At 39.0% G+C, this 60,948-nt stretch overlaps 1 protein-coding gene across 9 annotated transcripts; it reads left to right on the top strand.

Moving 5' to 3' along the window:
* Nucleotides 1–858: 858 nt before the first annotated feature.
* Nucleotides 859–33,944, top strand: LOC127425751 (LHFPL tetraspan subfamily member 2 protein-like). Of its 9 annotated transcripts, none has more exons than XR_007894689.1 (9): nucleotides 859–1,026; nucleotides 1,117–1,242; nucleotides 19,434–19,642; nucleotides 21,617–21,803; nucleotides 21,936–22,137; nucleotides 22,418–22,533; nucleotides 23,134–28,545; nucleotides 29,526–29,619; nucleotides 33,409–33,944. XR_007894689.1 is itself a non-coding variant. In XM_051672021.1 (6 exons), the coding sequence occupies exons 3-6, from the start codon at nucleotides 14,733–14,735 to the stop codon at nucleotides 33,462–33,464; spliced, it is 768 nt and encodes a 255-aa protein (XP_051527981.1). In that variant the 5' UTR covers nucleotides 861–1,026; nucleotides 1,117–1,242; nucleotides 14,554–14,732; the 3' UTR covers nucleotides 33,465–33,944. The 9 variants fall into 9 exon arrangements, 2 of the variants coding, with proteins under 2 accessions (XP_051527981.1, XP_051527983.1); XR_007894687.1 differs by having other exon boundaries at nucleotides 860–1,026; nucleotides 22,393–22,533; XR_007894686.1 differs by having other exon boundaries at nucleotides 860–1,026; nucleotides 21,936–22,533; nucleotides 23,134–23,369; nucleotides 23,564–28,545.
* The last annotated feature ends 27,004 nt before the right edge of the window (nucleotides 33,945–60,948 follow it).

Here is a 60,948-nt window from a genome sequence, read left to right as displayed (position 1 = left end):
TATAACTTTACACAGAAACTTTTAGTATGCATATTTATCACATTGAAATCATTTTAACACACATATTGTTACGTCTTATGGTTAATCTTGTGAAACAGTGTTTTTACATTTACGGATTTGCCCCATTCACTTCCATTGTAAGTGCCTCATTGTAGACCAGATTTGTGCTTTTTTTTTTTTTTTTCTAAAGAGGGACAAGTCTAAATTAATTTTTGTGGTAATCAACATTATGCCACAAATGCTGTCGATTGAGAAAGTGAAAGTGGAGATTGATAGTAAAAAAGGACTTAAATATTGATCTGTTTCTCACCCACACCTATCATATCACTTCTGAAGACATGGATTAAACCACTGGGGTCATATGGATTACTTTTATGCTGCGTTTATATGCTTTTTAAGCTTCAAAGTTCTGGTCACCATTCACTTGCATTGTGAGCACCAACAGAGCTGAGATATTCTTCTTAAAATCTTTGTTTGTGTTCTGCAGAAGAAAGAAAGTCATACACATCTGGGATGGCATGAGGGTGAGTAAATGATGAGCGAACTTTAATTTATGGGTGAACTATCCCTTTAAACTTAGTTTCTCACCAAACAGACACAATGGTCCCCTCTATAGAGTTGCCATGTAAATACTACAACAAACTCAATTCAACTGTTTCAAACGTCAATATTGTTCGTTATATAGAATCTTTTTACTACCCTGTCCTATCAAAATTAATTTAGTTATATAGCTGTGATGAATAAGAGATATAAGATCAATGTAATTTTAGACTTGGTTACTACCACCCACCCCAAAGTGGGTGTCTCTTAAACTAGCATGAGCTGAATAAGGGCTGAAAGGATTCTGTAAAAAAAAAACATCTAAAATGTAACAAATCAATGAGAATTAGAGAAAGACAGTGCAAGAATCTTAAAATCTAGTGAGCAGCATGTTGTGCACCATAGGCGCGTTCCGAGAGCCATAACGTACCGAAGGGCTGGACCCTGGACGAAGGGGGTGGTGAGGGGGAAAGAAACAAGGGAAAGGTAGCTGATTCAGGCAACACTGGCATCATTTTGAGTGTCGAACGTACAATAAGTAATCTGTAAAACGATGTTTTTCCATGTGTTCGACAGCTCTGATTGTGGAGAAGCATGTGTCCGCTGTGGCTCTATTAATGAGAAGTAGCGTCACAAGAGTTCAGCTTCATAAGGAAGTTTAACACTTACCGCTCAACATCCCGTTCATTCACGAACATCACGGTAAGAGGGACACACTTTTCTGTGTTTGCGTTTGGGGCTGTGTGTTATTAGTTTGCACTGTTTTAAATCTACGTTTTGATAGCGTCGCAAATAGTCACAATGAACAAGGGAGATACTTTGCTATAGCTACTGAGGAATTATTCAATTTATCACTATTTAAAACAATAATTCAAAGAACTGTAATCCAGGCCGTCTCCTAAATATCAATTAAACCCCTTTCCTAAGTTGTTATTTTGTTCAAACTTTGACATGAGAGAAAGTTCCCAGACAATAACATGAGGCGCCGGTCAATTTAGTCAGAATTCACAGTTGTTTTAGTAAGTTAAAATTGGCTTGGTCTTCCACAAAATAGAAAGTACCATGTTTGTTTGGACATGGTAGTGCCACAGTAGGGTACAAAAAAAACTTGTCTTTTTAACTGCGGACTTCCTTGAACTTGAAATGTAAACTGCACTGGGTAGAGGAGGAGGCTGTTGTCATATGATAATTATATTATGTTACGTATGGTGGTCAAATAAAGAAAAGCCTCCATCGCCATCATTAACAGCAGGGATGCTCATAGTTTTAAGGAATGAGATCTACTTTTTCACCATGTTATTGCAGCAAGATCTACCATGTACAATAAAGTCTATACATTATCACAGTACCAAAATTACAGTAGTCGGTTGTGAAAATGTATGATTCTCAATACCAGCTTCAAAACCACCACAAATAATAACACTAAATAATATGTTAATTATGGAAGAATGGTTTCAAGTTCTTAAGTAATTATTCAAGACTAGTAAACAGTCAGTAATAAAATAACAATAAAAAACAGCAATAAATAGAAATAGATTAAAAATAATAGAACAAAAAATACAAATTAAGAAAATGTAGTGCTTTTTTAACAGCTTTAAAAGTTTTTAACAGCAGTAGGCTATCAAGCATTCAAGTAAACATTCAAAATGAAATGCAACATAAAACTACTTCTGGTCTTTACTGTGTGATTATAACACATTAATACTTTTTAAAGCTGCTGAATTTACGCAGTCAAGAGCAGTGAGTGTTTTCTCATTTTCTTGTTATGGTTGTTTGATTATTATAATGACACACTAGACGGCAGCAGGTCTATTAGCTTACATTTACACTACAAGTCCGACATCTTAATACAAATCTGCTTTTTTCTCTGCTGTTTACGTTCACTTTAGACATCACTCTCTGTGTTCAGGTGCGCATTAGCGCGAGCATTTTCGGAACACACGCACATGTTCAGCACACACACATACGCCGCCTTTCAATCAAACAGGGCGCAGCTGTTACTAGATCACTTGCGAATTATTACGTGCTCTTGATTACTTTCAAAAGCAGAATAAGAATATTAACTTTCTAATAAGTGACACAGGCCTAGGCTATCACAAATATAGCCAGTTATTTTTTTGTTATTGACGTTTTAATCAGACTACTTGTCCAGTTGGGCAAGTAAAATTCTCGATCACTTGCCCCTTCAAAAATACACTTGTCCCAGGGGGCCTGGGTAGCTCAGTGGTAAAATGCACTGGCTACCACCCCTGGAGTTCGCTAGTTCGAATCCCAGGGCGTGCTGAGTGACTCCAGCCAGGTCTCCTAAGCAACCAAATTGGCCTGGTTGCTAGGGTGGGTAGATTCACTTGGGGTATCCTCCTTGTGGTCACTATAATGTGGTTTGTTCTCAGTGGGGCGCGTGGTGAGTTGAGCGTGGTTGCCACAGTGGTACATTGTTTTAAAGGAGTTTTAGATATTATTTTGGAAAACAAGCCAAAAAAGACTAATCACAAATGTATTTTGTTCCAGTGTATAATGGGCTAAGACTCTTTCACCTTTATGTTCACATCGATCCATATTTAACTAAAAAAAAAAACCTTTATTTTCATAATAGAGCTGCGTATCGCCATTTTCTTCATGATAAGATATACACAGTGAATGTGACACATATATTATGATTCACTATGTTAAAATCTATCTGCAGCAAATGCATCCCCGCGCCAGAGTGTTCATCAGCGGGGAGAAGATTCAGTCTCTTCCCTGGTCACTCATTGACGCGGCGCTGACCACACAGAGCCAGTTTCTGAGTTTATTTTCATAACCCGCTTCCTTATTATCTGAACTTTAATAAAGGATGCTTTAAAGATATAACGCCGGGGTGTTTCATTGCGAAACGGAATGTGGCACAATAATCGTTTTATCTCAATTATCTTGTTTTCATAATCGTTGGAAGCCAAAATCGTAATTAGGACCTGAGCACTGATAGTGCGAGGACCCTGTTGTTCTTCTAGGCGTTTATTATTAGGGCCCAAGCACTGAAAGTGTGTAGGCCCTATTGTTTATCTAAGGATTTTTATTTTTATTATTATTATTCTTTTCAAGGTTTTCAAAACTTTTGGGGTACAAAAAATGCGTGAAAACTCTTGAAAGTTTGCACACACACATCAGAGTCGCTGGCCATTAGGTTGTGACAGAGTTACAGGTGGGGGGTGCAGGAGGGGCTCTGCGGCACCACCTAGAACATGGGCATGTTCGGGGGCTATGTAGCACATCCCTTTTGAGCTACAGTCACCAAACTTTGTACACATATAGAGCTCATCAAGCCGGACAACTTTCGAGCTGACAGTCATAAGCTCTGCCCAAAAGGAAGTTGGCCATTTTGGATTGTTTGAAAAATGCATGTTAAGGAATTTGATATACTCCTCCCAGGGATTTCATGTTACAGGTACCAAATGTGGGCGACATCATGCCAAGACATTGACGATGCTAAATTGCGAAGGGATTTTGATATATCGAATGGTGTTGCCATGGCGAAGCGATAAAATAATGTAAAAAAAAACGGAATAAGGAAATGTCTCATATCTTCTGCATGCATGGTGTGATTTTACATAAAAACTGAGCCAAATGTTTGTCCTTACAGGCTGATCACATTGATGTGGCTATTATGGGTCACGGCCGTAGCGCCACCAACTGGCAGAAGGAAGTGTGTCACTTTTAACAGACTTTGAAATATCCCTATTATGTTAACCTGAATTGCTTCAAAGTTTTTTAGAATACTGTCAAGACAGTGCAGATTTAAAATTCTGAAGGGATTTGTGATATCTTAAATAGTGTTGCCATGGCAACGTATTAAATGTCATTATTCCTTTTTGTGTATATTCACATGTTTTTGAGGAACTTGGCATGCTTGAAATTTTCATTATATTTTGCACACACATCAGAGTTGTCACCATAAGGCCTGGGAAAAAGTTAACACATGGGCATGGCTGGGGAGCTCTGTAGCACCACCTTTTGACAAAAGTCGTGTGGGTCAGTTTCTTCTACGATCACCAAACTTGCTACATATATTGTTCTCGTCAAGCCGTACGACTTTCAAAATTACAGTCATTAGCTCCGCTCATTTTGGATTGAATGTGCATTTTTTGAAAATTGCAGGCCCTGAACTTTTGAATACTCCTCCTAGGGGAATCATGTTACTGTCACCAAATTTAGGCAATATTATGCCAAGACATTGAAGATGCTAAATTGCGAACTGAGTTTTGATATATCGAACAGTTTTGCCATGGTGCTGCAATAAATTAAGGGTAAAAATGTGAAACAGAAATTTCCTTATATCTTCTGTGTGAATTGTATGATTTTGATGAAAATTCAGCTGTATATTTGGTAATGGGGGCTGATCACATTTATACGGCTATTATGGGTCACGGCCATAGCACCACTAACTGACAACAGGAAGTGTGACACTTTGTGTGACTTTGAAAAAGTCCTCTTATATTTACTCTCCCAAATGCATGAGGCCACCATGCTTTGTTTTCCTAGAGCCACTAGGTGGTTATGGCGCCTTAGTGCTTGGGCCCGTCATCGCTGCTTGCAGCTATATATATATATATATTTTTTTTTTATTTATTTATTTATTTTTTTTTTTCAAATTGTTTCAAATTTTTGAGGGCCTAAACATACTCGAAAACACATGAAACTTTGCACACGCATCAGAAGTGGCGAACATTTACATCTGATATGGGTTTCAGAATTAGGTGTGGCAAAATGGCTCGATAGCGCCACCTACAATCATTCAACGATGTGCGCTTTACGTTTGACCTACACGTACGGAAATTGGTACGCGTGTAACATGCCAATACCTACAAAAAAAGTCTCTTGGACCCCTGCCCTAAACTCAACAGGAAGTCGGCTATTTTTATTTTTCTCTTCAATTTTTGCTCAGTTTTTGCCATTTCCAGGCCTCGTACTTTAACGAACTCCTCCTAGAGATTTCATCAGATCTACTTTATATTTGGTTATTCTAATCTAAAGGCCTTGGCGATGCTAAATTGCGAAGCTTTTGAGTTTTCACTGCACGGCGTGGCTGTGACGGCCTGACAAAATTCGATGTTTCGCCATAAAACAGGAAGTTGTTGTAACTCATACGTACAATGACCAATCTGCCCCAAACTTCACGTTTGATAATAGTCCCGGCCTGAATACATCTACGTGCCAATATTCAGTTATAGTCATAGTGCCACCTACTGGCAACAGCCAATTCCATGTCTTGTACTTTAACAAACTCCTCCCAGAGATTTAATCATATCAAAATTATATTTAGTCAGTCACTTTTTTGGGGGGGGATTTTTTGGGATTTTTTCCCCTTTTTCACCCAATTTGGAATGCCCAATTCCCAATGCGCTTTTAAGTCCTCGTGGTCGCGTAGAGATTCGCCTCAATCTGGGTGGAGGAGGACGAATCCCAGCTGCCTCCACGTCTGAGACCGTCAACCCGCACATCTTAGTCACTATGCCACCACGAGGACTTAGAGCGAATTGGGAATTGGCCATGCCAAATTGGGGAGAAAAATAAATAAATAAAAAATTAAAAAACACTTCAGAAAAGAGTTAACCATTTTATGTTCATTTTAATCACATTTGGCATTTCATAACATCTCAGGTATTTTATAAACAAATTAATCTCCATTGTGATTGGATCAGTCAATTTGAGCCCACTTTGAACATTTTTCAGAACAAATCTATTCGCCCCACTTAAGAAAAACAATGTGTTTTATGGGGGCCTTTAGTTCTTGCAACAGGGGGACTTTTTACATCAAATTACTATCTTTTCACTTATTGGACAATTATTAAAAAACTTTTGTTAAAGTGGTTAATCACCATGAACAAAACTTAAAATGACAAAAAAAGTATTTTGTCTAAAAATAAATGTGATAATTTCAGGCATTTTCATTAGCGGTATAAATTTGCAACATTTTAAAAATTATAAAAAATTACATCAAATTACATCAAAATCAAACTTTAGACACTGTATGCAATGATCTCATGGATCAGAAATATTTTGCTGCTCATAGTGACAGGAAAGAGTGACAGGTGTTAAGGAAAATACTGTGTAGTTTACATTGCAAAAATAAAATCAAAAGTGCCTTTTACACCAGGGGGCCTTTAGCTCTGTTTTACCCAATTCATTTAAGTACCTTAAAAATACTATAGCGCATGAATAGGGTAATCATTCAGTATCATGCATTGGCGAATTCTCAGGGCCAGCAAAGCCTTCCCTGCTGGCCTAACATGCCAAATAAATAAATATTTTTCGTCCTTTCATTCTCAATCACCTTTTTGTCTATGCATTTTTAATCGCTTTCCACTCTTAATCTACAAACAAACAGAGAAAAACGAAAAGTTTATCCAGTCAGAATTTATTCCTTGATGCTTACAAGTGAAGTGTGACAACTGTTTCACAAATCGTATGCCCAAAGCAGCGCGTGAGTTTGAGCTTCAGGCCTTCAGAATCCCTCAACAGTGCAAATGAATGAGCAACTAAAGTCAGATTGTCAGATTCATCAGCCAATCAGATTGATTTATTTGTTCTTGGTGGGTGTGATCTTTAGTATATGTCCCGGTCGAGGCCTTCTAGCTGGCCTTGAGTGACGCAACCACGCTTTAAGTGATGTACGTAATTTGAAAGCGAAGAGCGCGAGATCGTCATCATTACCGTTATCGCTATTGAGAAAGAGATCCTTATGGATTTAAAAACACGAGATGTTCTGCATGACCGTGTGATTGCTTAATTTATTAAACAGGTAAGAAGGACTGATTTTCACTTCAAGTAAATTGGTAAGTGCTTTTTGCAATGTTATAGCAACATCAGGAGTTTTCTAAGTGTAAATTAGACTGCTTGAGCATTCAGTGTCGGATCAAGTTTTGAAAAGTAGTGCTGCGTTCCATTCAACTCGGAAAGTCGGATTTTACAACTTCCTTCTAGGAAAAGTGCAGTGGAATGCATCTTGAAGTCAGAATTACAACTTGATCAGAATCAGAATCAGTTTTATTGCCAAGTATGCTTACACATACAAGGAATTTGTCTTGGTGACAGGAGCTTCCAGTGTACAACAATACAAAAACAATACAAAAACAGCAGTAAGTATAATAAAAAAGAAAAAAGAAAAACTAATTATACACATACGTACAGACACACACACACACATACATACACACATACATATGGGTAGTGCAAATCTAATACAATCTGTTATATACAGTGTAAATACAAATCTGTTATGTACAGTGCAAATGTTTTGTTTTTTTTCTTCAGAGGAATGAAATGGCAGAAGAGATTGCATGTGTTGGATAAATATAAGAAAGACTAAACTGTGTATTGCACATAGTTATTGCTCAATGGGGCAATTTAACTGTTCATGAGATGGATAGCCTGAGGGAAAAAACTGTTCCTGAGCCTGACGGTTCTGGTGCTCAGAGCTCTGAAGCATCGCCCAGAAGGCAACCGTTCAAAAAGGTAGTGGGCAGGGTGAGTGGGGTCCAGAGTGATTTGGACCCCACATTGTTGTATGATGTCACACAAACATGTCTATACTCAGGGAGAGTAAGTGATAAACATTCACTTTATTAAATAATATCAATAAATTAGTTTGTTTCCACATTACATGATATTAAAGCTTGTTTAACAAACGCCTGCAGAAAGAGGTGTATAAAACATGGTAAATTATAATCTCTTTTGATAATCGTACACCTGAAGCACAAATGCTAGCGCTGCAGCATTGTTTATCTGGGCTGCTAGGAGACATCTCTAATGAGAGTCAAACCCCTGCTAAGCTAACGGGAGCGTTGCAGTTCCGAATATCGGGGAATGGAATGCATTTATGGTCGGAGATATCAAGTAGGAATATCCCACATCCAACTTGAATGTAACGCAGCATAACCGTGTACCATGATGAAATGAAATTTATTGCAAGCAACATTTAAATCACAAATTTTATTAGATAGATTTTTCCAGGTATTATAGACCTCCTTGGTAGATTCATATGAAAAATTATGATTTTTGATGTTCATTTCACAAAACAGTCGTGCTGCAGTTAAAATTAGGCTTGCTTGAGCATTAAGTTTCATTTCAAGTTCTGGCTTTCATGTGTGGACGTGTTTTTAAAATGTCAGTTGGTATTACTAGTTGATTGCCACGTAATGTATGATAGGCACAGGGCATCTTATTCATTGTGAAACTGTGTTTTCTTAATGGCATGAATCACACTGAAGGCTTAGACTTAAAATGTACGGCCCACGGCTGGTATCATGGATAGGCTAAGTACCTTGGTACCATCTCCTACCATCACTGTACCATGGTACCACCACATTTAATTTAGTAAAGTTCTTAATGTGGGTTGTGGCAAGATTTGGGGAGTGGGTACAGTTAAAAATAGTTTTAATGGTTTTGGATACCTGATTATATCCTTATTATTGCTGAGCCAAGTCTTCATTCAAACTTATAGGCATTACTGTGATATTTTCAATAAATGTCTCAATGCCTTTATTTTGCAGATCATTTTCTGCCAAGGAAACATGATGAAAAGTTAGGTCCAGAGTTTGTCTTTTAAAACTTGTCACTGGTGTCAATTTAATATTCATATGGTTGAATAGATTAGCCAGTAAATAATTACAATTATAAAATTTGTATGTACTGTAGGTATTGTACGAGAGTAGTACAGACAGTCAAGGGTTCCTGTCTGCTCAGTTTTGCTGGCAACATTTGGTCTTTTACCCATTGAAAATCCATCTGTCAACAATTCTGTGGACTTTGGATTCGTATTCATTTGGAGATGGAGAACCACTTCATCTCTTTTTAAGAGTGTTAATTTTTCAGCAGGAGAGACCTTTGTGTCCTCATCTCACAGCAACAGGCTCTGACATTCTTCAGGCCCCATGCCACTTTTCTTTGTGCTTTTGTGCCTCCTTTTTTGGGTAAATCATGTGGTGTGATTAAATTAAGCGTGAGCTCATTCTTTGTGTTTTTCAATTCAGAGACATTCTGGTGGTTCAGGGTAAACAGTGGCCGCTTTTCCACCATCGGACCGAACGTGAGGAACCGTTCCAGTATTATTTCCACTTGAGCATGGTTCAGCGTAGTATGATTACAAACTCGTTCTCGGCCCAGATTTCTCGGCACGGGTTAGCTAACTTCTCAACCCTGCTGGTGTAATGGCTTTAGTATGTGTCAACACAAGATCGTCAATTTGCCAACGCCAATGTAACTCTGGTGTAGCTGGCCAAGTTCGCTAGTATTTAGTGAAGTTAAATTTAATAAAAAGTAGTGTTTTTGGAATATATCAATGATTTTATGATGATGGGTTAACTAGTGTAGTGCCAACTGTCCTGGAACGGCACAAAACAACACTGTTTTGCAACGAGAACCATCCGGCCCGATGGTGGAAAAGCGGCTATTGGATCACAGTTGGGCAGCTCGCAATATAACTTTATAATCACACAATCAATGTTGAGGACCTTAAGGGCAGAACTAAAAAATTGGTAATTTATTGGTAGCCAAGAACCCCCCACTGGAAAAACTGTTTTAATGTAATTTGCGTTTTAATGAAATCATGATAAAAACAGCTATAACCAGGCATAAATAAAATCCTTTGTTCAATAAAGTACACTCTGATGCTAATGAGTTACTGCATTCAGAGTACTATCATTGAGGATTTTATTTAAAAAATGCCTTTAATTTTCATTATATACTCAGCCTAAGATTACTTAAAATTTGTTTTGATACCTTTCAGTCTGAAAATGGAGATGCCACGTCTTTTGTTTAGATTATGACTGTATTGGTAACTAGAATTGGTTCAAATTTGTTCTTTCTTAGCAACTCGCTTGCCTGTACAAACAGGCTGCTGTAAGGTTTGCTACTTGCATAATCTTGTGGTATTACAGTGAGGACTTGTCATAACACAGACCTTAATGAATGTTTTTGGATAGCTTGCAGCATTATCTTCTGATGACTCAAACTTTTCATTTCATAATTATCTTTGTCAAGTCAAGTCAAGTTTATTTGTATAGCGCTTTTCACAACACACATCGTTTCAAAGCAGCTTTACAGGAAATCGTGCATAAAAAATAAATTAATTAATTAAACTGTAATATCTATAAAATCTTAGAGTGATTATTGTGAAGTTTGATTAAATATGATTGTAAACTGTGTATAGAAATTATATAATACATGTATTTAGAACCCACTGTGAGCAAGCTGAAGGTGACTGTGGCAAGGAACACAAAACTCCATAAGATGTTGATTAATGGAGAAAAATAACCTTGGGAGAAACCAGGCTCACTGCGGGGGCCAGTTCCTCTCTGGTTAAGCAACATGAATATAGTGCCAATATTAGTTATTTGTGTGCAGTGCAGGTCATGGTTTAAAATTTGTAAATTAAGTAAGTGTTGAAGTCCAGGGTAAAAAAAAATAAAAATGAAGACTGAAATGATGTCTGGCTAGCACTGGCTGTAGTTTGTCATCATCACACAGCGTAGCAGTGGAGTCCGACACCAAGCAGGAACGGAGCTGGATCTGGCCGGCTCACCTCGGGATGTGGTTGAGACATGGAAACAAATAGAATAATATTAGCGTAGATGCCATTACATTTTATGCAGAGTTATAGATCATGATATATGTTTCTGGTTTTGGCAGACATAACTAAAGCAGCCTAATTGTGAGTTGAATTATAAATTAGGTGTATGCCTGGCTAAATTGATGAGCCTTTAGTCTAGACTTAAACTGAGTGAGTGTGTCTGCATCCCGAACAGTGTTAGGGAGACTATTCCATAGTTTAGGAGCCAAATATGAAAAGCATCTACCTCCTTTTGTGGATTTTGATATTCTAGGAACTATTAACTGGCCAGAATTTTGCGATCATAATGAACATGATGGAATATAGAGTGTCAGAAGGTCACTTAAGTACTGTGGAGCTAGACCATTCAAAGCTTTGTATGTAGTTAACAGTGGAAACTTATTCCATGATTCCTGATAATGTCTCCCAGGGGAAGCATGTATAAGGAGAAAAGCAGAGGCCCTAAAACTGATCCCTGTGGCACTCCATACTTAACTTTTGTTTGATTTGACAATTCCTCGTTTACACAGACAAAGTGGTAGCCATCTGATAAATAGGACCTAATCCATGCTAATGCAAGTACACAAATGCCAACATAATTCTCCAGCCTATTCAAGAGAATGTCGTGATCTATCATGTCAAAGGCAGCACTAAGATCTAAAAGCACTAGAAGAGAAATGTAGCCATGATCAGATGATAAGAAGTCATTTGTAACTCTGATAAATGCAGTCTCTGTATTGTGATGGGGCCTAAATCCTGACTGAAATTCTTCATATATTCCATTTCTCTGTAGAAATGAACATAGCTGGGAGGACACTACCTTTTCTAGTATTTTCGACATAAATGGTAGATTTGAAATCGGTCTGTAATTAGCCTGTTCTCCAGGAACAAGCTGTGGCTTCTTAATAAGCAATTTGATAACTACCATTTTAATGTTTCTTAGGACATGTCTTAGGATAGCAAGGAGTTAATAATATTAAGAAGAGGTTCTGAGATTACAGGGAATACCTCTTTTAAAAGCTTTGTTGGTATTGGATCTAACATGTTGTGGCTTTTGATTTTTTGAAAAGTTGTTTTAGCTCTTCATGACCAATGACAGCGAAGGATTGAAGTTGCACGTGAAGGAAAATTATGAGACACTGTTTTCTGAGGTACTGTGACAGTTGATTGAATAGTTCCAATTTTATTTCTGATTATTTCAATTTTATAAGTAAAGAAATTCATGAAGTCATTACTGTTGTGCTGCAATGGAATATCTGGTTCTGTCGATGCTTATTCCTATTCAATTAAGCCACAGTACTGAATAAACACCTAGGATTGTTGTGGTTATTTTCTATGAGTTTGCTAAAATATGCTGACCTGGCAGCTTTTAGTGCCTGTCTGTAGCTACAGACACTATCCTTCCATGTGAAGGATATGAAAATACCTCTAAATTTTGTATTCTTCCGCTTGTGCTCCATTTTCCAAGCTGCTCTCTTGAGAGCATGAGTGTGATCATTGCACCACGGTGCAGGGCTTTTTTCTTTAATTTTCTTTAATCGAAGGGGGCGACACTATCAAGAGTGCTAGAGAAGACTGTATTTATATTTTCTGTTATTTCATCAAGTTCTTCTAGGCTTTTTGGCTTACTGAGTATGTGAGACATTTCTGGAAGATTATTAGTGAAGCTGTGTTTAGTGGCCGAAAGAATAGTTCTACCTGAACGATAGCATCGTGTAGATTGAGTAACATTAGCTGATTGCAGCAAACGAGATGAGGTAATGATCTGAGATGTCATCGCTCTGCGGTAGAATTTCTATAGTATCAACATCAACTCCATATGGCAGAATTAAATCTAGTGTATGATTATGGCAATGAGTTGGTCCTGTCACATTTTGTCTGACTCCAAGAGAGTTGAGAATATCGATAAATGCTAAACCCAATGTGTCATTTTCATTATATATCTATTCATTATCTATCATTATCGTTGATTCATTAAACAACGAAAATGGAAAAGGTAACATACAAAAATATCAAAACATTGTTTTGGCCAACGAATATTGTAATTGAAGGAATATTCCGGGTTTAATACAAGTTAAAATAGCATTTGTGGCATAATGTTGATTACCTCAAAAAAAAAAGATCTGGAACAGTTCCTCCTTTTCTTTAAAAAAGCTCAAATCGGAGTTACAGTGAGGCACTTACAGTGGAAGTGAATGTGGCCAATTTCTGGAGGGTTTAAAGGCAGAAATGTGAAGCTTATAATTTTATAAAAGCACTTACATTAATTCTTCTGTTAAAACTCGTATTATTTGAGCTGTAACGTTTTTTTTTTTTGTGTCATTTTAGGGTTTGTTGACATTACATCATCATGGTAACGAAGTTGTAAAATTGCTGTAACTTTACACAGAAAAGGTTATGAAGCAGTTATATCACTCTAAATTCATGTCAACACACACATTTTTTAAATCTTGTGACTATAATTTTAAAACAGTGAGTATTTTAACATTTACTGATTGGCCCCATTCACTCCTATTGTAAGTACGTCACTGTAATCCAGAATTTTGTTTTTTAAAGAAAAGGAGGGGCAAGTCTAAATTAATTTTTGTGGTAATCAATATTATGCTACAAATGCTGTCGATTGAGCTTCACTTGCATTGAACCCGGAACATTCCTTCAATAAATTCTATAAATGTATGACATTTAAAACATGTGACAATCTGCCTTGATAAAAATGTGACCTGACATTCATGAAAAACACCTTGGTCCCAAAAGAACACATTTAAACTTTTGGTGAAAATCTGCCTTTTAAAATATAGTTGACCCTTGCCTTAATGTATGCCTGTGTGGTTTGATTATGTTTGCTTTTTCTTAGAGCTATAACAAAAATATGATGATAGTGACCATTTATTTTGGAGGGTAGAAATCACAAAAAGGATTCTAATTTAAAAGGGTTTTGAACTAGGTGTTTGAAACCAACAAACAAAACCTCTACAAGGGAAACACACATTTGCACAATTGGACTTTTGACTCCAAATCTTCTCGTTACTGAGATAGAGCCCATGTGTAGCCCTGTTTCCCCTATAGATTGTGTCAAAAGCTTTGTTGTTTTTGGTTCCAACTCCAACGTGTCACTTACAATTTAATTCCAAGGTTCTCCCTTTACTTGTCGTGGCCATAGATGGTTAGGACAAAAACTCTGATTAACATGGAAGAGATCCCTTTAATCACTTGTCACATTATTGTCTTGCATCTGGTTAGGTCACTGTGTTAAACTTAAAGAGAAGTTGATAAATCTAATAACTGAATCAGATTCAACAATTGTTCCTGGTATGGACGTCAGCATGCTGATTCAGATGTTTGCTCTTGAGCAATCTAGATATGATAGGGAAGAATGGTCTTAATTATAACTTCCTTAAACAAGTGTACCTCTTTTCTCTTTATAGATTTGCTGACTATGTATTCGTACATGAATGATGCCGTATAAATATACCTAAGAATGCCTGTTTTTGACGAGCCAGCTATGATAATACTACCAATGGACCTTGACTGATGTGCCTTCAGCTTCTTCACCTCAACAGAGCAGAAAACATTTCCTCAAGTACCGGCATAAAGATTTTGCAGAATGTGTCACGTCATAGTCACATGCCGGTCTATGTTATGGACCTTGATGAGCATTTTAGTGGCATTTGCCGAGGTGGTGGCATTTATGAGTGCTGATTGGCTAGTGGGATATGCAGATGGTTCAGAATCCAACTTCACTGTTTCCACTTCACTCCGCACCAACCAGCGCACCCTGGGTATTTTCAACCGCTGCCTCAAGTTGGCAAACCAAAAGGTGGTCCAGTGTGGGCCCTACGCCACAGAATTCATGGAAATAGCCAGCGGATTCTGGCAAGCCACAGTTATATTTCTAGTCATTGGAATCGCTCTCCTGTGCATAGTGGGCATACTATCGGTCTTCAGCATGTGTTTACAAAGTATCTTGAAGAAGAGCATATTCAATGTGTGTGGCCTGCTTCAAGGAATAGCAGGTAAGAAAGTATAGCACTGCTTTCTTAGGGTCTGGGTCTTGCCAGTCTCTTGTGGTTATCTTTAGCCTTGTTTTTCTCAAGCAGCACTTAACTCAGAAAATTAGGGAGTATATTTAAGTCTTTCAGTGAAGATGCCCTCTGAATTCTTTGAGCTCATAGCGTTCAGGGTTTGACATTCCTCTGGTGACCTCAAAAGCAGTGCTGTCTAATTACATCACTCTCATCCTTGTACAGAAAAGACTGTCTGAATATTACGGCATTAGAAATATGACTTACTGTCTCTCTGGTGTCTACTATGTTTATTAGGGATGCCATAAAATATTGATTATTGATCGCATGTTATTTTTATCAATATCTTTGAGGCATCGATATATTAAAATGAGTCGACATTTAAATTAGAAGCCCAATTGGCGTGCTTTCCAATTCACTCAGTTGGCCTCTGTTTAACAGTCTGGCGTAATAGCGTTGGGAGACCACAAGATGGCGATACAACATTTACTGAAGCCGGTCGCGGTCACGATCACTCACACACACACACACACACACACACACACACAAACACACACACAGGACGAGCTGCAGCGGCACAGATGGCAGTTTGCAGGTTAGTGAAACCAGTGTAACTGCGCAGTGTTTATTATGCAATTTCTCTGTAAGTAGCCATGAATAGGTCTTTCATTCAAGCTGTCAAACCACAAAAAGACATACTTGTTATTGAAAATACATTGTGTAGGCTCTATGAAAGATACTTATACACAATATATCATCCAGTTATACTAGAGTAAATAATCTTTGTACTTTGATAATAATTCGGGTCGAATTTAATGGACAACAATGTGACGTGCTCCGTGACACAACAGAATGTTGACATTGAGCTTTGGCGGTGTGTGCGTAACTTTGTAGAAATAAATAATTGTTTTGAATTTTATTATGTACCATGTCGTCCGCCAGATGCGTACGATGTGCGACCCCCTTTAATTTACCCTGCCGCTCACAGTTTACCAAAGTTGTTATGAGAAATATTTCTGAAGAGACAAAGACTATTGTGCAATGAGCAGCAATATTTATATCAGGTAAAAAAATTATATATGCCGATAATCATCGGGAAAATCTTAAGATTATCGATGCATGAAAAAGGCATAGATCCCAAGCATAATGTTTATAAAACCTTGTTAAAGGGATGGTTCATGCAAAAAATTATGTCATCATTTACTCACCCTCACGCTGTTCCAAACCTGAATGGCTTTTTTTAACTTTTTTTTTGTGGAACACAAAGATTGTGCTGTAAAAACAAAAGTGCAGTGCTTTTTGAATAACACTCAAAATACCAGGGACTAACAGATCAGTCCTTATTAGGGCTGAGTACAAACTTCCAAATTCGATTCCGATTTACAAACTTTTGATTCCTATCTTGATTTGATTCAATATTGATTCATATGGGTACATTTCTGTTACAATGTCCATTTTGCTTACATTTAAAAGAAATTCTCTCTCAGCTAATGCTCTTAATTATAAAGGAACCTTCTTGGCAACCCTTCTTGGTACAATTCGAAAATATTAATTTTACAAATAATATTTTATCATTAGTTTTTCATCAAATTGGTCACATTTTAGCTTTTGAAAAATGCAGTCTATTCCATTAGTTAATGTCTTGAAATTGCATATATTATGTTGCATATATTTTTGTTAAATTTCTATTGTTTACTTGCATTATTTGTACTATTTACAAGTATTTTCATTGATATATAGAACACGTGCTTAATTGGTATCGTCTCTTTAAGGCTAGCGGCATCTACCAGTAAGCGCATTTAACGAGAGAAGACGTGCGTCATTTCTTTAGCGCATCCATATGTGATTGGAATTAAATGTATCTTTTTTTGTTGTTTTTAATCAACAACTCACTCTAAATTACAAACATTATTTAATGATATATCGATCCGTGGATCACGTCTTTGGACACACAGAACGAGTTAAACCAAACATTTACTCTCAACACGCAGTGAAAGGACCTCTGTGTTAATAACATCTTCTCCACTATACTACTCAATCACTGGTGAGTGAAATCTGAATATTTACCAGCCAGTGGTTAATCATAGTCATTTTTAGTCGAATAGGTTGCATCCGAAACCAAAGGTAGCTGTCTTGTTGCCTTGCTGCCCTTTCAGTCAATGACTCAACAGACAGCGTTTGCATACAAAGGCATACAGGCTACTGAGGCAGCATAATGTCACATCACTGCTGGTAGGATACCAGCTACTGATTATCGCCATCTGGTGTCCACTAAAGGTAACGCGTCTGCTTCGTTTTGTCCAACTGAACCTCAATGGTCAAAAATCTAGAGCAAAATCAAGAGTTTTGGCGATAACCTAGTGTACATTTAATAACTACAATACTACTTTCTCATTATAAATGGAATCAAAAGTTGGAAAAAGTGAATACAAATTTACATTTGTACACAAATTGTCTATCAACTGCCTCTTAGGACGCCATTTTTTTTCTTCAGCTCAACCATTATGGAACCGCGTGCACAGGATTGTGGGATTTGGTAGGCAGGGAAGGATACATCTATGCTGCCTGCAAAACCTGATCAGATGAAGGTATATCAGTAGACAGGATGTGACATGAACATTGGATTCAGACGTGCCTTGATCCCTTCCTACCTCCATATACAGCCTCTGGAGGCAGCATTTGTCCTGGTTTCGGTCGCAGCCATAGACTTGGTTGGCACATGCGAATGATTTACTTGCATTATAGAGGGTTGCCACGTAAAGTGAAAGATCGATCTTGGGATTTAAGAATCGATTTCGAGATCGTTCAAATGAAGATCTCGATGCATCAGAAAATCAGTATTTTTACCCAGCCCTAGTGCTTATTATGTATTTTACCAGCAGTCATGTCTGGAAACAGTAAAACAATGAAGTATTGCAGTACAATAAAAATATTGTGTTTCAGTTTATAGAATTAAGACCAACAACAGGTTCCAGCGATCCATGTAGCTTTTGTATAATTTCATTGAAAGATTTACGACATGGCAATTGAGTAATTTTGAATAGTCAGAGCATGACTTCAGCATGACTTTAGAGACAGGATCTCACTTGCCTATTTAGAGTAAGCACACAGAATGAAGTTGAGGGATCACAATGACCTGTTCTGTTTGGTATGAAGATTAAATCAGCAAGAGTTCTTGCTTTGCCTCTTGAACAATTAAATCCCAGATTTTAAGGCAAACATCTATTTAAATTATAACCATATAGCTTTCTAAAGGCAGATAAATTGCATTGAATTGACACTGTGACTCATGACTCACCACTAGTTATAAAACAGAGAAAGCGTTCATGTTTTAAAGAGATTCTTTTTGATGATGTTATATATTTCAAAGAGGCCACAGGGTTGTTGTCATGAAAACAAGGATGTTGACTCATGTTCTATTTTTGAGTGAGTGTGTCTTCTAGGAAAGAGGAACTTTAAGAGAAAAATGTGTGTAACAGTCAGTTTTAAAAAAGAATATTAAAACTCTTCAAACAAATATAATAAGTTGGAGTGGGCATGTTTAGCTCTTTTCTTTAAAATGCATTGCAGAGTACAGTCAGCCGCAAGTTAGTATATTGTTCATTGATTTTAATTTGTATATTCTTCTTGGGGTCAAAGGGGGTTATAGTGATGGACTGTAGATGTAGGGTTAATATTTACAGGGTGAAATTTGTCATCATATGCAAATACCTTTAAGACCACAAAATGCTTTTTTGAGTAACAAATTAGGATAATGCTTATTCAGAGTAACCATTTCAGAAAAGGTTGCATCATTTTCTGGTTTATTTCAGTCACATTTGGATTTTCATTACATTTCCATTTAGATTGGATCAATCAATGTGAGTCCATGTTTTAAATATTAGATCAAATTACCTCAGAATCAACATTAAGACATTGTGTGCGATGACCTCATGGATCAAGAAACTTTTGCAGTGCATAGTGACAAACAGTCTTGCTGTGGTAGTCTTTTGCTCCATACCCTACTTTTCTTGTGATCATACTGTACATTTTTGCCTGGCGGATGACAAAACAGGTGAAATAAAATTCCCTAGACTTACTAAAGGTTTTCTTAAAGCAACATCCTAGCATTGTGTTGGTGAGTTTTGTAATCATGTTTTTTTTTTTAGAGAAAATGATCAAATCTAGTTTGCCATGGCAGAGATAGACATTCACGTATGCTTTGCTATGTGTGTTTGTTTTAAATGCTTGGAATGCAGTTGCTTGTCCTTATAATATCTGCATTCCTGTCCTCCCTTTTCCAGGTCTGTTCCTCATCCTTGGTCTGATGCTGTATCCTGCAGGCTGGGGATCTAGGAAGGTGGTTGACTACTGCGGTCAGGATGCTTCCCCATATAAAGTTGGCCTGTGTTCTTTGGGCTGGGCCTTTTACACTGCCATAGGAGGCACCGTGCTCACGTTCATCTGTGCTATGTTTTCAGCCCAGGCTGAGATTGCCACCTCCAGTGATAAGGTGCAGGATGAAATCGAAGAGGGCCGAAGTCTCATTTGTGTGCTGTAAAAATAACCCACTTAAAGTAAAGAAAATATGTGTCCCATGTTTTCCACTTGAAATTTCCACCATAATTGGAATGTAGTTCTTTTGACCTTGTATGGGTTTACCGACTAAAGACCTAAGAAATGCATTTTGATTTTTATCTCATGGCAAATTATCGCTGTCTGCATTATAAAATAGATGCATCACAAAATAATTTTTTTGTTAATTAACAATATTATCAATATTTTTACTTTACTATGTTATTACATTTGTACACAATTTACAGCTTATAACAAACTGTACATGTTTACATTTTTGCTATTATGCAAGGGAGTTTTTTTATTTTGTTACTGCAATATATTGAACAGAACTACTTTGCCATACAATACTAAAATACATTTAAAAAGGACATTGTCTCAAAGGAATTTATCATTTAATAGTTCAGCTTTTCTCATTTTGTGACATTAACTGTTGTTACACTGTTACATATTAAGAAACATTTTTATTGTAAAAGCTGTACTTTATGTAATCTTATTTAGAAATACATAATTCCAAAAAGTACAGACTTGCTGTCCTTTCAGCTTTTTTATTTTTTTTTATGGGGTTTGGTGTTTGCCAAAGATTAAATTTCAGGTAACACTATTTTACAGTGTCCTTGTTACACATATTGCATATACTGACTATAGTAATAACAGTCAGTTATGCAAAATTACAAGCAACTAACCAAACCCTTACCCTAACCCTAAACCTATAGTAAGTATATGTTTTTAATTAGTAATAATCAGGAATTACTTGTGTAATTACACTGTAACAAGGACACTGTAAAATAAAGTGTAACCAAATTTCATATTTAGGGTAATCCATACAATATACATTCTTCCTACCTCTGAATGTCCCAGACGGTCTGGGTGTATCACTCTTGTGTAACATTTTTCCTTATGGTGGATTAATGAAGTCTCGCATCAGTCAATGCATGAAATGTCTGCAGGACCATAATCACTTCACCTGATTTCCTTTTCTGTTCAAATCATCCATTCCTTACAGTCCTGAATGTGAATATTACGTTGATGTATTCAATAAATTCTTGTAATATTTTCAGTTGTTTTGTCACACAAATATTCTGCTTCATAAAAGTTTAGAAGTTTCACAAATGGTCTTTCACCACAGTGTTGAAAATATTAGCATGCATAATGTCAGGAGAAGCATGTAAGTGTGTTTATTTCATTGTTTTACTTTGTTGTAGAGTGGTATTCATTGCTAGACTTGTGCTGTTTGTTTACTGGCTTGAACTCGCGTCGCTTAAACGTGTGTTGGTATGTGTGCTATATTGTTTTGACTTGTCCCATGGTATTCACTGCTAGATTTAAAGTTGTTTGTCCAGTGTGTGTAAAACCATCGTTGTTTTTAGTGTCTATAAACAGTGCTTCACTTGTTTTAGAGTATTATTTATTGCTAAATTGTAGCATAATTTATTTGCGGTGTACAGAAGTCACATTTGTTCCCATGCTGTTCACCTCGCGCGACCCGTATTTTCGGTTGCCCACGTGACTAGCTTTGTTCTAAGTAGCATTAAGGCGTGTCCTGCTTTTTTAACTGTACGGCTCGTTAGCATCGTGTATATATTTGACATGAATGCTGACACGGAAGCGGCAGCGGAAGTGGTAGCCCTCGGGTAAAGCCCTCCTCGTGTAAAGACCAGCGAGTCTACTTGTGCGAGTCCACCGAGCAAGGACACCGACCATAGCACTTAAGTATCTTTTAATTTTTAAAATACACTCTTCTTATTTTCCTTGTACATACTAACATTTCCACTTCACGAATAACATATGCCTTCAGCACATCCCTGTTATCTGTTACAGACCGTTTACATGATATAGATGCAAGACAAAATGCAACCCACACAACCTACGGCCACTTTGCACTAAGCACCTGCTCCGCTTTCTTTCTCAGTGGGACTCTGGAACTGCCAGTCAGCTGTGAACAAAGCTGACTTCATTCCAGCCTTTGCCACACAGTCCACCCTCAGCATCCTGGCACTGACAGAAACATGGATACATCCAGAGAATACAACAACACCTGCTGCTCTCTAACAACTTCTCTCACACCCCTTGACACACCAGTACGGGTGGGGGAACAGGTTTGCTCATTCATAAGAACTGGACTTTTTCACCACACTCTTCTCAATGTAACAATACTAATTTTTAATTCCGTGCTATTACTACAATGCAACCCACAAAAATACATGTTGTTGTCATTTATATCCATCCAGATCAACTGGCAAACTTTCTTGAGGAGTTGGATGTCCTGCTGTCCTCCTTCCTGGAGGATGGTAAGCCACTTGTGATTTCAACATACACCAAGACAAGCCCCAGGCCACTGAACTGAATGCTCTTCTGGCTTCATTTGACTTGGAAAGACTAAGCACCACAGCAACTCACGTTCGGGGAACCAGCTGGAACTCATTTTTACACGTAACTGTACCAACTCAAATATTCTTGTTCATATTCATGTCTCTGATCACTACTTTGTTCAATTCAACATGACTCTCCCATCTGTATTAAAACAGACTCCACCTTTGGTTTCCTTTCGCCGTAACCTCCATTCTCTTTCACCCTCACGCCTTTCCACTGCTGTCTCTACCTCTCTTCCCACACAAAATGTATTTTCCACCCTTGATATAAACACTGCCACAGACACACTAAGCTCTACTTTAACAACCTGTCTAGACAACATCTGTCCTATCTCCTCAAGACCAGCACGTACTACACCACCCAGCCCCTGGCTCTCTGACGTCCTTCTTAAACATCGGACTGACCTCAGGGCAGCTGAGAGGAGATGGTGGAAATCTAAAGATCCAGCAGTTCTAGGTAAGTATCAATCTCTGCTTGCAACTTTTTCAGATAAAGTTAAATCTGCAAAAACTTCCTACTACCAGAACAAGATCAACAGCACCACAGACACTCGCAGCTTGTTTAGAACATTCAACACATTTCTCTGCCCTCCTCCTCCACCACCTGACACATCACTGACAGCAGATGTCTTGGCCACATTTTTTACTAATAAGGTTACAACCATCAGCAATACATTCTCAGCACCACACCCTGTCAAACACCCGTCTCCTGTATGCAACTCCTCTGTCTCTATGTTCTCTCCTCTGACTGACACTGAGGTCTCTAAACTCCTCTCCAACCACACCACCACCTGTTCCCTTGACCCCATTCCTTCTCACCTTCTCCAGGCCATCTCTCCATCCATCTTACCTGCACTCACTCACATAATTAACACATCTCTACTTATAGGCACTTTTCCCACTACATTTAAGCAGGCTCGAGTAACCCCGCTACTGAAGAAACCCGCACTTAACCCCACACAAACAGAACAATATAGACCAGTTTCTCTCATCCCATTCATGGCAAAAAACACTTGAAAGGGCAGTTTTCAATCAAATCTCTGCCTGTCTCTCACAGAACAAGCTGCTGGATTACAATCAGTCAGGTTTCAAAAGTGGACACTCCACCGAGACTGCCCTGCTGTCTGTCACTGAGTTGCTGAGACAGGTGAAAGCTGAAACCAGATCATCCGTCCTGATTTTACTGGACCTTTCTGCAGCCTTCGAAACTCAACCATCAGATCTTACTCTCCACCCTCTCTTCACTGGGCATCACAGGAACTGTGCTTGACTGGTTTAATTCCTATCTCTCAGGTAGGTCCTTCAAAGTAGCCTGGAGAGGTGAGGTGTCCAAGCCACATCAGCTACTTACTGGGGTACCTCAGGGTTCAGTGGTTGGGCCACTTCTCTTCTCTATATACACAACATCACTGGGACCCATCATTCAGGACCATGGTTTCTCTTACCATTGCTACGCTGATGACACGCAACTCTACTTGTCTTTCCAGCCCAACGAAACCACAGTGACTGCTCAAATCTCTGCCTGCCTGGCAGACATCTCGGCCTGGATAAAGGAACACCACCTGCAACTTAACCCAGCCAAGACCGAACTCCTTATCTTTCCAGCCAACCCTGCTGTTGAACACAACATCACCGTGCAGCTGGGTGCAACTACAGTAACGCCTTCCAAAACGGTCAGAAATCTAGGGGTAACCATCGATAACAAACGAAATTTCACAGACCATATCTCAAAGACTGCAAGATCATGTAGATTTACACTCTACAATATCAGGAAGATAAGACCCTTCCTCTCTAAACATGCCACACAACTCTTGTTCAGTCACTTATCATAACTAGACTGGACTACTGTAACGCTCTCATTGCAGGCCTCCCTGCATGTGCAATTAGACCCCTGCAAATGATCCAGAATGCAGAAGCACGTCTGGTCTTTAATCAACCAAAGAGAACACATGTTACACCACTCTTTGTCTCTCTTCACTGGCTGCCGGTTGATGCACGTATCAAGTTCAAGGCTCTGATGCTGGCATACAAAACAGTCACTGGGTCTGCTCCAGCATACCTAAAATAATTTCTGCAAAGCTACGTGCCCACTAGAAGCCTCTTTGTGTTGTACCAACACAAAGAGGCACCAAAACAGTTTCCTGGACTTTCGGCTTCATCATACCACATTGGTTGAATGACATTCCCAACTCCATCTGTGAAGCTGACTCACTTTCTGTCTTCAGAAAATGGCTAAAAACACATCTTTTCCATGAGCACTCAACCAGTTAAAAAAAAAAAAAAAATTCCTTGTTTCACTTTAATCTGTTTTGAATGCTATTCTGATGCTAGTGAAACTTTGTAATATGGCACTTTTCATACCACTGTCTTCTTAAGATGATTCGCTAATGTTTTCCTCTTTTGTAAGTCACTTTGGATAAAAGTGTCTGCCAAATGAATAAATGTAAATAAGAGGCAAAACAGGAAAATAATGGAAACAGGAAGTTATTGATCTCAGGAAATGGGACTCGATTGGTTCTTTCCCTTATCTCCACTACCAGAACACATGTTTGAAAAGAGCATAAATTGTTTCAAATGCACACTTTGTATATGTAGCAAACTATGCTTAAAGGTTGTTAATGGGAAGTTTACAAAAACACAGCAAATTCAATGATATTATAAAAGGACCTAGAAAAGTCATTGATTCTTGTAAGATTTATCAGATGAGTTGGTGTGGGGAAAGTACACACTGCAGTGAGGGCTGGACTCCTGATGTTTGTTCTATAATGACTGCATGTGGCAGGTGTGCTGAGGGGAGGGTTCTCATCCAGTTCTGTGTTAGCGGATGAAAGCAGATCTCAGAGTCTCTCTGTCAGTTACTATCCTTAGGTCCTTCTGGTCCTCCCCTGCTGATCAGAAATGCAAGACAGGCCTCTTCATCTTGTATGAGCATGCGATCAATTTATAATTAGGTCTGTAGTGATTAATGAATTCCCAATAAAGCACCCTCTGCTCTGATGAATGTATGCAGGCCATCCCACCTAAACTGCTGTCCAAACAAGCATGGCTCACTGTTTCATCTCATTAGAGCTGAATGTTCTGGAAAATGGGGGCTGAGGTCTGATTATTTAGGGTCAAGAGTTACTTTTGCTATCTATTGGTGGAACGTTTGTGTTTCTGAAGTAATAAATTATGAATGTTTGTTTGTCCTTTTACATTAACAAGTTTATGGTACATTTTTGGGATAAAAAATGGTGGAGACTATGGCTAGTTGTCAGGCACGGAAGTTTATGTCAGTAACTATAAGATTTTGATTTAAAAAGTCAAATTATATAAATGTGTTTTCTCTGGCAGTGGTTTTGTCCGAGTTTCAGACACCAGTCTTAAATTAAAATATTTTGTTATAAATTCTATTCTCCAAACTAAAATTCACATTTTGTCATACATTATGGCAAGGGTCAACTACAGTGGCAAGAAAAAGGATGTGAACCCTTTGGAATTACATCCCTTTATGTATACATTTGTCTTAAAATCTGGTTTGATCTTCATCTAAATTACAACAATGAACAAACACAATCTGTTTAATAACACACAAATTATTGTGTTGTTCTTGTACACCCTGAATACATCATTCAAACATTCACAGTGTAGGTTGTAAAAAGTCTGTGAACCTCTAGGCTAATGACGTCAACAAAAGCTAATTAGAGTCAGGAGTTAGCAAACCTGGCATCCAATTAATGAAATGAGATTGGAGGTGTGGGTTAGAGCTACTTTGACTTATAAAAAGCACTCAGACATTTTGAGTATGATATTCACAAGACGCACCTGCTGACACACGGACCATGCCTCGCAAGAAAGAGATCTCAAAAGAACTATGATCAAGAATTGTTGTTTTGCATAAAGCTGAAAAGGGTTACAAAGTTATCTCAAAGAGCTTAGATATTCATCTGTCCCAAATTGTCTATAAATAGTGACAATTTAGTACTGTGGCTACTCTCCCTAGAAGTGGCCACCCAGCCAAATTACTCAAAGGGCACACCGCAGAATGCTCAATGAGGTAAAAAAAAGAACCCTAGAGTGACAGCTAAGGACTTGAAGGAATCATTGGAACTGGTTAACATCTATGTTCATGAGTCTACTATAAAGAAAACATTAAACAGGCATGGTGTCCATGGCAGGTCACCACGAAGGAAGCCCCTGCTTTCCAAAAAAAAATTATAAATTGCTGCATGCCTGAAGTTTGCCAAAGACCACCTTGACACTCCACAATGCTACTGTGAAAATGTTTTATGGGCTGATGAAACTAAGGTTGAATTGCTTGGGAAGAACATGCAGCACTACGCATCGTGTAAAAAGGGCACTGCAAACCAACCTGAAAACATAATCCCAACAGTGAAGTATGGTGGAGGGAGCATCATGATTTGGGGCTGCTTTGCTGCCAAATTGTTATATCTTTCACATGTGTTTTATTCCACTTAATAGACATGATCTGTGCATCTCTTATTATATACAATGAGTAAATTAGTAAATAAACTAAAATGAAACTTAAAAACATAAAAATTAACCATAAGAAACTATTTGCTTCAATCAATGGGGTATCCTGGCATAGGCGATACAGGCAGTCGCACAGAGAGGGGTGCTCCCACTGTTGACACATGCATCATATTCGGGACAGTTTAGCTCCCCGTTCTGCTTACCCCTCTCATTTTAAATTAATTGTGATCTTGTGAATAACTTTTCTGAGCTGCTCGATGTGCTGCTTTATTTAGCCATGCAATCTCACTCCGACTGCTCTCTGTTTGCATCACAAAAATAGGATAAATGGTCTGCCCATGGAAAAAGTGTCTTTATCTGCTGAAAGACGAAAATGATTATAATAAGGGATTATGATGGTGCCATACAGTACATGTCAAGTTAATCAAATCCTAAAATGAAATGCACCCAGTGCCTAATATACATCCACTGCTGTACATCTGAAATATTACTTGGCTTATTGGAGAATGCTCCTTCGGGATTTGAACTTCAGACTTTTCTCATCCATTGGTGATATTCACACAGAGTACCAACAGGCAGTCATGTGTTAACAGTAATACTGTTTCGTATTATATACTTTGAAGGCATTATATACAGTCAGAGGAGGCAAGGACGGCTGAGCCTCCTCAAAAAATGATTCAAAATGGCTGTTGCAAGGAAGGAGGTCACAGGAGCAGGATCTAAACGCAGCTTCTTTAATAACAATAAAACAGAACACAAGGTAGGATAAACGCGGAGCCTCGAGGGGCGAAGCCGTGGAAGGCAGAACTGTGGTAGGCTTGAGACTTAGAGTCCAGGATGACTGGGAAATGACCTCAGTGGTCACGAACATGAGCAGAGTCTCGGGAGCGACCTCTGTGGTTGCGGGCATAGACAGATACTCGGGAATGACCTCTGTGGTCGTGGGCATAGGCAGAGACTCAGAGACGACATCTGTGGTCGTGTACATGGGCAGAGACTCAGATACGACCTCTGTGGTCGTGAACATGGGCAGAGACTTGGAAATGACCTCCGTGGTCGTGTACATGGGCAGAGACTTGCCGAAGTTGGCAACGCAGGCTCTGGTACGGACGAGGCTGGCAATGCTGGCTCTGGGACAGATGAGATTGACAACGTTGGCTCTGGGATGGACAAAGCTTCCAGTTCGTTGGCCGTGGCAGGCGTGGGCGTTGGCTCATTGGCCGTGGCAGGCGTGGGCGTTGGCTCGTTGGTCGTGGCTGGCAGAAGTACTGACAAGCTGTGAGGAAAGGTCTTCATTACCCTAGGCACCGACTTCAGTGGCGGATAATTCAACTTGGAAACAAGGGTTGAGAAGGGCTTCGAACCGGGAGTCACGGAAAGCAAGGCTAAGACATGGTGTGGAACCGACTCAGACGTGGTTGTAACATGGCGTGGAACAGACTCAGACTTGACTGGGACATGGCGTGGAGCAGACTCAAATTTAACTGTCATATGACGTGGAGCCGACTGTGATGTGGCTATGACATGGTGTGGAGCAGGCTCAGGCACGGCTGTGATGTGGCATGGAGCAGACTCAGACTTGAATGTGACATGGAGCAGGCTGAGGCATTGCTGTGACATGGCACGGAGCAGGCTGAGGCATTGCTGTGACATGGCATGGAGCAGACTGAGGCATGGCTGTGACATGGCATGGAGCAGGCTGTGGCATGGCTGTGACATGGCATGGAGCAGGCTGAGGCGTGGCTGTGACATGGCATGGAGCAGGCTGAGGCGTGGCTGTGACGTGGCGTGGAGCAGACTCAGGCGTGGCTGTGACATGGCGTGGAGCAAGCTCAGGCACGGCTGAGATGTGGCATGGAGCAGATTCAGGCGTGGCTGACTCGGAAGCCGGGATCGGGATTGATTGAGGAGGATCCGCTGAAGTGAATGTCTCTAATACCAGCGTAACATATTCCTCCCACGTGTAATCTCCGGTCGCCGGCAACTCCCTCCACTGGTGAGCAATGAGACCGATTGAATACATGGACTTCAGGGTTGAATCAGAAAAGTCTGTGTATTTGGCAAGGACACAAAACAGATGGGAATATTCCGGGACGGGTAAGTTCGCTCGGGTCAGCTGAATAAAGGGAGTCGCTAGATCCATTTCATTTGGTCGGTTCTTCTGTTGAAAGGAAGGAGGTCACAGGAGCATGATCTAAACGCAGCTTCTTTAATAACAGTAAAACAGAACACAAGGCAGGATAAACGCAGAAACAGGGCAAGACAGGAAACCAGGAAGTAAAACAAAAGTAAACAAACAGGACTGGAACCGGAGCATGAACAGGGGAGAAACATTAACAACCGACAAGGATAGAACAGACATCAGGGCAATATATGCACACATAGATAACGAGGTAAATGAAAAACATGTGAAAACAATGGGGAACAGCTGGTAGCGATCAGGGCAGGGAATCATGGGAAGTGTAGTCCAGGGGGAAACAGATGACATTGGCAAAACACAGGGCAAACAACAGAGAATCGGAACAATGGCATCTATAGTGATTAAATTAACAGTTGTATTGTTCAATTTGACTACTAATATGCATAACTCAGATCCGTATAATGTGAAAGTATGTATTTTTCTCATACGCTGTAGCCCAGGCAAGTTTTAATCACTGCATAAAAAGTTAGAGCAGGTTGACACTGCCCCAAAATCTGGCCGAAAAAGGCAAAATCTGTGTCTCAAATGATGCATTTATACACTATGCACTAAGTACCAGCAATGCAGCCAGGTAACTCCGCACTTTCTGCTGCGTACAGAAAACCGCGAGCGCTGAGTGCATGAAGAGGCTGTTCCAAAACTCAGTCAGCTGCCTTGCTGTTTCCTGCCTACATAGGCCACTGTCTTCTATAGCAGCATGCTTACTGAAATGATGCTTCAAAAGAGATTATAAGTATATTTATAATCCAAATTTCTCTCACTTCATCCCATCACAGTGCATTCTGGGATCGTCTGCCTGGGGAAGGACACATACGATGATGGCTGCATCCGAAAACTGGAAAATGCTGCCTTCCAAGGCTGTATCCGGAGGTAGGATGAAAATAAGGTGCTTTTCAAACTGTTCTGAGACAAGTTTCATTAAGAGTTCCTTTCATTCAAAAACGCTGCCATTTAAGCCATTAACTGCAATTCAGCTGCCTACATTTTCAGATGCAGACAATACCTTCGAATTTGGCCAAAACAAGATATCTTATGAGGCAGCATAATTAAGATACCTTCCTTCTGGAATGCCTTCGCATTGGGGGCACACCTATGATGTCTTAAAATGCTGCCTCTGAAGGAAGATCACTAGGTTTTGGAACAGACCTGAAGTGTCCAACATTCCACACTCCGTTTTGATGGTTGAAGAATGCATCATTAGGGTCCTCATAGTACACTTCTTTTTGATGCATTTTCAGTGTTAACATTCTACACAACAAAATTACATAGAATAGTGCAGAAGTGTGCGGTTTGGGACACTCCTAAATTAAAATTGGCCTCTTTCCGCATTAATAACCTATAGTTATCTTGGGTTATCTTTTAAGCCAATCAGCTTTCAGTATTACATAATTCAAGCATGTGGTTAAGGCGACAGGTGCGAAGAAAGTGACATTAAGCCAAAGAAATCCAAATGACTGCAGGATCTCAAAAGTGAAAGACTGAAATACTGTATATTCTATTCAAAGAAGGAGTGGAGGATGAAGTTGCTCTTCTTCACATGGTGAGGAATTGGTCAGTCTGTAGATGGCTTGTATGTTTGATTTGATCTATTCTGCTTCTGCTATATTGACAAGTTTTGGGTTGGTGATCGGAAAGATTAAAACACATAGTTAATTATCAAGAAAAAAATCTGCCGTCTTTTATTGGTTTGATCAGTCAGTGTTTACACTTCAGCTTCCACCCCTCATGGACCCTCAGTAGTGTATTTCTCTGTAACTCTTAGTCTTAAACAATATTTTGTTTAGAAACTAAGAATTAGGGTAGAATTAGGGTATTAGTTAAACTAATACCCTAACTCAAAAGAGTAACACAAAGTGCTCTGTCTGAATATATCTTTATTTTTTAGATAGACCATGATGCAACAACCCATACATTTTATGAAACAAATGAACAGGAATTCAGTGACCACAGCTGAAATGACATGCTGTAGTAGCATTTAATAAACACTTGGAGGAGCCCTTGTCTAACTGTTCCTGGTGGTCTGTCAACTTCTGCTTACACAATTTAGTGTACAAGAATATACAAACAGACACATATATGCTATTATACCTTAGTTTCAGTTAAATGTTAAGCAGCTATTTAAATTTGAAAGTACAATCCAGAATTGTAAGTTTACAATAAATCCGTTCCTCTTGCAAGAATTGAACTAATCCATGAGCATTTTATTGGGATTATGCTCCCATAATCGTGCTTGGGAATTCATTTAGGTAGTACTGCGAGGTTGCATTTTTTTTCCCTGATATTTAGTTTTTACATTGTTGTGGGATCTAAATTAATTCATTTTGATAAACTGATATATTCAACAGCAAAATACTTGTTTATTGATTATGCAAATGATAAAACGGCGAAAAGTTAGTTACAAAGCTATACAATAGTACTACTAAATCTATTTTATGAGACATCAATATATTTTGGACTTTAAAACTTAAACTTTAGAAGAAATTGTTGTCCATCTCTTGGAAATGTATTTAGAATATTTCTTGTTTGTGGGGGAAATATAATGTAAATATTTACATTTGTATTTTAAATTTATGTTCGGTTCTGATCTTTATTTTTCTGGTAAGTTGTTTACAAACAAAACAGGCTTTTGCTCTACTGATTTGCTTATTATAATTATTTTTTACATTTTTAATATTTAAGATATGAAATGCAGTTAGTCTACTATTTAAAATTAGTATAGGCAATCTGAGATTTAACATAACATTACGTTAAATGTTACACGAAGTGTTACAATTTTTCTGCATTTAAAATTCACAAATATAATTTGAAATCAGAATGATTTGTTTATCAATTTATTTATTTATTTATTTTATTTTTTGTGGAGAACAGCTGCATTATATATTATATATGACAGCAACCTTTACACACACACACACACACACACATATATATATAAAATAGGTTTTATGGCATGTAGTCTGTAAAAATGATATGATCAATAAGTCATGTCAACTTATTTGTTTTCATTGCTTTAACTTATTAAAATAATTTCAACAATTTCAGCTTGATTTTATAAGGTGTAGGCTACGAGATTCAACTTGATTTTCAAAGTCAGTTTAATATAATTTAAATTTAAAGGGGCCCTTCATTACACACAAAGTGTAATGAACTTAACAATTTAAGTTCTAACTACTGGCGTTAAAGCCGCATTTTCACTGCATCAGACATGGAGAGTCGTGCCAGGCTGCGTTGAGCTCCGACTGTCTGCGGATATGACATTTTCAGATCCGATTTGAGCTTTGGCTGCTTTGAAATATTTAAACATGTGCAATATACGACCGCCCGACCGGAAGTGGTGAATTCGATCAAAACTATCCGAGAGGGTCCTGCTGCAGATTGTAGCGCGATGACATAGTGGATCTAATCCTCTGCAGTGGATTTTGAATTCAAATGAGTGCAGTCAGGAATTAGCCAAATTTAGAAAAGTCGTACAAATACTGACGATTTCGCTGTGAGAGTGTGTTGCACCATTGCTTGGTTTTCATGCATTACACTGAGTAGCCTACATTATTACTTAGTATTAAAGTATTACACTGTGACATTTTTTTTAGCATAGCTTTTTTTTTTTAAACGGACTTTTCCTTGTTTTTCCTCTTCACCCACAGAAAACAAATATATGAATTAAGCAATATACTCACACTACTCACAATAATGTGCTCCTCATTTTAACATCTCCTCCTCTGTACATAAATGCCATGGGGTGAAGTATTTCTATTTGTATATTTTAACATGTAGTGGCCAAACATACTTGAAGTATGCAAAAGTGAAATTAAAAGTAAATGTTTCATGCTGCAACCCAACGTTCAAGCCAAATCTACACCCTTGACATTTAATATCGACTTGGTACTGAATTTCAGGTAATTTTAACATCCCCTGTCCAGTCTACCAACTGTGTTTGGCTGCCTAGCTAGGTTAAGATTAGTTAGCTAGACGTCACCAGTCAGTAGTGGGGCTGAAACGAATAGTCAAAGTTATCGATTGTATACACAAATTTTCAAATAGTCGTTTAATCTCATTTACTGCAACATGAGGTTGTATAAAACTAAAGATGATGCTTGAGAGGAGCACTTCTGATAGTAATGAAGAAGACACAGCTCACAGTCCAGACACACTGCAAACTTTCTAAACATCATGAGGGTATTATGAGGGAATTATACAGAAATACAAAATACAGAAGCAGTGTCGTTGTGAAACAAAGCGGAGCTCCGCTGGAGAAAAACTTGCATGTTAGAGCGTCTAAAAGGGGTCACCCGATGTTATATCTATATTGCATCCTTTATTAAAGTTAAAATAATAAGGTAGCGGGGTCGTGTAAATAAGCACAAACTCCAAAACTGGCATTTCTCTGTGTGGTCAGAAAATTGTTGGTGATGAACCACTTATTGCTGACGTCCTTACCAGATGGCCAGCTTTGTTTATGAGAGACAGGTAGTCATTCACATTAGACCCAATTGTAGATGAAGTCTTTTTTGAAGAGAGTGGCTTGGCTGTAGCTCAACTAATTTAAATCATGAATAGGTTATAGCTTGAAAGTCTACTGTCTCAAAGTAGCTTCCCCAACACTGTGTGTGAAATTTACTGAATATCATATTCATCTGTGTCATGCATCTGTCTCTTTAGATTATCGCCAAGTTCAAGAGGATCATCACCACAGACCTTTTGCAGTCTTTTCTTGATGAACTTGATGGCCTGGACCCAAGATTGCTGGAGGAGTGCAAAGCAGCAGTAGTGTCTGGGAGAAGGCCGGCACTCAAATGCATTTTGAAGTTACGTTTTCATTAGAGGTGTCAATATATTATAAATATAACTGAGAAAATGTAATTAAGGAATATCATACTCAAAATCAGGTTATCGTTCTATATATCAGTATGTTCAAGCTTGAAATCATGATTGTGCCTGTAGACTGCAATGGCAAAATGTTCAGTGAAAAAGGAGTTACATTTTGGTCTGTTCTCTCCCAAAACTGATTGGATCACTTCAGAAGTAGTTTTATCTTGGCACCCATTCACTTACATAGAGCTGTTCAGCCATGACGTCAATTTGTAGGCGAACCCGGAAGTCTAATTCGCCATGGGTTTCCTCTGGATTTTCCTATGGGTTTTCTTAATGGGGTTTTTGAACTTATGAGTAAAATAAGGTCTGTGGTACACATTACTTGACGAAATGTGGATGTTATGTTCTACAACATAACTTGTACAGTCACACCTCAAACGTGAATTTTGAAGCCGCCGTGTGTTTTAAAAAAAAAGTATGTTATTCAGTATGGCTTCAAAATTCACGTTTGAGGTATGACTGTGTGTAATTTATGTTGTAGAACAAAACGTCCATGTATCGTCAAGTAATGTGTACCACAGACCTTATTTTTATCATAAGTTCAAAAACCCCACTTCCTGACTACAAGCTAGCTTCAGAGCTCAGATATTCTTTCCAACAGAAGAAAGAAAGTCATACACATCTGGGATGGCATGAGGGTGAGTAAATGATGAGAGAATGTTCATTTTTGGGTGAACTATTCCTTTAAACTCAGTTACTCGCACACATTCAAACACATACATTTGCAAGAATGACCAAAGGACTAAAATATACATTTCTTAAATGTTTTTTAAGTGTGTTTCCAATTTTCCATGAGGAAAGTCTTACTTATATGTTCAGACACATTTTTATGACTGTTTCTTATGAAAAAAAAGTTTCTTATGTTGTGCCATCGTTATCAACAATTATAAGGAGATACAGATATAACACATTCACTCAAATACATACAAAAACACACTCAGTTAAACACACTTACTCAGATGCACATTTACATATTAAAACCTGCAAGAAAGATCCTAGGACTAACACAGACATTTTAGAATTTTTTTTAACTTGTCAAAAGTTTGGGCACTCCTGGTCAAAATTTCTGTTGCTGTGAATAGTTAAGTGAGTAGAAGATGAACTGATCTCCAAAAGGCATAAAGTTAAAGATTAAACATTCTTTTCAACATTTTAAGCAATCTTAGTGTATTATTTTTATTTTGTACAATTTTAGAGTGAAAAAAGTGAAAGGAGCACCATGCAAAAATTTGGGCACCCTAAGAGATTTTTATGCCTGATTTTATAAAAGTTGCTACTGTTGTGCTATTGTTATCAACAATTATAAGCATATACAGATATAATAACACTCATATACACCTTATACTCGCTTAAACACACATACTGACATGCTTGCTCATACACATACATTCACTCACTAACACATGCACAGGCAGGCTTTGTACCATTCCTTTTAAAACCTGTGTATGATCTTTTAAAAGGAAAATAAAATCTAGATGTTGCATCAAAAAGTGGTAATTTTATTGTTTTTATAACTATTATCTATAACTTTAAAACACAAAAAAGTTTATGTTATCATAAATAGAAATGAAATGTTGAGATTTAACATAATGCACATTAGTAATTCATCTCTCTTTTTTTAACTTACTTTGCTAAGTTGAAACAGCTATTACTTTTAAGTCATATCCACTCACAAAGAGCAATCCAAAGCTAGAGAAGACTTTTTTTTGTTGAAATTACTTGAACAGATACTTTGATTTAACTTAAAATTTTAAGGCAGCAGTTAAACTTAAGTTTTTAAGTTGAATTAGGTGACATTTTTTATACGCTACAGTATAATAAGAGTATTTAGAAAAATGGCAAAAAACAAAACACACTCTATTTATAATGCTGCTGTGTAAATACACTGATATTAAAGCAGCTATTCTGCCTTATTCCATCTTTCTGAGTCTTCAATAGGACCACCATCATTCTGCTGCCTGCCCTACGAGAATCTGCCTCCCACTTTATCTTCCATTAATGGGCTCCAATCAGATTCTGTATGAATAATCAATGGATAGTCAACAGCCGGAATGAACTCTCCCGAAGCTGAGCATGAATCTAGCTAATGGCACACATCCCCGGGATTTAATTAGGAATAATGCTCCGCTTGGGTGTACAGACCATCACATGGTTTGTTTGCTGCCGAATGTGAAAGGTAAACACGGAGGGGACAAAAAACAAAAACAAAAAAACAGAGTAGTGTCATTTCCCTGAGGTGAGTGCTGGCCGATCTGCGGGAAACAACTGCTCACGACTAATGTCTAGTGCATTAGTCTTCTTAAACACCTGGTCATGGCCATTTGGAAATGTTCATTAACCACTGGTGCAGAGTGAAAAGGTGCGATAGTTCACTCCTGCTTAATTGAATGAATGTGTCAGTAATGCAGAGGCTCAGGACCCAAACGCAGAATTAAAAAAAATGAATTTATTATTTTATTTTTTGTATTTTTTGTATTTTGTATTTTTTTTTCCCTTTTTTTCCCAATTTGGAAAAAATAAATGAATTTATTAATACAAACAAAAAGGGCAAAAATCAAACCAAAAGTCCCACAAGGGGGAAAAACAAAAAAGGAAGTAATCCGGGCTGAGGAAGAAGTTAAACGGGGCACAGGACCGACCGGACCGAACAGGAACAAGGTAGGGGAACAGGACCGACAAGGAATGTGATCAAAAACACATATAAGACCAACTAGATCACAAGACTGGAAACAAGACAATAAACACCCGAATGGCATGAGCGCACATCAGCAAGACAATAAGGCAATATACGCCCATGCCAACTGACAAACAAGACGAGAGAATGCTTAGCAATGCTAAACAAAGTGATGCCACGCATTCTCACACTAAATGAAACCTGAGCATACATCGCATGCAAATGCCATGCGATGCATGCAACAGGCGACAAAAACAAGACAGGACATCTGTGCGAGAGTTCGGCCACACACACACCCAACACCTTAGACTGAAGTGACCGAACCTCAGCACAACATGAAGACAGCTCGCGACCCGGGAACACAACGCAGTGCGACACGAGGCGTGCCTGTGTTCGTGAAAAACAGACATAAACTTTTGACGCGAGTGCATGCTGCTAAGATGACATAAGCGCGATGCACCCATGTCAAAATCAGACAGACATGGAGCATGATCCCTGTGTCCGGATCCCAACACAGACCAAAACCGAACCAGACAGGAAGTCAGGATCCAGACACCGTGCTCCCGACATGAAACAAGACCAAAGAGTGCACGGCAGGGAATACAACCAAAATCGTGCGCTCACACAAAGACAGACAACGAAACACAAGACAGACATGGGACGATGATGTCACGGTCCTGTCACACAAAAACCCAGACTGACAGGGTGACAGGACCATGACAGAATGAGGTTGACTGCGGTGTTAAACATTAGGCCAAGTGCTAAATGCCAACCCCACAATTATCTGTTTTGATTGATTAATTAGATTAAATAATCAGCAGAGATGGAGACTTGATTATATTTCAATGGGATATTATGGGGTTTTAAGGTTTTACACTTTTATTTTTTTCTACAAATAGGCATAATAATAATAATAATAATAATGCAATTTTTATAACACACACACACACACACACACACACACACAATAAATTCAAAACCTGCAATTACTTTTCACTACAGGTGTTTAAAATGAGAGTTTCTGATGGTAAAGTAATTAACAATAAATTACATTAAAACGTATTGATTTCTAAAATCACTATTATTAACAAACTTGGCAACAAAAAAATTGCATATAATTCTAAAAGTGGTCAATTATTAATATATATATATATATATATATATATATATATATATATATATATATATATATATATATAAATATTCTCTTTTATGTTTATTATTATCATTATTATTATTGAAGACCTTTAAAAAAAATACCTTAATAATGACACATATTCTTGTACTATTCCATTCAATTCATTTGTTATTCAATAACAACCACTGAAGCAAATTAACAGTCTTATATATTAGCCTGTAATTTAGCATTGATTATATTTCTCTCAGCGGCAAGCTGAACTGTAATTTGTCAGTATGTTTTTAAGTGGATATTTTGCTTGGCAGGCTGAGGAAAGAAGACCACTATTGTTTTTATGCTCTGTAGCTGTACTAATTCAGCAGACTGATGGGGAAAGCTGGGCCAGTCTGACAGGTTGAGGGAACCTGTAATGCTTTTCCTCCTCACCGGCAGGTCTGCTGACAGCACCATTTACTTTACAGGAGAACCACATTCTAGCTATCAAACCAACTGAACGTCTATGATCATGATTTTAAACTTATTTAACCTGCTTACACATACAATGTTTTTTTGTTGTTGTTGCTATAAATTTGTTAAATCACAGTGATCAGAAATCAGTGTTTTTTGATGCAATTTATTGGCAACTGTTACTCCATTCGTACGAAAACGTGCAACATATACATCAACCAATCACATACGCTTCCCGAAAACTCATTCAGAACCCCGGAACCAAGCCTTTTAAAATTAATATCATGATTATGTTTACACTCTGGGTATGGTAAGGTGTTATGGTTAGGTTTAGGGATGGGGTTTGGGTTAGGGGTTAAAGTTGGGAAAACACAGTTTTGGACTAACAGGAAACAAACGCAACATCAGGACTACAAGGACACGAGGGAAGCATCTCTCTTAGTGTATAAAGGGGTGGTCACACTAAACTTCGCACTCTATTCACTCCTATTGAAATGCATCCGAATGCGAGAGACCGGAAACACAACCTCATGCGAAGAAATGTCTTACTACGCTGCATTTCGAAAGTTCAAGTTTGGTGAACTCTGACCTGCGAATCCGTATGACAAGAGAACGCTTGACCAATAGAAGATCGAAATGTCAGACGCTGACCTCTTGGCTCAATACAAAGAGTACATATATTCAAAGCTGTGTGTTTTATTGTTGCAGGAAAGTGAGTAGACAATATATTTTCACACTTTGAATATAATATTCTTTGTTATTTGTGATGTTGATTTACTTACACCAGAAGCCCTTCCACATGACATTGTATTGTGGTCTGTTGTGTTGTACAAGAAAAAAAATTGCATTCTCAAATCCTATTGTGACTGCCCCTTAACTTGTACTAAAATGTTTCCTATGAATGAATTGGTACAAATTCGCCACCTCGTACTAATGTGATGAATTCTCATGAGACTACTGTATGTTAAAACTCTAATTTTGAACATCTGTAATGAAAAGCATTTGAGGTTTTGCATTCATCTCAGGTGGGCTCTATTCTTCTCAAGATATTGATTTGACAGACAGCAGTTGTGAGAGGAAGAGAAGAGGAAGAGGGAGGCTGTGTTTAACGTCTAGTGTCAGCAGCTGTAGAACTGTGGTGTGCGTGTGTGTGTGTGTGTGTGTGAGTGTGCATGTAAGTGTAGTGTATGAAGCTTGTGGTAGTGTGTGTGTAGTGTGTGGGGGCGCAATGTGCAGATGTTCCATTGTGATGGATCTATTATCCAGCTATTACAAGATAAATGAATGATCTCTCCTATTTTCCATGCCAGAAAATTGAAATTGGGGGGAGGGTGGGGATATCATCCGAGCTGCATTATTAGAGTTGTTGGGATGGCCATTAATTTAAGAAAGAGTAGAAACCCTGGCAGCTTGGGCTCAGTGTTTCCACGTTATCAATCATGCCTCAATCACTTTTGTGGGATGACCACACACTCAGGTTTATGCCACCTTAATTAGGATTCATGGAGAAATAGATGCAAGGAAACATCCTATAACCCTCATTGTTTCACTGTAAAATTATTGTTATTTGGCCAAGCATTTTACTAAGAGTGATATTCTATTTCCAGTCTGTCAACAAATATTTTTAGCTCACAAACTTAGTAGATATATTGGATTTAAGGGGGTTTAAAGAGTGTGTTGAATAAGGGCTAAAGTTCAGGCCTCTTTACAGTTGCAATAAACTCTAACAGTCAAATTTACCAGTTAACTTAATAGATAGATTAGTTTTAAGGGGGTTTAAAGAGTGTATTGAATAAGAGCTTTGGTACAGGAAAATGTTAACCTAAAAATGTGCTTTATGTTGTAACATCTAAATTAAGTGGTTTGGTTCAAGTTAAAAGTATTATTTTACATCACTGAATAAACCTGAATACATAAGATTACACCAGCATAACTTATCTTAAGGGTTTGATCAAGTAATAGCTCCTTAAGACAACAACTGAAGGTTTACCACTCTTTTACAGTGTAGTAGTTATATTCAACTGTTGCTTTAGCAAGTGACATCTATCAAAAGTACTGTTACCATTAAAGGAAGAAACTCAATGATTTTATCCTAAATACCTCAGGAAATTCTCTTTTAATGATTTAAACTCACACCCTATTGTAATATTTACCTTTAGATACAATTAAATGGTAATTAAATGGATATCCCCCTGTTAACAGGGCTATCAAAGTGTACAGTCTTTCCCATTATTTATTATTTGGTATTTTATGATAAATGGTGGATAGCAGTCAAAGCTGATTACACACTGCACTAGAAGTGCAGTTTACTGTCAAGAAGAAGACCGATTGACTTTATATTTACATACTAATGAGAAAGAGCACAAACTTACCATAGAGAACACAGAGCATTCATAGGGCGCGACATATACAAAATAAAGCTGATGCTATGCAAATTTTAAATAAAACCTATTTAGGGTAATAAATGGAACGGCCCCTTGGTAGATCACACTATTTGCATTTCCATTTTCAAATTAGGGTGGGTGACTCCATGCATTAGTGATAATGAGACAGTCACTGTTGGTGGAATTGCTGCATTTTCGAGGAAGTTTGCTCTAAGTGTGATTCTCATGACCTTCAACGGAATTTACTCTTTGTCTCTTCAAGAAAGCCAAGCTCAAGATATGATCTATGACAATTCGGTAACACTTTACAATGATGTTCCCTTTTTTTATGGGTTTATAAACGAGTTCCATTAATGACTAATAAGTCATTTACAAATGCATTATAAAGCACTGATATGCGGTTATAACAACATGCATAAAAAGGGCAACTTTCATCCAATACTTGCCAAATGTAAAAAAATTACATGTTATAAATGCTTAATTAAAACATTTATTCAAACATAAAATGCCCTAATTCTTTATTTCTGTCACAGTGTAGCAGAATAGACTTTTATAGTGTGATTAAAAGGAGAGATTATTTCATTTAGCACCAGCCAGCGTTGTGTTTATATTTATTAACTCAATTGTTGTCATTTTCCTTGTCATGTTGATGTCAAAAGAAGGGTTTCAATTAATGGCATCTCATTAATAAATGCTTAATGGGTGTCCACTTTGATATTAAGGTACATTTTCATAGGTTACTAATGTTGAATAAGTGTTATTAAGCACTTATAATATGTGAGGTAAATTGGCTCACTATTTGGCAGGTATTGCATGAAAGTCACTCTTTTTTATGCATGTTGTTATAACCGTATATCAGTGCTTTATACTGCATTTGTAAATGAATTATTAGTCTTTATAATATACTCCCATAATGTTCCCTGAAATCCCTTCCTATACTTTATGTTTTTCCCCTGTATATACACATCTGCATGGTTGAGTAAAGTCACAATAAAATCACATATACGGTTTTCAAATGATTTGGATCATTTATTAAGAATGCTTATAGAATCTTGTTAACACCTGGAATTGATCCAGTGTGATCTATATGAACTGCTCACTAGTTTAAGCGATGAGTTCATAAAAATCAGTCATAAGTGGATAATGTTGTGCACAGAGGAGATTCATCTAGCCTCTATTTTTCATAATGAGTTTGATGGACGCCAAACCATTGTGAAAGTGCTGTAGATAGGGCCAGTGTTCTGCAACATATTCTGACTTATCAAGCATAGCTTTAATGTGCTGCAACTCATTGCATGCTCTATGTCCAAGTGTATTGCAAAGGGGAAAAAATAAAAAGTCAGAGTAGGAAACAATGAGTTCATGTCTACTGTATCTATGGCAAGTATGCTTTCTAAACACTGCAGAGATATAGGCCATATTTGTCATGGGAAACTAGCTGAATATTTACGGAATACTGCATACACTGAAAAAAATGTTAACCTAAAAATGTACTTACTGTGGTTACATCTAAATTAACTGTTTTTATAAAAGTCAAAAATATTATTAAACATCACTTAAACAACCTGAATACATTAGGTTACAGTACACCAATAAAACCAGTTTTAAGGGTTATTTCAGTTAGAAATAGCTAATAACAATTAAAGGGGTAGTTCACCCAAAAATGAAACTTCTCTCATCATTTACTCACCCTTATGGCATCCAAGATGTGTATGAATTTCTTTTCTTCTGCAGAACACAATTAAAGATTTTTAGAAGAATATTTCAGCTCTGTAGGTCCTCACAATGTAAGTGAATGGTAACCAGAAATTGAGGCTCCAAAAAGCTCATAAAGGCAGCATAAAAGTAATCCATATGAATCCAGTGGCTAAATCTGTTTCTTCAGAAGCGATATGATAGGTGTGGGTGAGAAACAGATCAATATTTATGTCATTGTTTACTATAAATCTCTACTTTCACATTCTTCTTTTGTTTTTGACGATTCACATTCTTCGTGCATATCGCCACCTACTGGGCAGGGAGGTAAATTTATAGTAAAAAAGGACTTAAATATTGATCTGTTTCTCACCCACATCTATCATATCACTTTTGAAGATATGGATTAAACCACTGAAGTCATATCGACTACTTTTGTGCTGCCTTTATGTGCTTTTTGGACAATTCATTTGCATTGTATGGACCAACAGAGCTAAAATATTATTCTAAAAATATTTTTTTGTGTTCAGCAGAAGAAAGAAAGTCACACACATCTGGGATGGCATGAGGGTGAGTAAATGATGAGAGAATTTTTGTTTTTGGGTGAACTATTCCTTTAAGGTAACTTAAGGTAACAATTGCAGGTTACCACTTTTTACAGTGTAGCATACACAGCATACTGCCTGCTATTTATAAGAAAATAGTATGCGAAATAGTAGTCATTATTCCACAATAATGTTTCATATAGTTATATGCTACATTGTTGTCTTATCATATTGCATGTGAGTGTCTGAGTGTCCAGTATCATTTTGGAAATAAAAATGTTTCTTTTTCTTTTTTTTCTTTTTTTTACTCAATTTTGTGTAAAAACGTTTGGCAGTCTGATCAAAGAAAGAGATGTTTACCAAGACACCTAAAAAAATTGTTCACCAAGTGATTTTTTTTTCACCTTGCAGTTCATGGCTTGGCATGTTTTCACCTTGCAGTTCATGGCATGGCATGTTTGCAAATGTCAAAGATCATGTTCATGTTTTCTATGCACACAGAAAATGCACATTTTGTGCACAGTATACGTACATAAAATAGGCTATGGTAGTATACTATTCTAAACTCTGCCATAGTATTGAGTCATGGAAAGTATTAATGTACAATAACTTTTTAATGTTAATATACATTGAAAACAGACAAGAAATTGTGTGTGTATGGGTTCTGTGACATTATATATGTTACAATTTTCAGATGTACTCATTTCCACAAAGAGAGAAAGACGTTGTTCACCCTCTGGTTGTCTTTGGCAGTCTTATTATGACCATTAAAGTATCTGCTCTGCAACTCAAGCTGCTGAGATAATTTCATCAACCTCTAAAAAAAACAAGTATCAATGATGGTTTCTATCAGACTTATACCATGCCAACAGGCATTTTAGAAATACAACAGAGTCTGATTAAATGTTTTAATTCAATCAATTTATCTAATTAACAAAAGCGGCTCACACAAACAACAAACATGCACACTACACTGCAGACAGACTAAAATCGGCCTCTGTGACCAGCTCGCAGCTCAGCCATGTCCTTGACGGCTATCTTCTGCACCCTGAACTCCCCATTACTGGTGCTAATTGCGCTAGCACACCATGCTGCTTCCATAACAAACCCAACATAATGCCCAAATTATGACTTTATTAATTTAAGCCAACATCTAATGGTTTTAAAAATGATTTATATTGTTTTTCCTGTTCTGAACAAATTAAATCTGTAGCTTGAATTAACTTAGGCTTTTCATCATTGCAGAGTTTAAAAGCTTGTTATCATTACATTTTTCATCCTTAATTTCACATCTGAAACACCCCAGAAGCAGCGTAAACAGTCATTATATTACACTGAATGTATAAATGGACAATAGTAGTACAGAACTAAATCAAAATAACAAACATAGCAGCTTCCTAATCTTGTAAATGCAAAATGTCAAGATTGTTGATAGCTAACGATTGTTGCAGGTAACAATTTTTTCTAACCAAAAATTTGGGAAGTAAACCTCAGCTTGCCTTTCTGTTTTTTTCTGGAATACCTGGAAATACTGCTCTGCCCAAGGAAAATTTAATACAGTCCACCTCTTCTTACAACCCCATTACTCTTAGCATACTGTGAAATTCTCATCTTACACACTTTGCTGGCCAGGGCCATAAATTATGCATCGTGCCAGAGAAATCCTCAATCTCACGCTTCAGGACCACCACGCATTACCCTGCTTCTGTCTCTATTACCAAGATGAATTGCTGAATGGGGAATTTTTGAGTGGTTATGGTTCCAACTTCATTGTTTGTTTGCTGTGTAAAATCTCTATTTTGTGTGAGTCTCTTTTGTCTATTGAAACAATGGTACATTTTATGGCTTTTTAGAGGGTGAAAATAATTATGGGAGTGTTCATGGCTTAAAGCAGGTTGAAACTGAAATTAATGTTGTGTTGACACCAGTGCTTTGGATTAAGCCTCTCATGTCATTCTAGAGCAAGGTGTACGAACATAGGTTTTAACTAACTGTGAATGTTGCACAGGTAACTTCACAATAATATTAGTTAATGCATTCGGTATCATAAAATAACAATAAACAATTATTTTTACAGCATTTCTTAATCTTGGTTAAAGGGATAGTTCACCCAAAAATGAAAATTCTCTCATAGTTTACTCAACCTCATGCCAAAGAATTGTTTTTATTTTTAATTTTATTTTATCCCCTTTTTCTCCCAAATTTGGAATGCCCAATTCCCACTACTTAGTAGGTCCTTGTGGTGGCGTGGTTACTCACCTCAATCCGGGTAGCGGAGGACAAGTCTCAGTGGCCTCCGCTTCTGAGACAGTCAATCTGCGCATCTTTTCAGATCTTTTCACAGTAAGTGGAGTCTCATGCTACTCTCCGCGATCCACGCACAACTTACCACACACTCCATTTAGAGCGTGAACCACTAATTGCGACCACGAGGAGGTTACCCCATGTGACTCTACCCTCCCTAGCAACCGGGCCAATTTGGTTGCTTAGGAGACCTGTCTGGAGTCACTCAGTACACCCTGGATTCGAACTCGCGACTCCAGGGGTGGTAGTCAGCGTCAATACTCGCTGAGCTACCCAGGCCCCTATGCCAAAGATTTTTAAGAGAACATCTCAGCTCTGTAGGTCCACAAAATGCAAGTGAATGGTGACCAGAACTTTGAAGCTAAAAAAAAGCACATAAAGGCAGCATAAAAGTAATCCATATTATTTTAGTGGTTACATCCATGTCTTCAGAAGCGATATGATAAGTGTGGTGAGAAACAGTTACATTTTTTAGACCTTTTTTACTATAAATTTCCACTTTCACTTCCACATTCTTCTTGCGATTTACATTCTTATTACATATTGCCACCTATTGGGCAGGGAGGATAATTTATAGTAAAAAAAGGACTGAAATATTTATCTGTTTCTCACCCACACTTATCATATCACTTCAAAAGAGATGGATTTAACCACTAGAGTCATATAGATTATTTTATGCTGCCTTTATGTGATTTTTGGACCTTCAAAGTTTCTGGCCACCACTCACTTACATTGTATGGACCTACAGAGCTGAGATATTCTTTTAAAAACCTTCGTTTGTGTTCAGCAGAAGGAAGAAAGTCATACATATCTGGGATGGCATGAGGGTGAGTTAATGAGAGAATTTTAATTTTTGGGTGAATTATTCCTTTAATGTTTATTTATCAAATTACTATTTTTTGTTCATGTTTGATCATAATGCATTAACTAATGTTAACATATACTTTTAATTTATAAAATGTATCAGTATATGTAGAAATTGACCTTAACCAACACTGATAAATGTTGTAAACATATACAGTGCATCCAGAAAGTGTTCACAGCGCTTCACTTTTTCCACATTTTATGTTACAGCCTTATTCCAAAATTGATTAAATTCATTATTTTCCTCAAAATTCTACAAACAATACCACATAATGACAACGTGAAAGAAGTTTGTTTGAAATCTTTGCAAATTTATTAAAAAAATAAATAAAAAAAAATCACATGTACATAAGTATTCACAGCCTTTGCTCAATACTTTGTTGAAGCACCTTTGGCACCAATTACAGCCTCAAGTCTTTTTGAGTATGATGCTACAAGCTTGGCACACCTATTTTTGGGCAGTTTCTCCCATTCTTCTTTGCAGGACCTCTCAAGCTCCATCAGGTTGGATGGGGAGCATTGGTGCACAGCCATTTTCAGATCTCTCCAGAGATGTTCAGCCGGATTCAAGTCTGGGCTCTGGCTGGGCCACTCAAGGACATTCACAGAGTTGTCCCATAGCCACTCCTTTGTTATCGTGGCTGTGTGCTTAGGGTCGTTGTCCTGTTGGAAGATGAACCTTCACCCCAGTCTGAGGTCCAGAGCGCTCTGGAGCAGGTTTTCATCAAGAATGTCTCTGTACATTGCTGCATTCATCTTTCCCTCGATCCTGACTAGTCTCCCAGTTCCTGCCGCTGAAAAACATCCCCACAGCATGATGCTGCCACCACCATGCTTCACTGTAGGGATGGTATTGGCCAGGTGATGAGCGGTGCCTGGTTTCCTCCAGACATGACACTTGCCATTCAGGCCAAAGTGTTCAATCTTTGTTTATCATGGTCTGAGAGTCCTTCAGGTGCCTTTTGGCAAATCCAGGCGGGCTTTCAGGTGCCTTTTGGCAAACTCCAGGCGGGCTGTCATGTGCCTTTTACTGAGGAGTGGCTTCCGTCTGGCCACTCTACCATACAGGCCTGATTGGTGGAGTGCTGCAGAGATGGTTGTTCTTCTGGAAGGTTCTCCTCTCTCCACAGAGATACGCTGGAGCTCTGTCAGAGTGACCATCGGGTTCTTGGTCACCTCCCTGACTAAGGCCCTTCTCCCCCGATCGCTCAGTTTGGCCGGGCGGCCAGCTCTAGGAAGAGTCCTGGTGGTTCCAAACTTCTTCCATTTACGGATGATGGAGGCCACTGTGCTCATTGGGACCTTCAATGCTGCAGATATTTTTCTGTACCCTTCCCCAGATCTGTGCCTCGATACAATCCTGTCTTGGAGGTCTACAGACAATTCCTTGGACTTCATGGCTTGGTTTGTGCTCTGACATGCACTGTTAACTGTTTGACCTTATATAGACAGGTGTGTGCCTTTCCAGATCATGTCCAGTCAACTGAATTTACCACAGGTGGACTCCAATCAAGTTGTAGAAACATCTCAAGGATGATCAGTGGAAACAGGATGCACCTGAGCTCAATTCTGAGTGACATGGCAAAGGCTGTGAATTCTTAAGTATGTGATTTTTTATTTTTAATAAATTTGCAAAGATTTCAAACAAACTTCTTTCACATTGTCATTATGGGATATTGTTTGTAGAATTTTGAGGAAAATAATGAATTTAATCCATTTTGGAATAAGGCTGTAACATAACAAAATGTGGAAAAAGTGAAGCGCTGTGAATACTTTCCGGATGCACTGTATACTTTCAATCTATAAAATGGATCAGTATATGTAGAAATTGACCTTAACCAACATTGATAAATGTAAAAATATTGTTCACACTAATGTTAACAAAAACAACCTTATTTTAAAGTGATACCATTGCAAAGTCATAAGCTTTGTTGTCTGAAAAAAAGAACAATTATGAGACAGGAAAAACAACACATCATAGTCATATGAACTAAAATACACAAAAACACATTTGTTGATTTAAATAGTCTACGAATAGTTTGGTTTGAAATGAAAATTTTTAGGGAGACGGAAATGAGTTGATACAGTGCATTCATAAAGTATTCAGACCCCTTAATTTTTTTCACATTTTGTTATGTTGCAGCCTTATGCAAAATGCTTTCAATTATTAAAAGAAATTTCACATCAGTCTACACTCCATTCCCCATAATGACAAAGAGAAAAAAAAACTGATTTTTGATAACTTTGATAAAAACTGAAATATCATATTGACCTAAGTATTCAGACCCTTAACTCAGTACTTAGTTGAATCACCTTTGGCAGCTATTACAGCCTCAAGACATTTTGTGTATGATGCGACAAGCTTTGCACACGCGGATTGGGGGATTTTCTGCCATTCTTCTCTGCAGATCCTCTCAAGCTCTGTCAAGTTGGATGGAGAATGTCAGTGGACAGCCATTTTCAGGTCTCTCCAGAGATGTTCGATTGGGTTCAAGTCCGGGTTCTGGCTGGGCCACTCAAGAACATTCACAGAGTTGTCCCTAAGCCACACTTGCATTGTCTTGGCTGTGTGCTTAGGGTCATTGTACTGTTGGAAAGTGAACCTTCGGCCCAGTCTGAGGTCCTGAACGCTCTGGACCAGGTTTTCATTAAGGATATCTCTGTATTTTGCTGCATTCAGCTTTCCTTCAACCCTGACCAGTCCCCCTGTCCATTCAACTGAAAAACAACCCCACAGCATGATGCTACCACCACCATGCATGGGATGGTATTGCGCAGGTGATGAGCGGTGCCTGGTTTCCTCCAGACATGACACTTGGAATTGAGTCCAACCAGAGAATCTTGTTTCTCACAGTCTGAGAGTCCTTTAGGTGCTTTTTTGCAAGTGGGCTTTCATGTGTGCTGCACTGAGGAGAGGCTTCCGTCTGTCCAATCTGCCATAAAGTCCAGATCAGTGGAGTGTTGCAGTGATGGTTGTCCTTCTGCAAGTTTCTTCCATCTCCACATACTCTCTGGAGCTCAACCAGAGTGACCATCGGGTTCTTGTTCACCTCTCTTACAAAGGACCTTCTCCCCAGATTGCTCAGTTTGGCTGGGTGGCCAGCTCAAGGAAGAGTACTGGTCGTTCCAAACTTCTTCCATGTAAGTATTATGGAGGCCACTGTGCTCTTGGGAACCTTCAATGCAGCCGAAATATTTTTGTAGCCTTCCCCAGATCTGTGCCTCGACACAATCCTGTCTCTGAGCTCTGCAGGCAGTTCCTTTGACTTCATGGCTTGGTTTTTGCTCTGGTATGCATTTTCAGCTGTGAGACCTTATATAGGCAGGGGTGTGCCTTTCCAAATCATGTCCAATCAATTCATTTTGCTACAGGAGGACTCCAATCAAAGTGTAGAAACATCTCAAAGATGATCCAGAGGAATGGGATGCACCTGAGCTAAACTGTCATTTAGTGTCAAAGTGTAATAGCAAGGGTCTGAATACTTATGTCAGTGTGATATTTCAGTTTTTTCTTTTAAATAAATTTGCAGTTATCAAAAACCTGTTTTTTGCTTAGTCATTATGGGGTATGGTGTGTAGATTGATGTGAAAGAAATAAAATAATAATTTAAAGCATTTCAGCATAAGGCTGCAACATAACAAAATGTGAAAAACAAACAAACAAAAAAAACAAAAAAACTGAAGGGGTATGAATACTTTCTGAATGCACTGTATGTCCACAGAGACACCAAGTCTGTGACCTCCAGTTGGAAACCATCATTAGTGTCTTATCCTCAAAATGTTTGACACACTTACAACATTCTAATAGTCCTTCTCTGATATGCATGATCATTCACTGAGCCCCTAATACCATCAGGAAATGTAGTCACACTAATGATAAAATATTAGCTATGCTGGCAGTGCCATAATTTAATCTCAGCCTGGCATTTGAGGTCAAACACCGGCTTAAACTATCGAACCTCTTTTAACAATATTTTTGGTCTTTAAGTATGTATACATAGAGTCAAAATATAAAAATAAAAAATTATTAAAAAAAAAAGAGTGAAAATATATCTAAGATGAGAGTTTTATTAACATATATTTATTGCAGTATTGCAGGGTTTGTAGGTCTCTTTCTCTCTTCTGCCTCTATCATGGCAAACTGCTCCATATCATGGGCTATTCTTGAAAGCAGCTGCGTACAGCACGGTTATTGTGTTTGACCCTCTATCCAGCTGGAATGTGGTCTGAAATAACAGTTTGACATTAGAATGCCGACAAAAATGCATTTAATCCTCTTTTCAATAGGTGAGCAACTGATAACTTTTCACTCATAATTAACTTATCATGAAATGAGAGACATTTGGAGGAAATTGAACTGTCAGCCAATGGAGTCGAGCATTTGACCTCATCACAGTGAATGGGGCCCATCATAATTTGTTCATTTGGTGCCTATCAGTCTGGCCTCATCCTCTTCTTGCCAATCCGTTGACCTCCCCCTCCGCAATTCCATTTGGTTCTGTTTTAATTATGACTCAGCAAATCCAAAGCAATAGCAAAACACACCCTGAGCTCCCCTTGACTGTCACTCACCACCTGATTGACACGAGCCAGATAGCCTGAGTGCCTCAGGGAAAATTGAAGCAGTGGATGCCTAAAATGGCTGTTTATATGTCGTCTTGTAGCCAGGCTCATTCATTTGTGCTGTTCTTTCCTCTCCTGCTCTTGTTGATAATATGCATAATGGACATAGCAGTGCATTAACATGTATTTGTCCACAGTTCTTGATATGATTAACATAAATAGGTGAAAAGGCTTTTAACATTTCTGATGCAAAATGTCACCCTGCACCAGGGTTCTTCTTGAGGGATTCACCCACATAGTAGTAATTAGTCCTATCTTGACAATGCATCCATTCATATATGAATTCTCAATGCTTCAATTAAGCAAATGTTTTCCAGATTGAAAATGCCATGTTGTTTGCCAGTCACAATTCTATTGAGCGACTCGGGTGCTTTTGGCTGCGCTCAAGCAATGCTCTTAGCTGTGGTGTCTAACAGCACATACCTGGCAAGATTTTTAAATAGAAAAATATCTTTAAATCTTAAAGGCCTTTTTGGTTTTCCTTCAGATGCATTTAATTGCGTAGACTCTTTCTTCGTTGCTCAGAGAAATTGATAACACTAAAAGCTTGAAACAGCAATTGTCTTCATCGGGCTTAAGGTAGAATCAATTTGCGATTTTCAATGAATACCAAAGAATGCAACTGTCTTAACCATCTGGGTCCAGAAGAATGTCGAAACAACAGTGTAACGATACAATTTCAACCTAGACTTTTTCATTTCCCTTAGAACCTTTGTCATGGCGTTGAGAATTGCTCGCTATGTGATTGTATCTGTCAAGCATTCACCCACAGGCAGCTGATAGGTTTAACCCAAATTATTTTCTGTCCTTTTCTTTGGGCAATAGCCTCAAACTGGGAATTTGTAATAGGCCAATTTGTTAACCTTCTCAGGGCAGGAGCATTTAATATGTGTCTGGTCTGTGGAGGTAAAGACTTCCTGTTGATAAACATGGATGTTTGTCTGCTTTTTGAAAGCAGAGTTTTTATTGGCTTCAGTGACCTTTAAAAATAATGGCATGAATTAAAAATATTGAAAAGAAGAGAGGAAGCAAGGATAGAATGAAAAGATACCTTACAGGGGCACACTGCAACAAACTATTTTCTCAATTAGTATTTTGTCTTGTTTTTCAGTAAAAATACATAAATATTCTTAAAACAAGATATATTTACTTGACAAGCAAAATGGCATAAAATATAAAATTTTGTTTTAAGAGAAATCTGACAAAATTTAGTCCATTTTATGCTTAATACAAGAAGAAAAGAAAAAAATAGAGCAAGAAAAATAAAATTGTTTTCCCTTTGAATTAAGCTTATTTTTTCACCCCCTTGGCAAATAGTTTTTTCTTCTTTTAAGCATAAACCTCACTAAATTTAGTTAGATTTTTCTGAAAACAAGACAAACTATCTTACACCAATTTGCTTGTCAAGTAAAAATATCTTATTTAAAGAATATTTACATATTTTTACTGAAAAAAAAGACAAAATACTAATTAAGAAAATAGTTTGTTTTTGCAGTCTAATTCTCCCCAAAATAAAAATTGTCAACATTTACTCACCCTAATGCTGTTCCAAACATATATGACTTTATTTCTTCTGTGAAACACAAAAGGAGATGCAAGGCAATACAAAGAAAGTGAATGATGACTGAGACTACACATTCTGCTAACATCTCCTTTTGTGTTCCACAGAAGAAATAAATTCATACAGGTTTGGAGCAAAATGAGGGTGAATAAATAATGACACAATTTTCATTTGGTAGTGAACTAACCTTGTAACACATGCTAGAAATGTCACGAAAAAGATTTGTTAAAGTGCAATATAATGCTGTTTTCCATTCAAAATGAGGAATATGTTGATATTGTATCTTTGATCAGCAAATAACTTCCTCTCATATCACACAGACATGGGGCCCAATGTGATAATGTTTAGTAGTACTAATTTATTCAAATTTATCCAAGATGAGGGTTATTCTGTTCAAACTCTTCTAATAATCACAGACTCCATCATTATCATACAAATTGCGTTCCGTGTTATTGATTTTATGCAGCTGATCACCAATTCATTTTGGAAGGTATGATGCGCTGTTAATGTTTACAGTATTAGAAAACAATTACCTAAACACATACCTCTGAGTAGTTGTTTATTATTTTCCAATTAGACAAACACTGATGATCAATGATTTAGAAAAAAGGGCAATGAATAACATCAACAATTATAGATTTGTTGCCAGCATTTGAGATAAATTGTTTTAATGATTTCTACAATGTCAGTTCAATGGCATTCAGAGCCATTTAATACGATTGCAGATGATAAGGTCGCTTAGCGTTGTGTTGGACTGTAGGCATTAGTTGTAAATGTTTGCATTTGTATGGATAACACTACAATAAGATTGTATTTGTTAACATTAGCAAATGCAACAGTTAAGATGAACTAACATTAAAGGAATATTCTAGGTTCAATACAAGATAAGCTCAATTCACAATATTTGTGGCATAATATTGATTACCACAAAAATTAATTTTGACCTGTCCCTCCTTTTCTTTAAAACAAAAACAAAAAAAAGCAAAGATCTGTGTTACAGTGAGGCACTTACAATGGAAGTGAATGGGGCCTATCCATAATCATTCAAATACACACTGTTTTAAATGTATAGCCACACTACATAAACAATATGTGTGTTAACATGATTTTAGAGTGATAGAACCTCTAACATTTTCTTTGTAAATTATAGCCAATTTTACAAATTTGTTGCCATGTTCTACTGGGAAATCTTTGGTCCTGGCATTCATGTGGATGTTACTTTGACACAAAGCACCTACCTAAAGATTGTTGCAGACCACTTACATAATGGCAGTGGTATTCCCTGATGGCAGTGCCCTGCCACACTGCAAAAATTGTTCAGGAATGGTTTGAGGAACATGACAAAGAGTTCAAGGTGTTGACTCGGCCTCCAAATTCCCCAGATCTCAATCTGATAGAGCATCTATGAGATGTTCTGGACCAACAAGTCCGATCCATGGAGGCCCCACATCGCAACTTACAGGACTTAAAGGATCTGCTGCTAACGTTTTGGTGCCAGATACCACAGGACACCTTCAGAGGTCTTGTGGAATCCATGCCTCGATGGGTCAGAGCTGTTTTGGCAGTACAAAAGGGACCTACACGATATTAGGCAGGTGGTTTTAATGTTGTGGTTGATCAGTGTATACATATATATATATATATATATATATATATATATATATATATATATATATATATATATATATATATATACACACAGTATATGTATATACCATTTATAGAATCATTATAGAGTATAACTATTAGAGGTAAATATACACTAAATATGAAATGACATCAGACATCAAGATAGCTGTTTTCTCTCCTGCTCCCTTATCCAATCCATTATTAACTTCACATACAGACGAAATTGATCTTGATGCAGTGCAGTCACAGTCTTAATTGGCCAGCTCTACAGCAGACAATGGAATCCAATGGTTTGGGCAAGAATCAATGGACTAACCAGAAAGATTGTGGAGGTAGGGACTGCACAGCGAATGTTTGATCAGTCAGCCAGAAGTGATTACTGAATGTGTGCTTTTTAATAGCAAACCTCCAGCTACAGGTTTGTTGCCAAGAGAACGCAAGACAAAAAGACATATTTGTTTCACAGTAGGAATTCTGGTACGTTCTGTGAGTAATTGGACACCGTGTGTTGCAGGTACTATGTCTACAAACTCACTCACCTGCGAAGAACAGCATCTCGACAGATGCTCTCATGTTAAACCCAAACACTAATATGAAACACACCAAACCTAAAAGGACAAACAAACCTCTCAGCTATGCAAATGACCTCATAAATGAGGCTGGGCATGTGTATTGTGGGGAATAATTACTGTGAAATTGATAATTACACTGTTATGTGAGATAATGTTTGGTAGCATGACGAGCAAGACCCATCTTGTCATAACATTCCTGGATATCAGTGGCATCTTATGTCAATATAAGGTCAAACTGTTGATGAACCTTAGTGGAGAGATGAGCAATTGATGATTATCTTACTGTTATTTCAACCTTTTGTCTAAAACAGAAAAAAATGCAAAATTCAAAATTCACAGGGCCAGAAATGAACTAGGCTTGGGGCAAATATGCCAACAAAAGTGACAAAAATGCCCATGATGTGATGCCTAAAATGTGGGGGCAAAAATTATATATCTAATATTTCATCTATTTAATTATATCCTATTCTATCCCTATTTAGTGATGGGTTTGTCCTCTGAAGACACTGTAGTGACCTGTTTCAAATATCTGTATTCACTCTCTCAGAGGACCAGTAAATGTGGTTCAGTGTGTAGCTACGTAATATCAAGTGTTTTTTTTTCTTATAAAATAAAAAGAAGAGAAAAAATTAAAATGAAAACACTGAACATGAATAAAACACTTCTAATAACTCTTAAAACTCTAATAACGTCTTGGTCACTGTCGTAACCTCCGTTCCCTGATGGAGGGAACGAGATGTTGTCGATGTAGTGACACTAGGGTTCACTCTTGGGAGCCCCAAACACCTCTAATCTTTGAGAAAAGGCCAATGGGAATTGGCGAGTGGAATTTGCATGCCACTCCCTCGGACATACGGGTATAAAAGGAGCTGGCTCATTCAGGTTTTGTGCTGAGGAGCCGAGACAGGGTCCTGGCCATTTCAGTGGGTAGCTCAGCATTGTGGCAAGAGGGACACAATGTCTCGTTCCCTCCATCAGGGAATGGAGGTTACAACAGTAACCATGATGTTCCCTATCTGTCACTCACTTGACTTTGTGTCGATGTAGTGACACTAGGGGTCCCTATACAAAACACCACAACCAGCTGAACTATGTTAGGTGGACTGGCGGTGCAGGTGCGGGCAGACCACTGCGTGCCTCATAGCAAGTGCACCCGGCCCCCATGTAACCTCCCCCAATGCCCCACGTGTGTCGTACGGCCCCTCACGCCCCAGGGATAAGACAAACTCATAGTGGAGACAGGCTGTGCCAAGGGGAAAGACACCACGGAGACCACACCCTGCCTGAAGGGGAGATAACGTGTGGAGAATACATCACATGGACTTACCAACTGGCAGTAACGCATGTGGAAGAAGTCCCGTGGTAGGTCCTACCAAGCATGGAGGAGCTCTACAAACATGACGACTGGAGGCAGAGGGAGCTCTGCCCAAGGGAGATGCGGATTTACCAACAGGGAAACTGTACCACGGAAAATACATCACAAGGGGTTACCACAGGTAATCAGCAAATGTGGAGCACCTACCCCCGCTAAGGGAAGTGGGCATTCGCATCCTCAATTATCTCGACGACGGGCTGATTCTAGCTCACTCTCAAGACCTGTTGTGTGCGCACTAGGACCTGGTGCTCAGGCACCTCAGCCAATTGGGACTTCGGATCAACTGGGAAAAGAGCAAGCTCTCCTCGGTTCAGGGCATCTCTTTTCTCGGGATGGAGTTAGACTCAGTCTCTGTGATAGAGCGCCTCATGAACGAGCACGTGCAGTCAGTGCTGAACTGCCTGAAGTCGTTCAGGCGGAGAACGGTGGTCCCACTGAAACAGTTTCAGAGGCTCCTGGGGCATATGGCATCCTCGGCGGCGGTCACACTGTTCGGTTAATGCATATGAGACTGCTCCAGCACTGGCTTCAGACTCGAGTCCCGAGATGGGCATGGCGCCGTAGCACGCATCGCATGGCCATCACGCCAATCTGCCGCCACATGTTCAGCCCTTGGATGGACCTTGCATTCTGTGCAAATTGGTGTTTTTCCCGAGGTGAAGACCCCCAGAGATGCGCATTCGGGTCGGTGCTTTCTTTCCAGCAGAAGAGGTTGGAGGGGCGGCTGTCCCCCTCCACCTTTCAGGTGTATGTGGCCGCTATAGCTGCGCACCACAACACGGTGGACGGTAAGTCCCTAGGGAAGCACGACCTGGTCATCAAGTTCCTTAGAGGCGTGAGGAGGCTGAATCCTCCTAGGCCATGCATCATTCTCTTGTGGGATCTCTCCATGGTCCTGCTGGGCCTGCGGAGAGCCCCGTTTGAGCCCTTAGAGTCAGTGACTCCTGACTGCGCTCATGTCCATCAAGAAGGTTGGGGACCTGCAGGCATTCTCTGTCAGCGACACCACCTGCCTGGAGTTTGGTCCAGAGTACTCTCACGTGGTCTTGAGACCCTGACTGGGATATGTGCCCAAGGTTCCCACGGCCCTCCCCTTTGGGATTACGAGCACACTCCACGAGGAGTGTGGCGTCCTCCTGGGCACTAGCCAACAGCACCTCTCTAGCAGACATCTGTAGAGCAGCGGGCTGGGCAACACCCAATACCTTTGTGAGATTTTATAATCTCCAGGTTGAGCCAGTTTTGTCCCATCTGTTGTCAGGTACGAACAGGTAAGTATGCGGGGCATCTGGCAGGGTGTACCGCTTGCATACAGTGCCTTTCCCCTCCCGGAGGGGAAAATGTGTACTTTTTCCCCATGCAAGTTCACGAGATGGTGAACCCTGGATGTCTTTCCTCCCTAGCCCTGTGGCAGGCGAATTTGGCAGAGGAATTCGTAGCCGGGTCCAGTACGTGTGCTAGTATGCCCTGTACTGGGCAAGGGCTGCCTCTGTGGCTTCCGTAAAGACGCGAGGCAACAGGTACAGACCGAAGGGGAGGACCTTATACTGATACGCCCGGCCCTCGAAGGAAAACCGCAGAAAGGGTCTGTGCCGAGGTAAAACCGAGATGTGGAAGTATGCGTCCCAGGGGGCTCTACACCGGGGCCGGGCAGTCAGCCCAGGCTGTGGCGGAGCCAGTGTTGTCACCATAGGGGGATGCCCTTGGCGATGAGCAGATGGGGTGCGGGACCTTGAACCACACCAGGGCAGGATGTGTTGGATAGCCTCCATCTGCTTCTTGAATGTCGAGAACTGCTGGGCAAAGTCCACGACGGTGTTGCCAAACAGGCCAGCCTGGGAGATGGGGGCATCGAGGAAGTGTACCTTGTTGCATACTTCATCTCGACCAGGTTAAGCCACAAGTGGTGCTCCTGGACCACCAAGGTGGACATTGCCTGCCCGAGAGCCCGCACCGTGACTTTCGTGGCCCGGAGGGCAAGATCGGTCACCGAGTGCAGCTCCTGCATCACTCCCGGGTCGGAACTACCCTCGTGCAGCTCTTTCAGCGCCTTGGCCTGATGCATTTGCAGGAGGGCCATGATGTGCAGGGCGGAGGTGGCCTGTCCAGCGGCACTGTAAGCCTTAGTCACCAAGGTCGACATGGACTTTCAGGCCTTGGACGGGAGTCTCGGGCAATTCCGCCAGGTGGCGGCGTTTTGCTGTCACAGGTGTACCGCATCCACCTTGTCCACCTGGGGAATCACTGTGTACCCCTGGCCGCCCCACCGTCAAGGGTAGTGAGAGTGGAGAGGCTCAGAGGTCAGGTCCGGGTAAAAGTAAAAGGTGCCTGCCACAACTTTGTGAGCTCCTCGTGCACCTCTGGGAGGAATGGAACTGGGGTGGAGTGCGGCCGTGAGTGGCGCACTGAGCCCAGGAACCAATCATCAAGCCGCGAGGGCTAAGGGCAGGGTGGAGGGTTCCACTCAAGCCAGACGCTCGTGGAAGCCCGGGCAAGCAGGGCCGCCAGCTCTGTGTCAGCCTCAGACTGGGCGACCACACCCGAAGGTGGGAGCCCAGTCGAGTCCTCCGCGTCCAACTGGATCAGCCCGCTCTCCGATGCTGTGATCAAGAGCTCATCCTGCTCTCGAGCCCCAAATGAGACATCAAACTCGCCCTGGGGCGAGCCGCCTGTCTCATCCCAGAACTCTACCGGGGCAAACGAGCGTACTGGGAAATGGGAGGTCCGTGGGGGATTACCCGGCGGAACCACTCCCATTGGGATCCCCAAATCGCTCCCAGTGCTAACCGATGCCGCCTCGTACCCATAGGTAGAAGGACCAGTGAGGGGAGTGGCTGGAGTGGCTTTCCCCTTTAAGAAGGAAAGCCGACTGCAATGTTGCCATGGTCACACTCTCGCAGAGAGAGCATGAGCCATCCACGAATGCTGTCTCAGCATGGCTGTAGCCCAGACACATGAGGCAGCGATCGTGGCTGTCAGAGGCGGAGAGGTAACGACTGCAACCAGGAAATATACACAGATGGAAAGGCATCTTTAAAAAGACGCTCTCCATCAGTGTCACTCTTTTAGAGGAAAATATACTTTTTTATTGTTAGAATATATACTCTGTTTCAGCTGTTGAAGTGCCCAGAGGCATTCTCTGCACTTATTCGTGCACGAGGGGGAGAAACCGCTGAAATGCGCCGTATATCCAAAAGCACACACAGAGGTGAATGGAACAGCAGTTGAATTCAATGAATGAATTCAATGAATGAACACTGCTTGGCTCTGAAGAAAAAATCTGAATGAGTGGTTGGGAGCCAGCTCTTTTTATACCCATATGTCCGGGGGAGTGGCATGCAAATTCCACTCGCCAATTCCCATTGGCCTTTTCTCTAAGATCAGAGGTGTTTGGAGCTCCCAAGAGCGACCCCTAGTGTCACTACATCGACACAATGTCGAGTGAGTGACAGATAGGGAACTTAAAATAGAAATCTAATTAGGCTTACAACGCTGTATAAAATTACTTACATGATTAGTTCACCCGAAAATGAAAATTCAGTCATTGTTTACTCACCCCTGTGCTGTTATAACCCTATATGACTTTCTTTTTCTTAACACAAAAGGAGAAATTGTGAAACATTTTTTCCTCAGTGATGTCATATAATGGCAGTTTATGGTGACTGCTTCTTCAAGCTCCAGAAAGACGCAAAAGTATAAATCAAAAGTTTAATAAATTATTCTGTGAGACGGTTATGAAAGCATACGATAAGGTTTGGTGCGAAACAAACAGAAATTTAATGTATTATTTAGTGTTGACTGACCGTTGATCTCCTGTGCACATTCATGATAGGGCATGAGATCAACAGTACGTGCAGCCTCCTCATGTCATTGGGGCATTCAAGCGAAAACTTGTTTTATTTATCTAAAAACAGGTCCGCGATAGCGATAACAGAACACAAAACAGCTGCACATGAAACAGAGAACAGAACTCACTAAACATGTTTGAAGAGTTTGCAGTTGAAGAATTGATGCATTTCTATGCCCAGCCTTGTTTTTTTGAAGGGAGTACTCGAAAATCAAACACAAACATATAGGAGCTTACAGGCAGCCACAGTCACACCGTGTCCTAACCTGATGGTAAACGACACGCGATAAAAGGTATATTTTCTATGTTAATCACAGTTTTTGTCCTAACCAGCTATGATGAGTGATGGTACAGTCTATCGATTGCTTGTTTTCTGTTTTCGGTATCGCGCAGGTATCCGTCCACTGTGAACTGGCACCGGTCCAAACATTTTCAAAAAATATGGCTGGGCTTAGAAATGCATCAATTCTTCGACTACAAACTCTTCAGTCCTGTTCTCTGTTTTGTGTGCAGCTGTGTTGTGTTCTGTTGTTGCAATCGCTGTGGAGGACCTGTTAAACAAAACAAGTTTTCGCGTGAATGCCCTAATGTCGCGAGAGGACTGCGTGAACTGTTGCTATCGAGCCCTGCTATCATGAATGCACACAGGAGATCAACGGTCATTGAACATTTTTACTAAATAATACATTCGATTTTGGTTTGTTTCACACCAAACTTTATTGTATGCTTTCATAACAATCATAAGTCTCATGGAATAATTTATTAGACTTCAGAATCATACTTTTGTGTTCTTTTGAAGCTTGAAGAGGCATTTTTTATTTTTGGTTGAACTATCTCTTTAAGGATCCGATAGTTTTTCGGAATATTTTCTAACAGAGCGTTGTGATATCTTGTACATTATTTACAGTTTATTTTAATATTAACATAACTGTTCAGATTGACAATTTATTTCAATTAACTGATTAAATTATAAATAGATGATTCAGACATAAATGGACGATACTCTGTATGTTAAATAAAATGCCCTTATGAATATAATTATTTTATTGCTACTTAAAAACAAAAAAATTTTATTCTGACACTGGTACAGTCCCACATATATGGAGAATTCATGAATTCATGAGAATGATAATCTTTGATTTCTCCTAATATTTCCTTTCTGAACTTGTCATACAAACAGATTCCCCTTTCAGATTGGAATATGTGGGTCAAATTGATTTGTTCTTGATGTCTTCCATTATGAAGTGAAAACTTTTGTATTGAGGGATGATACATAAGGTCTTGTTTACTTTGTTTGAATGCATTACCCCTTTGAACTGGTCAGAGCGCAGTGCGTAAAAGCAACAACATTCTCCAAGGACATTTTGGTGAAGGCTTCTTCTCAATATATATCTCTTATCTGTGGTTGTTGATGATGTATTTGAGCATTTGTGGCAGCTGTGTGTTACCTCTAATATAGCAGAAAGGCTGCTCAGAATAAAGCTATTTGAAAATTTGTTTATGTGAAATATTTGTAAATGGAAGCAGGCCTCCAGGCGCCTTTGCAAAACAGTCTGGTGTCATTCTGGATTCAGAATTTGATTGGGGATTTGAGGCTGGCAAATGGAGCACATGTTATAGCAGATTACAAAGACTCTTGGCTCCCCCTCAGTGGCTGCCATAGCTCAAT

The sequence above is a fragment of the Myxocyprinus asiaticus genome, chromosome 3 (genome assembly GCF_019703515.2).
Source record: "Myxocyprinus asiaticus isolate MX2 ecotype Aquarium Trade chromosome 3, UBuf_Myxa_2, whole genome shotgun sequence".
In the NCBI taxonomy this organism is placed as follows: Eukaryota; Metazoa; Chordata; class Actinopteri; order Cypriniformes; family Catostomidae; genus Myxocyprinus; species Myxocyprinus asiaticus.
The sequence above is the reverse complement of the archived record's forward strand: the minus strand, read 5'-3'. Positions and strand labels throughout refer to the sequence as shown.

Coding starts and splice junctions, on each gene's coding strand:
- LOC127425751 (XM_051672021.1), top strand. CDS start 14,733: ATGTGTCACGTCATAGTCACATGCCGGTCTATGTTATGGACCTTGATG. Junction 19,643..29,525: donor TTGCCACCTCCAGTGATAAG/GTGCAGGATGAA, acceptor ATCCCATCACAG/TGCATTCTGGGATCGTCTGC. Junction 29,620..33,408: donor TTCCAAGGCTGTATCCGGAG/GTAGGATGAAAA, acceptor CTGTCTCTTTAG/ATTATCGCCAAGTTCAAGAG.